The 72,089-nt window shown below is 37.0% G+C and overlaps 1 protein-coding gene across 1 annotated transcript; it reads right to left on the bottom strand.

Annotated features, from left to right (window-relative positions):
* Nucleotides 1-12,331: 12,331 nt before the first annotated feature.
* TOC75-III (translocon at the outer envelope membrane of chloroplasts 75-III) lies at nucleotides 12,332-54,662 on the bottom strand. The gene is made up of 8 exons (XM_089431982.1): nucleotides 54,458-54,662; nucleotides 51,401-52,557; nucleotides 47,396-47,617; nucleotides 46,933-47,040; nucleotides 13,866-14,057; nucleotides 13,407-13,655; nucleotides 13,010-13,264; nucleotides 12,332-12,899 (listed from the first exon to the last, which is right to left on the bottom strand). Exons 2-8 carry the CDS (start codon nucleotides 52,547-52,549, stop codon nucleotides 12,660-12,662), a joined length of 2,415 nt encoding a protein of 804 aa, XP_089288108.1. The 5' UTR covers nucleotides 52,550-52,557; nucleotides 54,458-54,662; the 3' UTR covers nucleotides 12,332-12,659.
* Between the last annotated feature and the right edge of the window lie 17,427 nt (nucleotides 54,663-72,089).

Genomic DNA, 72,089 nt, shown 5'->3' with positions numbered 1-72,089 from the left:
TCCCGGTGTGGAAAATTTCAGGTGAAAAAATTTAGAAGTCATTTTTAGGCCCTAAATGAAAAAAAATTATGGTCCTAGCCTTACCATGGACCTAGATTTCATAATATTCACACTAATACTTTCCAAGGACATAAGAATCGCCTCAATCAGAGCTAGTATGGGAAAGTAATGCCTCCCAGAACTTGAGCTATCAAAACTAACCATCATAATTCGAGGGGATGTTGCGTCAACCCCTGTTACTCGTGGAAAAGGGGCTAGCCACATGTGCATTATGAACAAGACTCTGGAATGATCAAGTTGCAACTCATATTGAGGGTTGAATGGGTCAAATTTAATCACTAGTTGGCTATTGCGTTGTGTTATAATCATACCACTAGGAGGAAAGAACATTCCATTTTATTCGAGTGCATTTTGTTCCATAGGTGAGCAGAGTAGTTGAGAATGAATAGAGAGAACAAACAAAGAGGGTTTGTGCATTCTAGCACCCCACGAGCCACAAGTGTCATTCTTTGTACTTGTTCATTTCCATATAGAGAAAGAGAGAGCATAGCAATCTCATATTCGAGCTGGGTTTTCTCCCGTAAGGGTTTCACGAGTCATATCTTGTGTTATTATGGGTGTATGTAATTGTATTTTTGTATATTCTCTATTTTTTCATTTTCTATATTGCATGCCTAAAAATAGTAACTTAATAAATCCGAAAGCCCAAGGAAAAAAAGCCTCATAGTATAGATTTTGGAGTTCAATAAATTTTCTTTATCAAATCTGTTGTAGTGAATTGCCTAGTGGAGTATCCACTACAATTTACAGATCAATTTATTAAATTCACATTAATGCATCTAGCAATAAGACTTAATAATAATGATATGACTTATTCATTTAGATATGATGTGCCATGAAGCCTTAGTAATAATGATATGACTTATTGATTTAGATATAATGTCAGCAATTGAAAATATATAAGATGCATTCATGGTGATTATTGCAAATATGAATAACTTGTTTATTGACCTTTTTCCAAGGACATCACTTCTCAAAGAGGGGAAGAATGGTCATTTTCTATTTTCACTAGGTGTTATCTAGTGTAAGTTATTTTTCTAAAATAAAAATAAAGAATGGTTGTTTTCTATGTACACTAGGTGTTATTTAGTGTGAGTAATTTAATTTTCTAAAAGAAAAATAAAACAACAAATTAGTTAATGCATTTATGAAAATTTAGTTTAATTTATTTCATTTATACATGCACTATAAGTGTAAGGGGAAACAACATCCTCAAAGATATCACATTGTATCATCTAGAAGGAAATATTTTACATCCTTGATCTCCTAGAGCATTTGTAGAGCAATCCTAAGAATACGACATATTTTGGGAATTTATTAGTAGCAATTATAAGGAGGTCGAAGTCTAGTTTAGAATTATAATTATTAAGCAAAACCTTCCAATACCCAAACCACCTATAATTCAAGCACAATTCTATGAACCGTTATAGGAATCAAGGACATCCTCATGAATGATTTGGGTGTAATGCATGTGACCCAGTACATGTTTGAGTCAACACAGGAAGGTATGAAAATTCTAGGAGTGTATTAGAATTAGTGACACAGGAGGAAGGAATATTTGGCACTTATCTCCCTCAGTGAACCTCTGTAGGATGTGTCATATCTTCTTCTTCTCCCTTTTTTTGTTTTCATGCTAGTGTTGGGAATGAATTATATTATGCATATGCATGGATTATTATTAATATGGCTTGTTTATTGTAATATGCATGGTTAATCCCTAAAAACTATGCCATAAGACTTATTATCTAGATAAGCAAATCCCAAAACGCAACATACTATAAGAAGTGTAAGATAAAATCAACTTATTCCCATTGAAGATAAAGATGATTTTTGTCTCCACATATGCTAGACCCAAAATGATGATATGAATGAATTCACATTTGCAATATAACCTTGAAAGATACTAACAATAAATTCCATACATTTAGGAAGCAAACATTACTTAAAATTAGTGTAAAAGGAGATGATGTCACCATTTGATACATTTCCTATACATAATAATATAAGAAAATAATAAAATGTATGTCATGGACAGACATGAATGAGTGCATGAAAAGAATCAAAGTGTTTTTAAGTGTTTCTCTTATGCCTAATAGTATATACTTAGACGCTTGGTTATGGAAATTAAAAAGAGTCCATAAAAAATGAAGTACTTACAATCATATGATGTGATAAATTTTCCTAAGTAACCCATGGAAGTATTAAGAAGACATTTTTTCATGCAAGTTTTCGAGAAATTATATTTGATAAAATTGAAATAATAGTAGTACAATTCCCTCAAAAGTATACATCAAAAGTCAAAACTTGAAGCAATATACCTTAAGATAATATGCAACCATTATTGGAAGCATAGCAAACATGTTATTAGCATGAGAAGATAGAAATATGAGTATATTAACCAGGGTTACCAATCAAACAAGAACTCTAGCAAAAAAACCCCAAAAAAAACATGGAAAAACATACTGAAAACGAAAAGTATTGATGTTGGAATAACATTTTTTTTTGCAGGGTAAATTTTCAACTTTTTAAAAAATGGCAATAAAAATCATTTTTTTTACAAAAGACACCCTAGAAACGAAAAGTGTTGATGCTGGTATAAGGTTTTTTTTTAAGGGTAAATTTTCAACATTTTTTAATAATGACGTTAAAAATAAAATATCGTTACTCTGAAAAAAATACATCATTTAAGAAAAATAAGTAAAAATTAACAAAAAAATCAAAAACATTTTTTCCATAAGTTAACCAAAAAAATCTAAAATTAAAATAAAATATTAAAAATAGTAATAATAATAAATCTAAATTAAAAAATAAAAACAAAAAAACTGGCCCAGGGATGGTAGGGCCGATTCCCGGAATCTGCCCTTCCACCCCGAGCCAGCGAGCGGGCCAAAACTTTTTCTTTATTTTCTCGTTTTTTTATTATAATTTCATTTTTTTAATTTTTATTTTATTTTTTTATTATGCCAGATTTTTTTTTAACTTAAAAAAATAGTTTAGATTTTTTTTGGTTAAATTTTTTTTCTTAAATTATATGTTTTTTTGACAAAAAAAAATATATATATATCTTTTTATTCATTTATTTTTTGATATATATTTTTTTAAATTGGTTCAGATTTGTAATTTTTTTTCCTTTTCCTAAATTATATGTTTTTTGGAAATATTTTTCTTTTATTTTTTATTTTTTTATTTTTTATTTTTTTATTTTTTTTTTAGTTTTTTATATTTACAAGTTAATTTTGTTTTTTTTTTTTTACATTTTAATGGTTTTTTTGTCATGTTTTATTTTTACCAACATGAAAATCACCAACATTTAAAAAAAAAATCCACACTAAATACATTAGAAAATTTAAAGTGTAAAAAAAAAGCCCTCTAAACAAAAAAGGTTGATGTTGCATCTTCAAAATCACGATGAAAATCGCTAACATTTAAAAAAAAAAAAAAAAAAATCATACTTGATACATAAAAAAATTTAGTGTCAAAAATAAGCCCTTTAAAAAATGTGTTTATGTTGCATCAAAACTTTTCAAAATCAGCATGAAAATCACTAACATTTAAAAAAAAATTGTTCATACCTGATACACAAGAAAATTTAAAGTGTCAAAAATATGCTCCAAAAAAAAGTACTATGAATAACCACTTTTCTAAATCGGGTGATTTTCCTCAAAAAAACAAGTAATCAGTGATTTTCTTGTTTGATCAGTAAATATGTTTTTTAAGAAAGGAAGAAAAATTTCTAAGTTTGATCTCTAATGTCAGTGCCATATATATAATAAAAATTGCCCTATAAAAGAAGGGAAATAGATGAACCTGTCGATTTTATAATGATAATTACTTGTTGTAGTCCTCAAAACCATAAGCAACTTTGAAGTATGAGATGGTCATAAAATAATAATAGATAATTACATAAGGTGAGTGAATAGAAGTTTGAGAAACAAGTTTAAGAAATCAACAAGCAATAATCATCCTAATACATTATGGAAGACTTTGTATTTAGGGCCCATAATCTTGATGAAATAACTTAGTGCTTTTGAGGTACCTCATGAATGAATAACCCTGTGGTAAATGGTTATGGAATCGCAAAAATATTCTCGTATAAGAACATGTTAAGGATCAGTATAAGGTCTAAATAGTAATGATTCCTACCAGGAACAAAATATTTCAATTAACCAATGAAGTTAAATAATTGTGATAATAATGAAGATCATTAAGAAACTATTGGAAGTATGGTGTTAGTATATTAACAATGTATTAAACCCATGAGTGTTTATAGGATGGGAACAAAGAAGACAAATCAAAAGTAATAATTTTGTAAGAAGAAAGGGAGAAATACCTTAGCATAAAAGTAGTATCTCATACCCAATCCAAGATTAGTGATAGTTGAGTAGGGTGTCCAATTTGAATAACAACAATATGGAATCATTATGATTTTAGTAGCTAATCAATTTTCAAAGCAATCCTTACAACATGCATATAATGCATAGCATTAAATTGCTGCAAAACTAAGAAAATATAATAAACCCTAAGGCAAATTTACACAAACATCTTGCATAAAGACTAAAAAGTTAGAATGTGTATCACTGGTTGTGTATTGGTATTACATGAACTAACTATTCTAGGGTGAACAATAATAATTACTAGTGATGGACTAATCACTAGGGTTTAACCATTCCTTCATATATGTGGATTAAGCATGATAGAAAACTTAAATAATAATGACCTAGTTTTGCCATGTTGTGTTATATTGCTTCTCAAATGAGTAAGTCATAAATGTAAAGTGACCCAAGAATATTGGGTAATGATTGAAAGATAGAAAAAAACCTTCAACTAAACAATTACTCAATCCTAAATTTCATTAAATTTACCTTTGTAAGAAAGAACACATAACTAGAGATTGTATCTCTAAATGATGGACATTTATGTTAAAGTCAAAGGTGTATTTAATCAAGGAAATATATAAAAACATTAGCATATTGATATGGTGACTATACATATCTCCTAAATTTTCAACCTTCTTATTAAAAGAAAAGGAAATGATATAAAAAAGGACACATATCTAGATGATCACATGGTACTCATAGTACCAATGATCCTTTGTAGAGTTAGTTTGGGTTGACAAACTTAACCAAAACAAATTCTAAAAGCATGTTTGATGATACTATTGCACTAAATAAAATAGATATATATTCATTATTTATGGTAGCTAGTAAATTTAATTTTTTCTCTTGGTTTTCTAAAGGTTTTAATTCCAATTATAAATCTATTTATTTAAAATTATTATATTAATTTGCAATTTAAAGGTTTTTACTTCATTTTTTAAATGATATTTTAATTTGATTTGGTTAATTTATCATATTTTAAATATTCATTATTTATGGTAGCTAGTAAATTTAATTTTTTCCCTTGGTTTTATAAAGGTTTTAATTCCAATTCTAAATCTATTTATTTAAAATTATTATATTAATTTGCAATTTAAAGGTTTTTACTTCATTTTTTAAATGATATTTTAATTTGATTCGGTTAATTTATCATATTTTAATTCGATGATTAATTTATTATATTTTAATAATTAAAATTTTTAATTTAGCTTTAATTCAATAATTAAATATTTTTCATTTTTTATTTCAATTTTGAAATCTTTTTATTAATTAATATTTTAATTTTAATTCAATAAATTAATTATAAGTTCATTTGAATTCAACTTTAAATCTTCTGGAGTTAATAAATCATTTATTTTAAGTCAATATTAATCATTTGGGCTCATCACTCTCAACTTCCCTAACAACTATATTCCCTTGACAACTATATTCGTTCCATAATAGCTTTGTTCTCTCTATTTTAATCTAACCTTCTCTAATGGTAATATTCACACCTTCTCTATTTAACTAAATACAATGCTCTTCACATCTTCTATCAGGCTTCTTGTCCTCAAAGATGGTGAAGTGTTCACCTAAAACGTCGAGCACATTAATGAATAGAATACACAGTTTTTCCAAAAGTTATCAACATCAAATTATGAACTGTGAAAATATCCATGACAAAAGAACACTCATGTTTTATTGCTTACATGTGATATTTGTTGATATAATTATCATATTCATGATGTTATGTTAACATGTCATTTCATTCATTATATTGATAAAATGTTATATCTTTGATAAAGATGTGTTGATGTTTTATTTTTTATGATGGTATTACATGTTATGGCATGTGGTATTACATGTAGTTTTTATGATGGGATGTTTATGATGACATGCAGAGCATGTGGTGCCTTGCTATTTAGGACATTGGGATGGCAATGATGTATTCTCATGATAGCATATGAGAGTTAGCATGTGGATTCTTTTATATGAGATGATGATATTATTACTAATATTATTGCATTGGGTCATGATTATAAAAAAAACACTAGTGGGTCAAGAGGACTATCTCATTCAATGATCTCATGGGAGCTCATATCTACAAAGGAATATATCTACAATGTAACACCTTGTGGGTTGGGGAAAAAATCAATTACTTATGCCAATGGGTTTTTTGCTTTGCATAATTTTCGATGGGAGATAAAACCTTCTTACGAAGGTTAAAGTGTTTGATATCAAAATTGTAATTCAAAGTCTAGAAAAAGGGCTAGCGTAGTAATCATAGATGGTGTTATGGGATTGGACATCGATACTTCAATCTAGGTACCTAGTAGGAGTTGTGGATGAAGTTTGACAGTCTTTCAAGATGCCTATGGTAAATGAGCATTGTACCATATCAAATGCTTGGTTGGGCAAATGAGGTCTTGGTCCTTAGGGCCCCAATTAGACCAATAGGCTTTAATCTTAGTATTGAAAGTTGTAAATAAGGCTAGAGAATACTTATGCTTCTTTGAAGTTGTGATGTGGACTTTCGATGCCTATTGTGGTCACTTGGGTAACCCTTATAATAGTTATAGCAAAAGGTGGTGTGAAAGATATGGGAAGAAAATAAAAACATACAAGTAGCATTATTAAAATTAACTTAGAGATGAAATTCCTTAAAAAAACGAGTATGTATTGTCTTGCATTATAATATATTAATAATAAGAAAATAAATAAATGGTATTAAAATAATAAAATGTGATAATAATTAAGTATAATATAATAATAACATGAGGACAATAACTAGTACTCTTAATTAAGCAACTAATTTTTAATAAAGCAAAAAAAGAAAAGATAAAAATAAGAAAATTTACTAAGTGAATTAAAAAAAGGTTAAAATTGTATGATTAATTATATAAATGTCAAGTTGCACTTTGCATGGATGGACAAGAAGAATTACATTTAATGAATGTGGAGGAAAAATTATGACATGTTTTGCTAGGGAAATTGATGAATGGATTAGAAACTAGCATAGGTAGTTGATTGAAAGCTCAAGGGCTCTCAATTGCCTTGACTGAGAGGTTAGTTGAGTGAAAAGTAATCTCCCACAATCAATGAAATCAAAGTTTGAAGCATGTTGGTTTACGTTCACCTACCTTGTAAGTGAGTTGTTTTCTACAACTCTAAAGTAAGATTCTCCCCACTTGCTTCTCATGTGGATTATGTAATCAAAATTAATGTATTTTTATTTTCATCAGTGAATGGTGAAAAAATTGTTGTTTAAATTTATGCTCGTTGAATTCATTATTTTCACCCATTACGCTATGAATGCATCGCTTTAACTAAACAATTATGACTAGGGAGTATTTATTGCACCAAAATCACCCAAGACTTGCACCTCGCCCCATCCACATTAAACAACATTGCAGAGGTGCAATGGCCCATGAGGAAAAATCATCTCACTCAAGGGTAATCAAAATTGGTGGGGATATAACACTTTTACAGGCCCTCGTTAACAAAAAGGTACCTACTTAGATTTGACAATCATTTTCCTTCAATTTTTCGTAATTTATTGTGCAAGTCATTTTCCTTCAAATTTTCATAATTTATTGTGCAAGACAACTAGATACTGATATGATTTACTGTTTTTGCAAATCTATGCAACAAGAATATAGGTTACTGGTAAATTAATCCATCACAACATAGATTAAATTTCATGCTCAATGGGTTTTGCAAAATACCCATAGCTCTATGTTGCAATTATCTTTTGCCAACATGCCAAAAGAATTCAATGTGTTTGCAGCGTTTTGGTTAGATGCAAACTTTGTTTGAAGATTTTATTCAAAGAGATTTACCATCTAAAATGCCACTTGGTAAGACACCCTAGTAAAGACACTAAGCCCTATCAAAATATCACACCAGAATTATGAGAAAATGTGAGTCATTCTTGAAGTTATGATGAAGTTAAGAGAACGAATGAAAGGAAACTATGTTTGTTGAACATTTTAATATGTGGAATAGCGTGGAGCCTTGCATGGACTTCCTATGGGATGGAAAGTGACATAAGCTCAAATGTTTTGCATTTTACAGGTCATATTCATCTAATACCATGTCAACATACTTTACAAAGGAAACAAAACCTGCCCACAACTTGCCTTATTATATAAGTATTTCTTGGGGGGCGACATTCACATAACCTTCCAAAATAACCAAATCTACAACATAATCTTCGCTGGCGATATTGTTATATTCCTTGGATATAACGCCACTACTAGTGATGAATATAAGGGTCTTAATTCTTCAAAATTAGAAGCAGTGGATTATATGACTAGATTGGAGGAGACAAAAATGTGGGAAAAGAATAGTTGCACAGATGGATGAACAATGAGAAAGCATAAACCCTGTTAAATTTATTGAATTATTCATCAAAAATCTGATATATTTATTGATATCTCTGTTAATATTAGAGATGCAACATTATTACATAATTTGTTGAACAAATGCATTTTGGAAATAGACAGAGCATGTTCCTTAAGTCATAACAGAGAATTCAGCTAATTATTAGGAAAATGTAAATGGAAGGCCACTTCACATTTTTCAAATGTGTAGCTTATTGCATTCATTTAATGCTTAAGAATATTAGTGAAGTTTACTTTTTCAAGGAGGTGATTGCAACTGAAGATCATAACTACATTCATTTATAATTGTAACTCGAAACTTGAACTCATGAAAACACTCAAAATTAACACAAATATTTGGTGCATGCTGCCGTCATGGTTTTTGGTAACAGCAATACTTCTCTTGAATCAGTTTTCAATTATGAGTTGGGGTCAAATATGTTTGTTTATGTTGGTTGGTATGGAAGTCAATTCAATATGAAAACAGAGTGACAGATCATGGCTTCACTTATTCACATAAAATTGTTTTGGATTGCAAATCAAGGGGTTTGTGCAATACACAAACCTTCAAGAAAATATGTTTTATTGATTTGTTGTAACAAGCCCAGAATAGGCTCCCTATACAAGGCCATGGACAAAACAAAAGTAGCTATGATTTAAAATTCGGTTAATAATAGATATACCATGTTCTATCACTCCCTACATCAAAAGGGCCTTCCTCAATCCCATCAATTTCTTTTGTAGCTTTTATTCTTTACCTATGTGTTCTTGCTTGTACAATTGATGGTGCAAGATCCATTAGTGTTGGTTATGGTTATCGTTACACTTAATTACGTAGAAACTTTTTAGCTATAGATCAAGGGGTTTGTGCATTGAATAAACTTGTGTAAAAGTTCTTTGATTGATTGGTTATAACAAGCCTACAATAGAGTCCCTATATGAGGCCACAAATGGAGCAGAAGAACCTCTCCAAGCAACTTACAATGAGCAAGGATAAAGCAGAGGATGTCTACTTTATGATTTAGAGCTTGACTTATAATAGATGGGGCATGTTTCATCACTCACTACACTCTAAGAGCTTTCATCAATACCATTATTTCTTTTTTGTAACTTGTACTCATCGCTTGTCTGTGTTTGCATGTGCAACTGATGCTGTAAGTTCCAAAGGCATGACATGATACTAAACATAATATGGGTTGTATAAGAAAGTTATTAGAATTTTTTCCTATGAAGTGGAAATCAAGGAAATTCCTTTTTAGTAACTTTTACTCTTCGCTTGTTTGTCTCTACATGTGCAATTGATGGTGTAAGATCCAAAGGCATAACATGATAGTAAACATAAGATGGGTTATACAAAAAAATTATTAGACTTTTTTCCTATGAAATAGAAATCAACAAAAATAATACTATGGTTATAGGTAAGCAAATTTTAATACAAATTTCAAATTGTAAAATTCAACCAGGCTTTATTTGTTTGGATAATATTTCATTTTTACTTACAAGGGTTGTGAGAATTGTGATTTAACCCTTTTACTTCTTTTGTTGATTGCTAATGGGCTACTATGATTGCCAAACATAAAACTTTCAATAACATACAATTTCAACAAGGTTGAACATGTAATACTTAGAATGCAAGTGTATTATAGACATTGAAGCATATACTACAAAGTGTGTATTTATTTAGTACAATTGAGATATCGATATGAGTAGCTATTTAGTACAATTTTTTGTAGTAGGTAAAGGTAGATGTGAAGCATATACTACAATTTTTGGTAGTAGGTAAAGGTAGATGTCAATAAAGTGCATTTACATTAATAATATTCTATTCATTTGCATTAATAATATTCAATTCAATACCTTGTGGACACACAAAAACACATTTTTGAAGTTTCCCCTAAATTGGTTAGATTAGGACCAAAAACAAACAAACTAGAGCTTCACCTAAACAAAAACTAGAGCTTCACCTAAACAAAGCATTGTGAAAACTAAAAAAGTCCAAAACTAAACCCAGTGCCCCATCTAAATATCCAACACCAACACGGAGACCACCACATCCAACACCAGCCCTAGGATCCACCCCAACTATAAGAGACCCAATTATAAGCACCATCTAAACAAAATAAATTAATAATAAATACAGTTCTATTTATCAAATTTCATATTTTTGAATATTTAATAATTTTTATTTTTTAATCATTCTTTTTAGCTAAAAGCACAATCCAGTAAATGATTTAAGCACCAAACTTATAAATGGACATATTATACATCTTGTACACGCAACTTATTTTCAAGATTATGTTTATTTTGCAATGCACTTGATCGATGTTTTAATTACATAGATATGCAACTTATTTTCAAGATTATGTTTATTTTGCAACGCACTTGTTCGATGTTTTAATTACAGATTTTAGTTTACTTAGAATAAGAATTAAAATTTTGATTATATATTTCAATTTATTTGTGAAAAAATATATTTTTAATATTTCTAAATTCTGGTTTTTCCAAAATTTCTCCAAATCAATGATCAAACCCCGAACTGAGTCATGCTGTAGTCCAACATCTACAATACTATAACGTCAATAACAAAAAGAAACTTGTGGAAATCTACAAAGATCATCAAAATTAGATTTCTATCCAACTTAAACAAGAACAAATCCCAAAAGCTATGCTATGAGTAACTGGATTGATTTTAGCACACTCACAAAATCACGTGAAGAGATCTACAATCATATCATAAAGCTTGTATGGGGGCAGCATTCGATTAGCACTTATATTATTAAGCTTACATTCATGTACTAAAAACCAAGTGGCGCTCCGTCTGTTCATCATACAAGGGATAACTGAATTAGCTCGACATAAATCAAACTCTCCCAGTACACGTGTCTGAATTCCAACACCTGAAACTCAAAAGTCAAATATTGTAAACGAGATGCAAGGTAATGATGTTGAACAACTCTGGTAAGTCTCCTGCTCTCAAGGAAGCCAAATATATATCATGAACAAAACAAAACACACCTCTTGCTTTCACGAAAAGCAAATATATCGCATGAGCAAAACAAAACATCCACTTATGTGCAGAGAAATTAAAACAAAACTATGAGCAATAAAGAGCCCATGAGATTCAAAAATACCATGCCAAAACCAGATCGAAAATCAAGCTTCGAACTGAATCAATAGATTACAATCAAAGTTGCAATTCTCATTTATGCACTAGTTACCCAAATTGGACCCAACAAAAATGCATGACAACGGGTGGATTGAAGTAAACCGTCAATCTCTAATTAATGACTAGAGCATACCGTCGTTTGTTTGTCTTTTAAAATTAGGCGTTTTATAATAGGATTTTCTACTGTGTTGTAGTAAATGTATCAAACTACAACAGACTGTTATTAGTAGACATCAATCATGAATATTTGGCGCTAACTATTCCAAAGGGATAAAAACTCAACAAGGTGCAAACTAACTGCTCAAGATTCTAGGCTTTCCTTCAAGCAAATACCTCATCACTGGATCTTAGGAAGACATCAAAGTCAATCAACTCAAATCTGGAATATTCACGTGGAATAATTCCATTCAGACCTCAGAGTATTAGGAAAATAGATCTCTGGCCGCTATTAATATGGAATTGGGAGAGATTATCAACTTCTGACTCACGCAATACCTCTCAGGAGAAAAGAAAGACAATATAAGGAAATTTTGGGCTAGTTTTGTTCCTCCTGAGGAAAGAAATGGACATGGTCTATGTTCAAATGCAATATCAGATCAATAACTTTCTTAAAATGGTAATTGAGAGAGTAATATATGGCATATGCCCCTGCTGCAGAGATTCCATGACCTCGATGCCAAGGATGCTTGCTAACTCTTAGAATCTTTCCCCAAAGCGAACCAATACTGAACCAGTCCCTGCATTATGGTCTACTGCATACTCTGCTCTCATTAAACCCAATTTAACACCAAGACCATAAGAAGCACCATGACCAACTCGGCGAAAGAACTCTGTTGGGTTTCCTTTCACATCTTTTGAGCTACCCAAGTCCGTTCCATACTCAACAAACGCATATGTATGGGTATTTTTTACAGGCAACCGTATTTCTCCTGCAAGCTGAAATACCAAGTAAAAATGGTAAGAGGCTCCCTTAATGAAATTTTATTTTCTGAGATCTATTTATTTGACAATTAAAACAGGATAACTCCAAACTAAAATCTAGTTACCTCCAGAATGTTTCTGCATGCCCCCAGTTCACCCATGTTATATCCTCTAACAGAGTAGGGGCCACCTAGTGTGAAAGCATCATAGCTAGGAAGGTCCCCAACACAGCCTCCATAGCGACCATGGAGAACAAGGACTGGAGGTGGTGGCTTCTCTGGACCTTCTTCTACTTGTTTTAGTTGAATGAAACGAGTCAGAGTCAATTGGTGCCGATTGAAAATGGGGAACTTGCTACCAATCCCCGTACCTTGATCCAGCTACAGTAACGTAAAATGGTTGCTTTAGTATGGCATACAAATTACAGTAGAAAACCACTAGCAGTAAAAACTGAAAACAAGACAGAGTGATAATACATACTAGTGCTGCTAATTAAATGAAGAAGAAGATAAAGAAAAATACCTGAAAAACATCCCTATCACCAATAGGAGTTCCATTGACAAATTTTGTGTTGTCCCGTGTAATATTTGTTTGCAGAAAAGCCATGTGATCAATACCAGTACCACTCAATGTCGTAGGAGGTCCATCCATACTCAGTGCACCACTTGGCAAAGCTCGAGCTCCATTGGTGCATACAGTACTGGTTTCATCACGAGTTGTGATTTCTTCCATGACTACTCCATATGTGAATTTACTTTGCCGGGTAAGATTCTGCACATGTGAACCAGTTAATTTTCCTAACCCAATGATGAGAGGGAAATGTGAAGAAAGAATCAATTTGAAGGTCTTCAACTCTTAAAATACACCACCAACCTACAACCTTATGCGTTAAATCAACATTATGTAAATACCAAACTAAAAGACAAAGAACTAGCTAAAACCAAAAGAATGGGGGCAAGATCCCATAATACTTCAGCCCACCTCTGTGATATTTGCTTTGAAGCCCGCACGATCAACCCACACTGCAGGAACCTCTTCAATCCCTGGCCCACCAGTAAATACAGGGCTCAATTTCCGACTGTTAAAACAGCTTGCACGGAAAGTGCGGTTCCGAGGATCCCGAACACCATCCAGATAAGGGTGAACATATTCCATTTTGAAACCCAAGTCATCCTGCATCGCAAAATCCATATCACATAACATTGAAAAAAATACATTATTTACCACAGCACCCTACTGTAAACATAACTGCTCACTGCATTAATTTTTTTGCTAGCAAGTCTTCCTGTTTTATTTTCAGTAGCAAATATTTGCTATAAGTTTAGACCCATTCAACTATAACCAACATTACAGAATAATGACAACATTTATTATTTGTGTAATTAACATTAATAACTCCATATGAAACAAAGAAAAATCAGCTTTTGCTCACTGCAATGCAAGATATACTCCAATAGTGTGACAGACGGTTTGGGCCAATAATGCAAAAGTGAAATATCAAACATCACATTGTCAGCCACAACAATAGAATCGCCTACGGCTCATTAAATGATATAATATATAAAGCAGTAAATATTATAGGTCATGAAATGAGCTATAAACCTGTCATTACTTGGAAACATGCCAAATAGTAATATTTGAAATTCAATGTTTATAATGTTGAGAATTCAATAGGGCAATGAATATGTTAATTCTCTTCAACTTGATAACTGTTTGTGTTATCTTTTTACTTATTAGCTTTGATCCTGATTATTATAATGTGAGAAACATCAAACAGCTACCAAAACAATAAGAACAATGACACAGTGTATAGGCTGCAAGCCAGGGCCAAAACCCCTCCTCTTGAGGGGAAAACCCTTAAATCTCTTCTCTTCTTATAGATCTTTCAATTGACGAATACCATGACCTAATGACTCAGACCAATACCCTCCAAGATCAAGATCAACCTCTTGAGATAGTGTGCAAACTTTGTACTTGCCAAACCCAAGTAAATCTCTTCCAATTGCACCAACTCAGCCTCCTGCTGCAAGAACTTCGACCTCCTACTGCAGATCCAAAATTTCGACTCCCCAACCACTGTTGCTGCCACACATGGGAACTTCGATCCTCTTCCTAGAGCCTTCTTCTGTCATTCACATGCCTTTCCTTGTGACTTAGGGATAGAGAGATACCCTTAGTAACCTTCGCTTGCCTTCTTCCCTTCATTTTGTCCCAAGATCGAACCAGATGAGACCTTTGCACAGAAAACCCTAGCTTCCTCTAGCACGTGAGAGAGAACTAGCCCAAAAATATTTTGTCCTTCTTCTGTCATTCACATGCCTTTCCTTGTGACTCAGGGATAGAGAGATACCCTTAGTAACCTTCGCTTGCCTTCTTCCCTTCCTTTTGTCCCAAGATCGAACTAGATGAGACCTTTGCACAGAAAACCCTAGCCTCCTCTAGCACGTGAGAGAGAACTAGCCCAAAAATATTTTGTCCTTCTTCTACCTCTTCTTTTTCCTTCTTCTTCGACTTCTTCTTCGTCTTCTTCTTAACATAGAATGAGATATGAATGAGTGCTTCTTTGGAGGACAAGTTCCTCTCCTTATATAGGCTTCTTCAAGGGGTAGACGTGGCTCTTCAATTAGGCTAACTTGACAGCTTCTAGGCCGACTTGATCTTGGAGGGTATTCTGACACTTCAAAGACAAAAATAATTTTTCTTTACAAGTTACAATGTGCCCATTGGGGTCTTCAATATATGACAATGAATCTTTTGACTTCTAGACCTAGAACAAACCCTCGAAGCACTCAATGGTTGCTTGACCTATAAAATAAAAGAACTTGAGAATGAAGCCCATGCTCCAATAATAATAATTTCTTTTCATTTTATAATTTACAAAAGATACATTTCATACTTATGAAGACCGAACCTAGTTACACATTTTTCAACACTCCCTCTTAACTAGGGAGGTATTCATAGGAGGTACATGGTCATTCTCAATTTGAAGAGATTTTATAAAAGGAGTCAGATTGGTAACTCATCTGTCTAGCATCATGTTAACCAGCATTGTCACATAGCAAGGGCTTGACTAATAGCTCTATCTGTCCACAAGATCAGAGCACAATGCTAGCAAGACCAATTCTTTAGACACCATTATCATTGTCTCTCAAGGTACATACTCCACCCGGGTGTTCACAGAGTATGACCTTCTTTGGACTATTCTTATCTTGGATAACTAGTCCTCAAAGAATACCGGTCCACAACTACTCTTGTCTTGAATGCCCTACCACATTCTCAAAGAGTATCGAATGGTAGATGGTTACCCAATCCTGCATTCTTTTTTCCCAAGTGAAGACAAGAATGTAGTGTATATCTCTCCCTCTCAATTAGGGAGGATATATAAACCAAGCCAAGCTTGTCTCTCAAGTACACAAGCTTCTTCTTCGGAAGAGATTTTGTCAATATGTCAACTACCTGCTCATTAATGGAGATATATTGTAGCTGCAGCACACCATTTTGTACTAGCTCTCGAATATAGTGATACTTGTAGTTTATATGCTTCGCCTTTCCATGAAATATCGGGTCTTCAAACCAACGTATACAACTGGTGTTATCACAAAGTATCACTATAGGGTTTAACGATCCTTCAAACAAGTCAGATAGCAACTTCCTCCACCAGACCACTTCTCTCTGCTTACTTACTTCGCAGGCTGCAAAATATTCAGCCTCAGCACTACTCAACGCAATTGTGTCTTATTTCCTGCTCATCCATGAGATCATGGAGGATCCAAACTGACATGTCCTCCGGTAGTGCTCCTTCCATTTTGTTCACTGCCTCCGCAATTGAAGTTTGTATATCCCTATGTTGCAGGAAAGGTAGGGCAAGGGGGCGTTTCCATACGGAAACAGGTACGAAACACTGAAACGCGTATGGTACGGCCCTAAAACGCATTTCAGGCCGTACTGCCACGTTTCACGAAACTGAAACGTGGCCAGTACAGCCTGAAACGCGTTTTAGGCCCGTACGACTCACGTTTCAGCTTTTTACTTGTGTTTTTTTCATTTTTTTTTTTTGTTTGCTTTCTAATTTATTTTTAGGTTATCCTAGTGACTTCTAGTTGCTTCTAGATGCCTGTCTGAAGTTATAAAAGTGAACTTTTGCCCTAATGTTGATATGCAATTCATGGTAATGTTAAATTCTTAAAGTAAAAGTGATATTCTCCTTTATTTTTCATTTTCATCATTTTACTTAAACTTTTAACATTACCATGAAATGACTCGATGTTTGAGAGTGGTTTCACCCTCATTGGATTTCATATAGAGAAAATAGAATTTTAGATCTCACTCAAAATGCAGTAGACTTATTTGTTTTCCAGAATTTCAGGATTGGGGGGATTGCAATGTTTCCATTGAATTTTATCATGTACCCTAGGGTATGGAACTTGTATTTAATCAAGAGAACCAAGCCCTCTATGCAGGGGAGACTCCCAATAATGAAGAGCATGTAGGGTACTAGGTGTTAGGATATTCCGACACATAGGAAATAGTTAAGTACAACTTGGTCTAGTATAGAGTTAGGTATAGAGTTAGGTAAAGTGTGTCTCTTTACCTTGTACATTTTGTAACTTACAATCATATGTAGTGATCCGACGGTTCATTCTCTCCTCGGTATTACCGACACTTGATCCGTGGCTTGACACCCGATTGGTCCATGATTTCTATTTAAAGCGCATGGAAGGTCATTTGTAGAGTAATCCGTCTATGAGAGAAGCTTATGTAAATTTTCATTCTTTTATTAATAAATTGCCTGAAATGGCCGCGTTGGCTCAGGTCGTGGACTGTTTCCCTCTTTGAGGGTTTTAACCACATCAAAAATACTGATGTATTGATCTGCGATCTGGTTGTGAGCGGTGTCCTTTGGTGTTCTGTCCGAGGAAATTACCCTGTAAATTCCTACATGGTATCAGAGCCAGTTGAGGGCCGCGTCCGTTGGTGATCCAAATCTGAAGCCGGTAGAACTGCATCCGACTGCCGTTTCCTAGATCTACTGTTTCTCACTGCTTTCGGGCCGAGAGGACTGCTCTGTTGTGTTGGGAGCATCTGTTCCAGTGAGGAACCCCTTTCGTTTCACGCGAAAAGGTTTCCGGTAGCCCTAGCTGCGTCATTTTTAAGATCTGGAGGTATACAGTGTTTATTTGTAGTTTACAGTTATTTTCTCTCTGTTTATTTCGGTTTCAATTTATTTAGCTTTTTTTATTACCGGATCTATACCTTTCATTTCTGCGTATGCTCTTTGACCTGCGACTCTATGCGATCTGGGCAAATCAGAAACAGAAAAGAAGGATTTTTCTCATGCGTATGCTCTTTTCCCTGCGCCTTAGTGTGATCTCGGAAAATCAGAAACATTGAGGAAAATATTTAGTTTCCGGCTAAAGCTAACTTTGAGCCGCAAGGTTCATTTTTGAAAATATTTAGTTTTTCGGCTAAAGCTAACTTCGAGCCACAAGGTTCGCTTTTTTTGTATGTCCGTGTTGGGTTTTGTGTTTTTTGTTTTGTAGGGAAAAAGAGCCTTCTCTCTCTCTCAAATTTTTTGTATAACTCAATTGGTTCAAAGCTATTTTAAGAGAGTAGAGGTCTTGGGTTCAAATCTCCTTTTTGTGAGGGCGGATTTTTCATTTCCGCACATTCCCGCACTTCGTCGGCATCTTCAACAACTTTTTTTCCAAAAGCCATAACTTCTTCATCCGGAAGCCGTTTTCAGAGCCGTTTTTTTTAAACCAGCCTAGTTTTTCGAGATCTATCCATTGGAACACTTAGTTTCAGCATCTTTAGCTTCAGTTTCCGTTGAAATGGAAAGTCAATACCAAGTTACCCTTGACAGCACCGACTACTTCCAATGGTTGTCCTACATTGAGGATTTACTTAGAAGTAAAAGTCTCTACAGAATAGCCTCAGGCCAAGAAAAGAAACCGAAGGATGAAGATAAGGCTGCTAAATGGGAAAATAGGCAAGATCAAGCACATGGATTGATAGGGATGTCTATTTCTGCAGATCTTAGATTCCATATTGCAGAACTTGATACTCCTAATAAAGCAATGAAACAAATCAATAAAGTTTTTGGGATTAAAAATGAACTTAGAGCCCATCAACTTGAAAATGAGTTGCTTACATTGGACCCTAATAATTTTTCTTGCATTGAAGATTTCTTGTCCAAGTTCAAGACCCTTAGATATCTCTTGGAAGGTGTTAAGGTTAAGAAAGAAGATAGTAACCTTATCTATTCCATTCTTACTAAGTTGGGACCAGCATACTCTGTGTTTGTTTCCACCTTCCATTCTACAAGAGAAGCCTTCATTTCTCAAGGAACAGACTACAAGTCCCCTTCCTTTGACTCTTTTTGTGATTCTTTAATAAGAGAACAAGAAAAACTCTTACACCTTGGTCTTCTTAATCTTGGAAACTCTTCCAAGAAAGCGTTAGCCGCCCAGCAACAACCAAATTCAAAGAATCCTAAGAAGTCATATCCTAAAAAGAATGGTCCTAAACCAAACAAGGGTCCTAAGCAATCTCAGCCTCAAAATGAAAAATCATTTTAACAAAATGATAAGACAAATAAAAACAAATGGAAGAAGACTGATAGACATTGCAACTTTTGTAATCGAGATGGCCACTTAGAATCCAAATGCTTTAAGAAGATGGAAGCCTTGGAAGCAGCGATGAAGAAACATAACATCCATTTGGAGCATTCTTCCCCTTCAACTTCATCTTCAGGAATGGCACTTTCTGCATGTGGTTGTCAATCATCTCGGTCTGGTTATGCATTAAATGTATCTTCTTCTTCTCATTCTCATGAGTGGCTCATTGATTCTGGAGCTTCTTATCACATGGCCAAAAACAAAGCCATGTTTTCTTCTTTAAATGATTGTAACACCAAAAATATATATGTTGGTGATGATAGATCTCTTAGTGTTGTAGGGACTGGAACTGTTCATCTAGACAATGGTCAGTTTAATGATGTATTATGTGTTCCAACCTTATCCTGCAACCTTCTATCTGTATATCAGATAACTCATTCAGGTGAAGGTAAAATTGTTGAATTTTCACCTCATGATGTTGTAATCAAGGACCTAAGAGATCCTAAACAGATTTTAGCTACTGGCATTGCTGATGATTCTACAAGGTTGTATAAGTTTCACAACTTTGGGTCATCAAATCTTCCCTCAGTATTTGTTGCTCATAACGATGAAGTGAGCAAACTTTGGCATGAGCGATTTGGTCACTTAAACTATCGCTCCCTTCAGCATCTATGTAAAGAAAATATGGTGACAGGTCTTCCTATGGTATCTTGCAGAGATGGTGTTTGTTCCGGATGTGTACTCGGAAAACATCATCGGGACAGTTTTGAAAAACGTGCCTCTTGGCACGCCTCAGCCCCTTTACAGCTTGTGCATAGTGATTTATGTGGTCCACTTCCAGTTGTTCCATTCTCTAGCTGCAAGTATTTCTTAACTTTCATTGATGATTTCTCCAGACGCACTTGGGTATACTTCTTAAAACTCAAGAGTGAAGTATTTAACACATTTTTGGCCTTCAAGGCCTTTGTTGAAAAACAATCTGGACATCAAATTCTTAAGCTAAGATCTGATAATGGCGGAGAATATGTTAAAAACACATTCATCAACTTTTGCACTGAGAATGGAATTCAAATGCAACATACTGTTCCATATACTCCACAACAAAATGGTGTAGCTGAAAGGAAGAATCACACCTTAAAGGAAATGGCTAATTGTATGCTACAATCTAAAGGACTTGGTCTTAGTTTTTGGGCAGAAGCAATTAACTGTGCAAATTACATAATAAATCGCACTCCTACTAAGGCTTTAAAGAATATCACTCCAGAAGAAGCATGGAGCTCAATCAAACCAAATGTAAGTCACTTTCGTGTTTTTGGAAGTGAAGCGTGGGCCCATATTCCAGATAAAAAGCATAAAGCTTTAGAACCTAAGAGTGAAAAATGTACTTTTGTTGGATATTCTGAAGATGTCAAAGGCTATAGACTTATTCCATTTAAGTCCAAAAATGTTATCATTAGAAGAGATGTAAAATTTGATGAAAATATATCGGCCTGCGAGCCTAGTCCGGTGGATGTGCCACCTCTCCCTATCTCTTCTACTTTTGAAAACATCTCTTCTTCAGATGGTGAAAGTGAGGATGACAATCCTCCCCCACCATCTCAGGATCCTCCTTCAGCTCCTCAGCTTCCAAAATGGGTTCGTGCTACTCGAGATGCAGCAGGTGATCTTGCCGGTGATCCTACAGATCAGCGACACACACGTTCTCAGTTTGACAGAGCCTCTTCTTTATTGGCTCAAGCTCCAGTAAATTATGATCCTGACACCTTTGCAGAAGCTTCAGGCCATCCAGATTGGGAAGCAGCTATGAATGAAGAATATCATTCATTATTGACAAATGATACATGGGATCTTGTTCCTCTACCAAAGGGACGAAAACTTGTTAGATGCAAATGGGTTTACAGAACCAAGTATGGACCAGATGAGAAAGTTGATAAACATAAAGCTCGTCTTGTTGCTAAAGGTTTTTCACATGTTGAAGGCATTGAATACACTTAAACCTTCTCCCCTGTTGCCAAAATGAACTCTATCCGCCTTGTTCTTTCCCTTGCTGCCTCGTTCAAATGGGAAGTCCATCAGATGGATGTTAAATCTGCCTTCTTGCATGGGGACTTGCATGAAGAAATCTACATGGAACAACCCATTGGCTTGTATGTCGGCTTAAGAAATCCCTTTATGGTCTCAAGCAAGCTCCTCGAGCTTGGTATGCCAAAATGGATAGCTTTCTTTTAGAATCTGGCTTTTCTAGGTGTCATTCTGACAATAGTGTCTACACCAAGAAAGTGGGCAAGTCTCTTATCATTCTTGTTCTTTATGTTGATGATCTTATCCTGACTGGTAGTGATCCCAACCTTATAAACCATGTGAAGTCTAGCCTTAAAAGGAAGTTTGAAATGACAGACTTAGGACACTTACATTATTTTCTCGGTCTTCAAGTCTTGCAATCCAAGGAAGGTATTTCCCTTTCTTAGTCCAAGTATGCCTGTGATATTCTACGCCACTTTCACATGGAAGACTGTAAGCCAGCCCCTTCTCCCTTTCAGTCTGGAGTCAAACTTTCAGTCACTTGTACTTCTCCTGAAGTTGATGCTACCTTATACCGTCAACTTGTAGGAAAACTTTTGTATCTAACCCATACTCGTCCTGACCTTTCCTTTGTTGTTGGCCTTGTTGCTCGGTTTATGCAAAACCCACGTGAAAGTCATTGGAAAGCAGCTAAAAGAATACTTCGTTATGTTCGAGGTACAGTTCAGTTTGGGATTCATTACAGTGCCGAAGCAACTCCTCTATTGGTTGGTTTCACTGATTCTGATTGGGCTGGTGACCCTGATGATCGGAAGTCTACTGCCGGTTATGTGTTCACTCTTGGTTCAGGACCTATTACATGGGCTCGCAAGAAACAAGGTGCCATTTCTCTTTCTTCAGCAGAAGCAGAATATCGTGGTGCTGTAGAAGCTAGTAAGGAAGCCTTGTGGCTTCGTCAGATCCCGTTAGAGTTTGGCTTTCAACAGCAGCATCCGACTACACTTTGGTGTGATAATCAAAGTGCCATTCAGCTATGCAAAGATCCAATCCAACATCAGCACAGCAAACACATTGAATTGCACATGCACTTCATCAGAAAGCTCATTCACGACCATGTTCTTGAAATGCAATATTGTTCAACAGATGATCAAGTTGCAGACATCTTTACAAAAGCTCTCACAGAGGCGAAGTTCACTAAACTTCGATTTATGGTTGGAGTTCAGGAAGTTGTCACTAAGGGGGGATAGGCTCTAGTGCCTCCTTCCTTCTCCTATTGTGTCATATTTGTAAATCCTTCAATCCTATCCCAAGTTGTTCTTAAGGGGGGATGTTAGGATATTCCGACACATAAGAAATAGTTAAGTACAACTTGGTCTAGAATAGAGTTAGGTAAAGTGTGTTTCTTTACCTTGTACATTTTGTAACTTACAATTCGACGGTCACGATATGTAGTGATCCGACGGTTCATTCTCTCCTCGGTATTACCGACACTTGATCTGTGGCTTGACACCCGATTGGTCCATGATTTCTATTTAAAGCACATGGAGGGTCATTTGTAGGGTAATCCGTCTATGAGAGAAGCTTATGTAAATTTTCATTCTTTTATTAATAAATTTCCTGAAGTGGCCGCGTTGGCTCAGGCCGTGGACTGTTTCCCTCTTTGAGGGTTTTAACCACGTCAAAAATACTGGTGTATTGATCTGCGATCTGGTTGTGAGCGGTGTCCTTTGGTGTTCTGTCCGAGGAAATTACCCTGTAAATTCCTACACTAGGGTATGAAACTTGTATTTAATCAAGAGCACTAAGGTCGTTCGACTATGTAGGAGGAGACTCCCAATCAAGCACGAGACAAGAAATTAGAAATTTCTCGTGGCTGATTTTGGATATTTCTATTTTCATTATGTGATCATTCATGAGTAAATGTGATGTAAATATAGAGACTTATAGTTTATGCATTCACAACTGACAATTTTATCATAATGCAATAAATTATAATGTATCATATATGCTTTATGATTGCACATATTTCTTAAATGTCCTAATAAATATATATATATATATATATATATGTGTGTGTGTGTGTATATATATATTCGCGTTTCCCTGTTTCCAAAATTTGGGGAGGTCACGTTTCGTATCGGTTCCCGTTTTAGAAATTTGTACCCGTTTCCCCATTTCGTGCAACCTAGGTATATCCCATCAAGTGGACATTATTTCTTCCATCATATTTCAAGCAATAACGAATAGTTTCTCGTAGATATCTCAAGATATGCTTTGCTGCTATCCAATGATCATGCCTTGGCTCCACTTGGAATTGATAGAGAACATTTACTGCAACACGTCTGGTCCAGTATTCACCGAGTACATCAGTGAGCCAATTAGTTGTCTATACTTCGAAGGATCCAAAGGGCTTGATTAGGAACTCCTTAGTCTCTTCAAGTTTGTGATCATCGAAATGGTCATAGGTTTGCAGTCCATCATGTCAAACCTCTTCATTATTTTGATCACGCACTTTCCTTGACCCGAATAAACTTCATTAGGTCCTTGCCATACTTCTAGTCGCATCAGCCCAAGGTCCTTCATGTCAAATTCTACTGCTAGTTGCTTCTTACATTCTTCAATTCGACCTTCTACACCTGTCAAGAGAAGATCATCTACATACAAAAGAATGATTACAAGTTCTCCACTTACAACCTTGATATAAAAGTTCGGATCAGCGAAACTTTTTGTGAAGCCTATTCTTTGTAGGTATGCATCCATTCTAGCATAACATGCCCTTGGTGCTTGCTTGAGGCCATATAATGATTTCTTCAATCTGCAAACATATGCCTTCCTGTCTTCAACTTCAAATCCCAAGGGTTGCTCTATAAAGACTTCATCTATTGTGCCATTCAGAAATGCAGTCTTGACATCCATTTGATGGATGTTCCATCCCATTGATCCTACCAAAGAGACTAATAAACGAATCACCATATATCTTGTGTTGGAGCAAATGTCTCTTCGCAGCCGATGCCTTCTTGTTGAGAGAAACCCCTAGCCACAAATCTTGCCTTATACTTATCTATACTTCCATCTCCCGCATGTTTGATCTTATAGATCCACTAAGAAGTTACCACAGATTTGTTTTCGGGCCTAGGTACGACCTCCCACACTCCATTCTTCATTATAAATTGATATTTTTCATTCATGGCATCTTTCCATTCCTGATGATTGATAGCCTCTTCAAAAGTGGATAGTTCTGCTTCTATTAGTTTTGTCATGTATGCAACATACCTAGAGTATCTCTTGGGTTTCTTGCTTTCTCTAATTGAGCCTTTCACTACCCGATGACCTTCTACATCAAGTAGTGTAGATTTCAACCAATTAGGTTTTTTCCTTGTTTCTTCCTCAAATATTGAAAGTTCTTCATCATCGGAGTCTACGGGAAGTTCCTTTGATTTCTTGAATGCTATACTTTCATAAAATATGAAATCTCAACTAACTTCTATGTGATGTCCTTCTTTTATGTAGATCCTATAGGCCTTCGATGAGTTGATGTAGCCAACAAACATTCCCTTCATGCTTGATGGATCCAGCTTCTTTCTTTTTTCCTTTGGTAGATGAATATATACAGGAAACCCAAAGATCCAGAGATGATCTATAGATGGCTTCTTTCCAGTGAACACTTCCTCCAAAGTTTCGTTGTCTAGGGACCTGTGGGGACTTCGATTTTGAATGTAGACAATTATCTTCGTGGCTTCTCCCCACTGAAACTTAGGTAGACCCTGATCGTGTAACATTGTTTTTACACCTTCTTCAATGGATCTATTGTTCCGTTCTACAACTCAATTTTTCTTGAGATTATATGGGACTATCAACTCCCACTTAATCCCAGACTCCCTACAGAATGCTATAATCTCCTTGGATGTATATTCTCCTCCATTATTAGATCTTAGTATCTTGACTCTTCTTTCTGTAAGTTTCTCCACTTCAGCTTTGAATTCTTGAAATTTTGTAAATACTTCATCCTTGGTTTTTCATTGAGTAAACCCAGGTCTTTCTTGAATGATCATCTATAAATGTGACACAATATAGATGACCTCCAAGTGATTTAGGAGTCCTAAGGCCACATACATCAAAGTGAATGAGATCCAAGATTTCTTTTGACTGTGAAACACTGGTTCCAAATGGTCTCTTGGTATTCTTACTCAATGCACATCCCTTACATACTCCTTCGTGATCTTCCTTCAGTTCAGGTATTCCATCTACTATGGAGCTTAGAGTTGGAAGGATTTTGAAATGTAGATGACCAAATCTTCTATGCCAAAGTTCACATGGACTAATTTCAACGTGAACTAGGGCTTGGGCTAAAGGAGATATCAGTCTGTAAAGTCTTCCTTCTCAAATGCCAATGACTTTAGCTTGTTCTATACTTGAGTCTTTACTCCATACAACAACCTTTCCATCAATGAAAGCTACTCTATCACCCTTATCTTCTAAGCTTGAAATGGAAAGTAAGTTCTTATGCAAACCTGGAACAAATAGAATGTTGTTGAGGTGGATGTTGCTTCCATTCTCCAGCTTTATAGAAGTCGATCCAATAGCCCTTACGGGATAGCTCTTGTTCTCTCCAAGTTCCACTGAATAAGTAGATTTACCTTTTGATAAGGTCTTCAGTTGTTTGGGATGGCCAGTCGTGAGTCTTGATGCACCACTATCAATTACCCAAATGTTTTCATCTTGGAATGTGCCAAAGAGAGCCGAGAAGAGACCTTCATCCTTTTCCTTGATTGATACCTTCTTTGAAGAAAATAAGAGACTCCATGCTTTCTTGATACTTTTCTTGTGATGGCTTTCTATCATGGAACATTTCTTGATGATCTTCTTCGCAGTAGAGGAGATCTTCATGGTGCCCTTTGCTAACCTTAGATCTAATACCATGTTGAGAATTCAATAGGGCAATGAATATGTTAATTCTATTCAACTTGATAATTGTTTGTGTTATCTTTTTACTTATTAGCTTTGATCCCAATTATTATAATGTGAGAAACATTAAACAGTTACCAAAACAATAAGAACAATGACACAGTGTATAGGTTGCAAGCTAGGGACAAAACCCCTCCTCTTGAGGAGAAACCCCTTAAATCTCTTCTCTTCTTATAGATCTTTCAATTGACTAATACCATGACCTAATGCTTCAGACTAATACCCTACCAAGATCAATCTCTTGAGATAGTGTGCAAACTTTGTACTCGCCAAACCCAGGTAAGTCTCTTCCACTTGCACCAACTCGGCCTCCTACTGCAAGAACTTCAACCTCCTACTGCAGATCCAAAATTTCGACTCCCCAGCAATTGTTGCAACTACTGCTGCCACACATGGGAACTTCGGTCCTCTTCCTAGAGCCTTCTTTTGTCTTTTGCTTGCCTTTCCTTGTGACTTAGGGCTAGAGAGATACCCTTAGTACCCTTCGCTTGCCTTCTTCCCTTCCTTTGTCCCAAGATCGAACTAGATGAGACCTTTACGCAAAAAACCCTAGCTTCCTCTCGCACGTGACAGAGAACTAGCCCAAAAATGCTTCGACCTCTTCTTTGTCCTTCTTCGACTTCTTCATCCTCTTCTTCGCATAGAATGAGAGATGAGTGAGTGCTTCTTTGGAGGACAATTTCCTGTCCTTATATAGGCTTTTTCAAGGGGTAGACGTGGCTCTTCAATTAGGCCGACTTGATCTTGGAGGATATTCCGACACCTTAAAGACAAAAATATTTTTTCTTTACAAGTTACAATGTGCCCATTGGGGTCTTCAATATATGACAATGACTCTTTTGACTTCTAAACCTAAGACAACCCCTAGAAACACTCGATGGGTGCTTGACCTATAAAATAAAAGAACTTGAGCATGAAACCCATGCTCCAATATAATAATAATTTCTTTTCATTTTATAATTCACAAAAGATGCATTTCATACTTATGAAGACCGAACCTAGTTACACATTTTTCAACACATAACAATGACTCTCTCATTGTTATGTGTTGAAAAATGTGTAACTAGGTCCTCCATAGCTAAAAGAATTGATAATGAGTTGAAGATCACAAGCTCTACACTATATCAGAACAATAGGGCAATCCCATGGCACCTCATATGTAGTATGCACTGCATTGAATGCCAACTAGTAACCCATGATTACAAAATATCCTGACAAATAACTGAGCTATGAGCATTGAAGGAATATTTTTCTCTCTATCACGATTATAAATTTTTCAGATTATTGGATGTTTTATTAGTCTCGACTCTAAGAATATTTTATAATATATTTCTAATTCATGTATTATATAATATTATTTATATATTATATATTATATAATATTATATCTAATCTATTTTCTCTAGTACATTAGATGTATTAAATATTATTCCCTATCTGCATTAAATATGTTAGGAAGGCCTTCCTGCTATAACAAGTTTACTATTCTCCTTTGTAAACCAAGTTCTTTTCTAGTACAGTTAGAAGCTCACCTTCTTATAATCTTTTTCATATTGTCTCACATGCTCTTGTTTATACAGTTCATAGAAGAGCCTGTATTACCTTCATACTTTGAATTTGCATGCACTGTGTACATTGGGTGCTTGCTTTTGCAGACATTTTCTGATAGGAAACCGCATCCTCGAGAACTCATACAATATCTGGTTCCTAGAGAGCATATAATAATGGTCCTATAATAAAGCAATAATGTATTTTAGATTAGAATTAAGCAACTTATGTCACATCATAATGTGATTCCCGCAGAAAAATCTTCTCGAAAAAAAGAATTGTGTTAGATTAGGTTGGATCTTAACTAATAAGGCGGTTGTACGGGATTTTGGTATGAGGCATTGTCTTCCTTATATGTATTGACATCCACACTGTACTAAGTATAAATCAAGCATACCATTCTCTCTTTAATATATCATGGTTCACGAACATCCTTATTTTTTTCATGTTATCAAACCCATGGTGAGAAATGGTCAAGGAAGCAACAGGTGAAGGAACAGCAGGACTGTTGTGATCAGAGAAAGACACTGAAGGACTGCAATCACACACAGGGTTAGGCAGAGGCAAACCAATCTTTGAGGTATCTAATAATTGATTTATGGTTCATCAGGTTGAATGGATATTTGTAAAGTTAAAAATAATAATAAGAACTATGAAAGGGGCTGCGAATGAAAATTTGTTAAGTATTGTCTCAAGGCACACGAATTAAAGGAACAAAGGCTGACAAGCTGTTGGTCAACAATTAACAAAGACATCATCCAGGATGAGAGCCCACGAGGGCAGTCATCATTGAAAAAGTGAAGTGAGGAATCACAGTAAACCACATGTTGTGTTGTTGGGACAAGGAGGCATTGCAGTTGTTTTAGATAACCTACACCATCGTTGCAATCAAACAATGTCAGGGCATATCATAGACCCTTAGAGGTTATTAAACACTGCAAACAACAGTCTGTGAAGTTTGTGGAGAAGCCATCATAAAAAGAATGGGTTGACCTAAGCAAAGGAGTTACTTGTAAAAAGGGCCAACATATGTTTGAAAGATGTCACATTGTACTGGAGAGAATCATTGTCATGGGTAATCAGGACAATTCTTGTCATAGTTGTGGCAACATGTAGGATGCATGAAGCAAACGGTGTTGCTATGAGGATTGTGAATACGCATGAGTAGCTTGCGGGCTACCAAAGTCACCATGACACATTACCTACCTGCTATGTTACCAAGACCACAGGGTCTTGATGCTAGATCCGCGGATACGCATTTCGGATACAGATACGTATAGAGATCCACCCAGATCCGCGTCAATTCCACCACATAAACAGATCCATCAAACCTGTAAATCAATCCTGTGCCAGCTAGCCCTCACACACCAGATCCCAAGCAAATAGCATTATAGTTTTTGGTTAATTTTTTAAAGATATTAGCCCTGTTAGAAACCCTAAAAAGTGAATAACCTATTTAGAATTTTAGTTAGATTACTTATTAGTATTCTATAGGCTGTATAGTTGTAAGTTATTAATTACCTATAGGTTGTATAGCAAATGATAATGCAAACAGGTAATGTCCAACACATCAAAATTTTAATTTCTAATTTTTTATAATGCTAACAGGAAAGTTCTGAGACAACACATAGATAATAATATATATAGCTCAGAAAGGATGGCTGTCATTAAAAATTTAATTAGATCAATCCCATGCAACTCTAGGTGAAGAGTCCTCTTAGAACAGAATGATACATAGATTATAGCATGTTCTCAAACAGTGTACAATATTCATTTAACACTGTAACTAGTTGGGAAATTTTGGATTTCAAGGCAACTTTCAAGGAAGATGACAGGTTGATCATGATGTAGAGTTGAAATATTCAAATGACAAGCATGTAGACCATTTTTGGATATGTCATTAGACCTACTCTACATCATCATATAAATAGAGTGATCATTGAGACACTTAATTTTGTATTTACAGTTATACTTTTTGTATAAAGCGTGATGCATCATGATTTTAGTCCTCAGATTTATAAATTATCTAATGACTTCAGTTCTAATGTTGTTGTTCATGAATGGTTTCGATTTTTAACTTTGAATATGTTTTTCAAAATTTAATTAAAAAAGAATTATTGTATTTTCTCTATGTTGCATTTCCCCACCATATCCAGATCCTGGCTTTTCAAAAATCTGGTGGATCTTTATCCGGATCCATATCTGTTTCCATTTCCTGGTAATAAAGACTACCTGGGAATTACCCAAGATATTGCATGCATGAGACATTACTAGTCAAGCAATAACATTACCCGCAAAGTCAAGGTAAAGGTATGAATCCAAAAAACAGATCCTACAACAAACAATAAAGGTAGGAACCCAGACAAAAGAATCTTAAGGAGTACTTGACCAAGGGATTCTTGCCCATGAAGCTAATGTCTCTAAGCAATAGTTGATCAGCTTTAGAGAAGATCAATCAACAGGAAGAACATGTTAAGAATTGCACAAGTGCAAAACCCACACCAAAATTATAGTCGAGGAAAAAGCTGCAGTGGAGAATTTCAACATGCACTAGGGTTTGATCTACATAACAGAGAAGTCAACTATTGAAGGGCATTGACAGAAGGTATTTGTAATTTTCAAAATTAGATACTTTTTTGAATTTTTATTTTGAGAGTCGGGAAGATGAATATCAGGGCTTGCAGTTTTTGAGTATGAGATTGTCAAAGACTTTTCAAAACATATTTGATTTTATAAAGTTGATTGATGGGATAGACAAGTGATTGTGCATGCCAATTGCTGATAGATGTTGCTTTTATTGTGGGCAGTTTTGGTATTGTCGTTATTAAAATCAAGACCACAAAAAATGGTTGATAGCAAAGAGAGTCTGATCTTGGCGTAGTTTAGCATCAATTATATGGGTATATGTGTTTTTCCCATAGCTGGAAGGGACCACAACCCCCCCTGGCCCCTCACTTCACTTCCAAGGCATGCTCTAAGAGGGGCACCTGCTAAGCACCCTTAAAAGCATGCTTCTGGGTTGCTCTCGAAGGTCTTTAAGGAGCATGTTCCTGACGTGTTTTAGGTGCTCCCTGCCCCTATGGGAAATGCTCTGTTTCACCAATACAGATCCTTTGCAAAATTAATTATTCAACTGGTGTCCCTTCACACTCTGATTAAATTCTTCAAGCTCAATTCATTAACATGGTTCTGTCTATGGGTTCATTTATAAATCTGGTGGCTTGGTTGATGGATTGCATTCCACTTACAAATATCCAACAAATAGACAAACTACCTTGCCTATGCTGCAAGCCAGATCAAAATTCTTGTGCATAACATTCACCACCAACCTTGATCATATTAACCAATAATTGAAAAGCTGATATATACATTAGCTCACCCAACACCTTAATTTTTATCAATCAAATGAAGGTATTGGCTGAAAATTTGTATTCTCATACATTTAATCACCAACAATCTAGTTGATCTTTAAAGAGCACGTTCCTGAAGATTTTTATGTGCTCCCTGCCATTATGGAAAGTGCCCTGCTTCACCAATACGGATCCTCTTCAAAATTAATAATTCAACTATTGTCCCTTCAATGAATTATAAGACTCTGATAGAATTCTTCAAGCTCATTTCTTTATCATCGTTCGGTATATGAATTCATTTATAATTCCAATACGCATCCTCTTCAAAATTAATAATTCAACTATTGTCACTTCAATGAATTATAAGACTCGGATAGAATTCTTCAAGCTCATTTCTTTAACATCGTTCTGTATATGAATTCATTTATAATTCTAGTGGCTTCATTGATGGATTGCAGTCCACTTCCAAAAATCCAACAAATAGACAAACTACATTACCTCTGGTGCCAGCCACATTAAAATTCTTGTGCATAACATTCACCAACAACCCCAATCACATTAACCAATAACTGGAAAGCTGATATATATTTGTTCACCCAACACTTCTTAATTTCTATCAATCAAATGAAGGTATTGTTTATAAACAATGTTCAGCCCAACATTTGTATTCTCATACAATTAATCACCAACAATCTAATTGATCCTTAAGGAGCACGTTCCTGAAGATTTTTAGGTACTCCCTACCCCTATAGGAAGTGCTCTGCTTCACCAATACGGAATCTCTGAAAAATTAATAATTCAACTAGTGTCCCTTCAATTAATTATAAGACTCAGATTAAATTCTTCAAGTTCGATTCATTAACATGGTTCTATCTATGGGTTCATTTATAAGTCCGGCAGCTTGGTTGATGGATTGCAGTCCACTTTCAGATATCCAACAAATACACAAACCATAGTTGCAGGAACCGTCCCGTCCCCCAAGGATTAGGAGACGGAACCGCGTCCCATACGGATCTGCCACCAATCCTCCAAAAGAACAGCGGATCCGAAAATTGGATCCACAGTTCCACCATTTTTTGGTAATTCCTGGAAAAACGGATATGCGGGGGCTCGATCTGCAGTTCCAGCTGCCCGGTCCACGGATCAATAAAGGATCGGCTGCAGATCCATCAAGGTTTGGGCATGTATCCGTCACGGATCCGAGAAAAGGTGAACGGTTCCACAGGGCTTTTTTTGTTTTCTTTGTTTGAAATTTCGAACTATTATGTGAGGAACTACGCTTTTTGAATACTCCCAAGGTGCCCTTTAATGCTCTCTAGACGCTTCCTAGATGCTCCCTAATGGTAATGTTTATATTCTTGAAGTAAAAGTGGCATTCTCCTTTATCTTTCATTTTCATCATTTTACTTAAATTTTTAACATTACCATGAAATAACTCAAGATGTTTGAGAGTGGTTCCAACCTCATCAAACTTCATATAGAGAAAATAGAACTTCATATCTCATTCAAAATTCAGCAGACTTAACAGTTTTCAGGGTCAATGGGATTGTGGCATTTCATTGGATTATATCATGTATGAGGGCATGTGATTGGCATTTAAGAAAGAGAATCGAACCCTATATGTACCCCAGTGTTGGTGTTGTTGATTGTTGAACTTCTTTGTCATGGAGTTAGCAGAAATGTACCCTTCACTCAAGTCAAAATCATTGATCAAAAATGTTAAGCTTTATCTACCATAATATAAGGTTTGGATTAGGCCGTTTGATCAAAATTGGGCAATCTTGACTAATATCCCTAGAGAATCGAAGTAGAGGCAAAGGCTAGACAAGAGAAGAGGAATCTAGATTCTAGATGGTCGATGCATCTAGATGGTTGATGTTGGGATAACTAACATTGATGTACAACGGATGCCATATATATCTTGATTTATGTAAAAATATGCATGTTTTCATGTCTTCTACAACTAATTTGGTATTTTGGATGTTTTTTAAATATAAATGCAAAAAAATATTAAAAGAATTATATATATAGTACATGCTTCCACGTCCCTGCTTCGTGCAACATTGAGACAAACTACCTTGCCTATGGTGCCAGCCACATCAAAATTCTTGCACATAACATTCACCAACAACCTCAATCACAATAACCAATGATTGAAAAGCTGATTGGAGCTTTCTAGATATGGATGTACGATATTGCTAGAGCAGTTTGTGTGAGTTAGCCAAAATGCAGATCTGGGTAGCAAATTGACTTCCAGTGGCCAGAGACAGGTGTTGGAGGAAGTATGAGTTATCCAGTGCGAGCTGCAAAGCGAAGAAGTGTCCCAGACATGGGACAAGGCTCGAAAGGAGGTAGTGGGGCACCAGATCCAGGTGGAGGAGGAGTATGAGGCTCCGGTGTGCCAGATGGGCAGGGTCCAATGCAGATGCAACAAAGAGATCAGATAGATCAGTCCCAATTGTTGAAACAGGATCATCACCATTGCTAGGGGCCCAACGTATCATAGTAGGGAGTTCAGTGTTAGCAGTTGCAGTTGGTTATTCAAACGACAATTGCATAGCTAGCTGTTATGGGTACTCGAGAGACAGTTACAGAACTAGTCGCAGTGACACGGGCAATGTGAATTGCCTAGTTGCAATATGCAGGTGTAGTTCCATCCAGTAGTGTTACACGTCATTTTATCGCATTAGGCAAATGACCAACGGTTTGGATCTTTCGCTATCCATAAATGTGTCCCAAAGCATTCCCCTACAAAGTTAGAATCCAAATTATCCCAAAGAAAGTGGAATTCCTAGATCCCATGGTTCAAAACCCTATTTTTGGCTTCTTGCGCAGTTCCCTAATCATTTTTGGCACATACGCAAAAGAGTCCATTTGGAATTGTGCATAAGTACACATTGTCTTACACTGTGACCTGCAAACAGGACTTAACGCATGTAAAAATAAAAAGTAAAGTCTAGAAGCATTGTTAGTCGTATATATTCCAATTAACAAGCTTCGAATGGTTGCCTATTCAACCCTGATCCCTCCCATCATGGAGCTACTCCCTCTCTTCATGAAACCCCTAGCCCACCATTAGTGGATCTTATCCCTCCAAAAATGGATCCCAAACTTCCCACTCTTGGCCTATAAAGCTAACCCAGGCCTGAGGGGGCAGAGAAATTTCCCATAGGGAGATCGAGACTCAAAGGGCGTCTAGTTTTGGAGGGAGCAACCCTATGGAAACTAGTACTTCTGGATATGGGGAGATCAGACTCATTATTGCAGTAGTTGCAGCAGCAGAGCAGTAGTAGCAACAGTATGAGTAGATCAGATTTTCCATGTTTGCAGCTATACCTCCAGGAGAGAGGTGGGGTGATATGGAGTTGTAGTCCTAGAGTTGCGTAGAGGTTGGGCAAGGTCCATTAAGGTGTCTTCCTCATGGATCATTACCTTGCTACAGGGGCCCATAATATTTAGTAGCAGGATGGATCAGTGTCAGTTGATGCAGTCAGATTCTAGAGTGACAGTTGCAAACTAGTTGCAGTCAGGTGCTGAGGGGCGCAGATGCAGTGTTGATAGCAGAGCAGGAGGCTCAGTGTAGAGTCAGCAATAGCGCAGATTCTTCAGTGGGCAATGCAGAGGCTAGTAGCAGTCAAATGCTCAGAAGACATATGCAGCACAGAGACAGTTGATTCAGTATTTCGGATGCTTCTCAGTTGTAGTAGTTGCAGTAGCAGCAGCAATAATTGAGAAGGTGTTGCAGTGCAAATGCAAAGTTGGCAGCAAAACAGGATGTACAGGGAAGTGTCAACAGCAGCACAGATGCAACAATTTGGTTCAACTACAGTCAATGGCAGATGAATCAGAATAGCGCAGTTGTTGATGGACAGTGACTAAGGGAATAGTGTAGTGACTAAGGGAACAGCACAGTGACTAAGGGAGCAGCACTGTGACTAAGGGAGCAGTGCGGTCATTTCCAACAAAGTTTCTTGTCAGACACCAACAGCGTATATGGAGGATGTTACAGAGACAAGGTGTTGCAGCAGTAGTACAACACTAGAGTTGGTGAGAACATCTTCCTACCTAAGAGGGAGTGTTAGTTTTTGTAGCATCAGATGGTGTTCTAGTCTCAATAGTTGTCAAAGAGGCTAAGAAGCAGTAGGACCCCATAACCCAAAAAAGGTTTCAGGAAAATCCACCTAGAATTGCCTTAATTAAGTTAATTAATCAGTAATTAAATTTTTCCCAAGTCTAACTTAGGAAAAATGATTAATTAACAAGAATTAACTGAGGAAGGTGAGATTTCTCTAGAAACACAAACGAATCGATTAGGAAATAATCCCAACCATTGGTTAAGATTTAATCTTGGTCGTTGGAGTCCCACAGTGAAACTATAAGAAGAAGTTGATGGGTAGATGGAGGAATACACTTGAGATCAATTTCCTTGGGCAGTTCGATTTTCCAAAGAGCAGCAACAACTTGTCGACAGAGTTCGAGCTAAAGAGGGGACGCAGAGACAGAGACGGGTAGAGACAGTGAGTCCCGAGGAAGTTTTCTAGTCCAGAGAATCAGCAACAGAAGGGTCGCATTTCCCAGAAAAGTTGCACAGAGCCAGCGTAGATAGCTTCAGAGGGAGATTGATTTTGCTGAATGGAAGGTGTTAATTTTAGATAACAATGGCATGCTCTATGCTTTAGCACAATTTACTTCAATGTTCCTTTAGAGCCCAATGACAATTTCCAATTATATCCAGTAGCAATCACATTAACTTAAACACGTTGATAGTATATGCAGATAGAACATAAAAAAACAAGTGCAGAAGACAAGCCAAGACAAGAGGACACAAGATATGGCGGATGTCAACGACAAACCCCAATGTGGGGAACCCTCTGATCAAATCTTCTTATTATTCTTCAATAGTTCAACAGAGAGAGAGTACAAATATCAAATTAACTTGCCCAAAATAGTCTTGTCAAATCAGCAGTCAATAGCAACCCTAACCAGAAAGTCAATGGTGGTCAAAGCAGCTCCAAAATGTCCTCCAAGTAACTCTGTCAACAGCAGACGAATTTGGCCTTCCAAGAGGGTCAAAGTCAACCCAAAAACAACTCAGTCAACCCAGTCAAATGTTGTTGTAATTTCTACAGTCAAAGGCTTAAGTCAACGTTGAAGTCAAACTAGTCAAACTGTCCCAATCACCTCGAAAATTGTGCCAATCAATGCAGCTTTCAAAAATTGGAATTTTGCACTCTAGATCAAAGTCAACGCATGGTCAAACAATCCAAGTCAATGCTAGTCAACGTTGTCATGTTCCCTGAAATTTTGGCCTACGAAACAGTCCAGAAATTTGGCCTCATGCCACTCGTGCGAAGAAGAGAGAGGTTGTCCTTGAGTTGTACGAACTAATCAAGAGAGGAGAGAGATGATGTGATGTGTTGAGAAGATGTCCAAATGAGAGAGAGGTCACTCTTATTTATACACTTCGTTGAGGGTGAGGAGACACATCCATCAGGCTTCATGAGCGTACATTTGACTAAGGCCAACCTTGACAATTTATGCATGAGAAAGAATAAATTCAAAATTCCATTTCTGCTTGTCAGAATGAGGTGATCTTTATATCATCTCCATCATATTAGTTGTCCTAAGGTGGAATTTGTCCCTAGTTGCCAATTTTAAAACTCCTTCTCAACTAGGGAGCATTGCACCTACCAATCCAACTGTCATCATGACATCATGTCATCCTGTATCATCCCTGACATCTTTGCTTTGCTCTGCACTGCTAAACCATGAAGTAATAATCAAGAAGAAGTGATCGAAAGTGAGTCACAAGATCATACCACTCTCCACTGACTAAAGTCAGTCCTTGATCCCAAATCAAGTTGTGGAACACCGTGCATCCTAGTCGTAGGGAGTACAGTTGTACACAATGCGTCCATCGGTAGTGATATGGTCCCTAACCATCTTTTCCCAACTCAGTGGCCAGAAGAGAGGTACTTCCCATGAGTCCCAGACTCTATGGGTAGGATGTGTGCCCATAAGCAGGAGAAGGTGAACCACTCATCCTGCTCATATGCCATAAGAGAAGGTGAACCACTCATCCTATGCATATGTCAATCATAGGGGAAGGTGAAACACTCGCCCTACATACATGTGTCCCGGTAGGGGAAAATGAACCACTCACCTTACACACATGTCAACCATAATGGCGTGTCACTGGGGAAGGTGAACCACTCACCCTGTATCCAACACACCACTAGGGGAAGGTGAACCACTCACCCTATGGTCACTCATAGCTCCAAGAAGTACCCCAAGCCCTCAGGAGCTCCCAGAGCTCTGTGTCCAACTCATACGGGACCCTCATAAGAGGGTCGTTCCATGACTCCAAGTCTCTCTTGGAAGGTTAAGAATTTGACCTTCCCCAAAGGCTTCATGAGAATGTCTGCGACCTACTCATCTGTTCTAATGTGTTGGAGCCTTATTGCTCCCCGTTGTACCATATCCCGGATAAAGTGGTACCTGATATCAATGTGCTTGGAGCAGTCGTGGAACACGAGATTCTCTGATAGGTGAATCCCACTCTGGTTGTTGCAGAAGATCACGGTGGTATCCAACACGTGCTCAAATAGCTCACTGAAGAGCTTCCTCAACCAAACAGCTTCACAATAGGCCATACTCACAGCAATGTATTCGGCCTCGGCAATTTTTAATGCAACCGATTTCTGCTTCATGCTTATCCAAGATATAGAAGCAAACCCCAAAGAGAAGCAGCACTAGACATGCTCTTACGATCCACCACACTATCAGCCCAATGAGCATTTGAATATCCATGTAGCCTCAAGTTCCCGGCAATGTATCTCAGTCCATAGTGGATTGTGCCTCGGATATATCTCAAAAGATTCTTCGCAGCGATCCAATCAATGTGACGAGGTTCGACCATATATTGACTCAACGTATTCACAACGAAGCATATGTCAAGACGGGAGTTGACCAAGAACATCAGGGCCCCCACATGTTGACGATACTCAATAGGGTTGGCTAAGCTGGGCCCAACAGCACTTCCACATAGCTTCTTAATGTTGAGTTCCATCGAAGTAGTCACGAACTTGCAATCCAACATTCCACATCTTTCAAGTAGCTTCATAATGTATTTTCATTAAGAAAGGAAAACCTCACCTAGCTTTTGCCAAAACTCCAACCCTAGGAAATAATGCATCAGTCCTAGATCCTTCATCTCAAATTCGAAATCCAACTCCCTCTTGCATTGATGAACGAGAGGGTCATTGCCTGTCAGAAAGAGATCATCCACATAAAGGACCAGAATGAGAGATTTGTCCTTTTCAATCTTGAAGTATAAGTTCAGGTCAACATCACTCGTTGCAAATCCCAGTTTCATAAGATAGTTATCGATCGTCTCATACCAAGCCCTAGGGGCTTGCTTCAACCCATAGAGGACTTTCTTCAACCTGCATACATGTGTCTCGCGATCTTGAACCTCGAACCTCTCGGATTGTTCCACATAGACGTCCTCCTTAAGCGAACCATGCAAGAAGGCAGTTTTGACATCCATCTGGTGTAGGTTCCATCCTTAGGAAGCAACAAGGGCTATAATCGAACGAATGGTGGGATATCACGCGACCGGTGCAGATATCTCATCATAGTCTACTCCTTCCTTTTGAGAGAAGACTCGAGCAACAAATCTGGCCTTAAACTTTTCAGCACTCCCATCAGCTCCATGTTTGATCTTGTAGAGCCATTTTGAAGTGACCACTGACTTATCCTTGGGTCTAGGAACCACATCCCAGACATCATTCTTCATGATCAACTCATACTCCTCGTTCATCACATCCTTCCAAACTTGGTGTTTCACGGCTTCTTCAAATGTGCAAGGCTCAGATTGTACAATGGTACTTATGGCAGCGAAGTACACTTGGTACCTATTTGGCTTCTTGCTTTCCCAAAATGTCCCCCTCAGTGCAATATGTTTCTCAGCATCTTCAAGAGTATCTTTGAGCCACAAAGGTCTTTTTCTTGAAGTAGAGAGCTCACTAGGAGGTGGATCAATGGGATCCATCAAACCTTCCACATCGGGCATCGTTTCATCAAACAAAGGCTCATCCTTCTTTTCTGCATCAACATCATCATTGTCCTTCTTAGGGATAGGAAGATCTTAGATCTTTCTAAGAGCAAAATCTTCATTGAAAGTGACATCATGACTTAATTCCACTTCCCTTTGACCAGGCACATAGATTCTATATGCCTTCGAAGTTTCATTGTAGCCCACAAACATTCCTTTCTTCCCAGATGCATCTAGTTTATTTCTTTTCTCTTTCGGCACATGAAAATATATGAGACAACCAAAAATTCTAAAATGAGAAACATTAGGTTTCTTACCGGTGAATACTTCTTCAGGTGTCTTGAAGTCCAAAGCTTGATGTGGGCATCTGTTTTGGACATACACAGCGGTGTTGGCAGCTTCTCCCCATAAGAACTTCGGAAGACCTTGATCATGTAGCATAGCACGGGTGGCTTCTATGATAGTATGATTCTTCCTTTCAGCAACACCATTTTGTTCAGGAGTATATGCAGTAGTGGTTTCCCTCTTAATGCTAGCTTTTCTACAATAGTCTTTGAATTAATTTAACTCGTATTCGGTCCCATTATCGGCCCTCAATATTTTGATCTTCTTCCCTGTCTCATTCTCGACCGAGGCTTTGAAAGAGCGGAACCATTTGAATACTTCATCCTTCTTCTTTAAGAAAGAGATCCATGTTTTGCGAGACAAGCCATCCACAAAGATAGCATAGTACAAATATCCACCCAAAGATGTCACGGGAAACATACCTGATAGATCAGAATGGACCAACTGAAGAATATCGGCGGTTTGAGTTTCACTTGAGGGGAATGGTCCCCTTATATGTTTTCCAGTTTCACATCCCTGACAAACACCTTCATGATTTAAGTTGAATTCGAGCATACCTATGACCATCTTCCTTACATCAGATAAGGGTTTGAAATGAAGGTGAACAAATCTCCTATGCCATAATTCGGATTGAAGGGAAGTATCACAAGTCATTGCTCCCAAGGGCCTTCCTCCAACCTAATAGAGACCTTCAACCCTGAATCCAAGAGTGAATGCATCTCTTGGGTTCCTTTGCCAAACATGAACCTTCCCATCAATAAATGTCACCTTAAAACCTTTATCCTCCATCACAGAAATAGAAACCAAGTTCTTTTTCAGATCAAGTACATATAGCACTTCTTGTAAATGAAGAGTTGACCTTGATTTAAGTGAAAAGTAACAATGCCAATTCCTTTCACAACATAAGTGGCATTATCCCCAAGTATAATCTCCATATTTGTCTTATTTTCAACCAATTTTGAGAGGGCCTCCTTGTACCCAGTGAAGTGCCTTGAGGCACCACTATCAATCAACCAATGATCCAATGTATCCGGAGGAGAGGCGGTGGTGAGGGCAGAAATAAGATAAAATTATTTTTGCTTTACAACATTAACTTCTTCATACCTAGAGTTTCTCGACTTCTTGGGAGGACAACCATTTCCATTTCGAGCAGCGGGAGCATTCCTCTTTCCTTTGTTGTTGAACCTATTGTTCCTTTGATTGCCATTGCCTTTGTAGTTGTTGTTATTGTTATCATCATCTCTTGGAGTATCCTTCTCGTGAGGACACTCTCTAGCGAAGTGGCCAAACTTGTTACAATTGAAGCATCTTCCTTTTCTTCCTTTTTTGAATCTCCGCTTGAACCCTTGTCCTTGATTTCCTTGGACCAGCATTGTTCCTCCTCTTAGAATGAGCAGAGAAGGCAGTAAGATTGTTTCCATTTGAGGGCTTGTCTGTTTCCATCATCCTTATTCCTACTTGATCGCATCTAGCCAATAATTCATCAAATCCCTGAATCCTGTCATTGTTGAGGACATCCCATTCTCTTGTAAGGCCTCCAAGAGCAATAAGTGTGAGCTCCCTGTTCCCAATGACTCCTCCAATAGATAGGAGATCATTCTTGATCTCGATAATCCTCATTAAGTAGGATTGGATGGATTCTCCTCTATCCATCTTGATGTCTTTCAACTTGTTCTTGAGAAAGAGAACTTGATTTGCATTATTTACTTTGAACATCCCAACCAACTTGCAATACATCTCCTTCGATGTTTCTAAATCAAAAATATAGGCAACCAAAGACTTGTGAATAGAATCAACAATAACTTCCTTAGCTTTAACCTCACCTTTCTTGTACTTTGTTTGTGCAGTTGCAGATGCATTTGAAGGAGGCTCTGTTATTCTTCCTTTCACATAGTCAATGGAATCATTTTCTTCCAATGTCAAATCTAAAGTCATCTTCCATGCATGATAGTCATCTCCTTTCGATGTTTCCAAATCAGAAATATAGGCAACCAAAGACTTGTGAATAGAATCAACAATAACTTCCTTAGCTTTAACCTCACCTTTCTTGTACTTTGTTTGTGCAGTTGCAGATGCATTTGAAGGAGGCTCTGTTATTCTTCCTTTCACATAGTCAATGGAATCATTTTCTTCCAATGTCAAATCTAGAGTCATCTTCCATGCATGATAGTCAGATTCATCCTTAAGCTTGTCCTCGGATTTGAAGAAAGATGTAGTCGTCATTGGGACTAGTTCCAAGTCTTTGTCCAAAAGCTTCCCTTAGTGATTGTTTTTCCTCACTCTTGCTTGGACTTTGTCTTCACTTGAGCTTTGAAACCATGTTAATTTTAAATAACATTGGTATGTTCTATGCTTTAGCACAATTTACTCCAATGTTCCTTTAGCAACCCAATGACAATTTCCAATTATATCCAGTAGCAATCACATTAACTTAAACACATTGACAATAAATGCAGATAGAACATAAAAAACAAGTGCGGGAGACAAGCCAACACAAGAGGACACAAGATATAGCAGATGACATGGACAAAACCCAATGTGGGGAAACCCTTTGATCAAATCTACTTATTATTCTTCAATAGTTCAGCAAAGAGAGAGAGTACAAATATTAAATTAACTTGCCCAAAACAGCACTATCAAATCAACAGTCAACTACAGCCCTAACCAAAAAGTCAACGGTGGTCAAAACAGCTCCAAAATGTCCTCCAAGCAGCTCGGTCAACAGCAAAAGAATTCGGCCTTCCAAGACGGTCAAAGTCAGCCCAAAAACAACTTGGTCAACACAGTCAAATGTTGTTATAATTTTTGTGCTCTGGTCAACGCTGCCCTGTTCCCTGAAATTTTCGACCTCCAAAACAGTCCAGAAATTTGGCCTCTTGCCACACTTGCAAAGAAGAGAGAGGTTGTCCTTGAGTTGTACGAACCAATCAAGAGAGAAGAGAGGCGATGTGTTGTGTTGAGATGATGTCCAAATGAGAGAGAGGTCACTCCTATTTATACACTTCGTTGAGGGTGAGGAGACACATCCATTGGGCTTCATGAGCCTACATTTGACTGAGGCCGACCTTGACAATTTGTGCATGAGAAAGAATAAATTCAAAATTCCATTTCTGCTTGTCAGAATGAGATGATCTTTATATCAAAATTGGACCTCTCGAAAAGAGGAATCCAATGCAATAATTATCTCCATCATATGAGTTGTCCTAAGGTGGAATTTGTCCCTAGTTGCCAATTTTAACAGTGATTCAGTTGCAGTTGGTCCGAAAATTCTCCAGGAGGCAAGGTGAATTCCTTCCAGAGGCAGTGTCAGGTAGGGCGTCATTTTTCCAATAGTTCTAAAGCTTAGCAAGTTAGGGCATCCGCAAGCACTGCGCAGAGGTTGTACAACTAGCAAGTTTTGCCAGTTGTCGAAGTAGGATAAGACGTGGTGTTGAGGTATTTGCCTCATAGATATTTTATCCAATTTATTTCGCTGGTTGGATTGCCAGTTAGGCATCCATAGATTATACTCAGAATTTCTCATCATTGCTTAATAATAAAATCCCTTAGTTGCTACATTGGTTTCCCAAGTTGGGTTTTTTTGGGGACTTTTGTCCAAAAATATCATTGTTATATTTTTGTGTGGGTTTGTGCCAGCAGTTTCTCAATTTCTAGTTTATCTTTCACAGTATTTTTTAGTTGTGAAGATTGCAATGTGATGTAATGCATTGTTGTCGTAGTAATAAATTGCATATTTAATTTATAGTTAGAAGAATTAATTCCAGTAGCTACAATAGAATTTCAGTGGTGAAATTTTCAGAGTCGGTTTTATCAAAGTTGAAGACAACAGTGTTTTCAAGCATTGAGAGGCTATTTAGAATTGAAATTGGATTTAGTGACAAAGCCAATCAAGTTATTGTGCGTATGGTTTTATTCAAGAATGTCAATGTAAACAGATTACACTCTATCTACATATCCAATATTCCTTATATATATATATATATATATATATATATATTTATATATACACACACACCATGTGTTCAACTCTAGCATTGAAAGGCTATTTAGAATTTGAAATTGGAGTTAGTAACAAAGTCAATCAAGTTCCGAGTTGGCAGTGTTGATAAATCTAGGGCAGCTAGATTATATGATTTCTCTTGCTTTGATAACTACTTGTGATGTTCTTTTACTTAACTAGATGTACTTGTTATTAGCTTCTTCTTTTCACTTGATTATTATTGTGTTCTTATCATCAAACAGCTACCAAACAATGAAGATAAAAAGAACAACAGGACACAAAATGTAGGTTGCTAGCCAGGGATAAAGCCTCTCCTCTTGAGAGGAAAACCCACAAGAATTCTTCTCTTCTTATGACCCAAGACCAAGCCAAACCTCCTTTTGATGAACTTCTCTTCGCAAAGTCAACGCCAATCAAACTTGCTCAAATTCTTCAGATTTTGACCTCTTCAAATTTTCAGCTTCTATTATAGGTCTGCAATTTTTGACCTTCCTACAATCATCTGTAGTTTCGCATGTGTGAGAGTTTAAGGCAGAATTATAAGTCTTTTCTCCTTTGCTTGATGTGCTTCCTATTGTTGACTCGACTTCCTTCCTTGATCTTTCTTGCTCCTAAATTCGGCTCCTTGGTGTGACTGCAATTTGGTCTTGCTGCAACTCAAAGATGCCCTAATCCTTCTTCACACACTTTCGAGATTCAACACTAAAACAATCCTCCAGACTTCGATTGTTCTTTCTTGTCCTTGATCGAACTTGATGATTTCTACCAAATGAGATCGAGCGTCTCTTATTTATTGGCTTCTTGGAGGCCCACAATAGGCCAACTTAAAATCTCTAGGAGGCTGACTTCGCTGCTTTGTAGGCCGACTTGTCTTTTGTAGGTTGACTAGGTCTTGTAGGGTCTTTATGACTCAAATTGACTTACATAAATTTATTTTACATTATACAACGTGCCCAATGGGGTATTTCATATATGACAATGACTCAATTGACTTCTTGACTCTATGACAAACCCTAGAAGCACTCAATGGGTGCTTGACCTACAAATAAATTGACCTTGAGCATGTAACCCATGCTGCAAAAAAATAATAATAATTTTCTTTCTTTTTAGAATATACAGGAATCAAGAGTACATTTCATATTTATGAAGACCAAACCTAGTTACCTATTTCAATAAGCACGAGCAGGAAGGGTTATCCTTCGCCTCGATGAAAAAACAAGAGATTCAATATGCTTGGGGCTCTAGGTATAATGGCAAACAATCAAGCGGAATTCTTAGTTTTATGGAAAGGACTAGAAATAGCCATAACAAGGGGAATAAGAAAAACAAAGGGGCAAGGTTGGATCAAGGAGTGATGGAATCAAATAACCAAATATCCTATGTTTCGTTGCCATGATTGGTAGACAAAATAGAGAAGAAACATCAAGCCGTATTGTTAGACAATCGGGTGATCCAAGCCACTAGAAAATTGGATGGAATTCTAATATCAATCTTCATTTATTCCCCTCTGATCCATTCTCATGCCAGTTCAAAGGAAGATTGGATCGATGGCATAAATTATCAAAGAAGATCGGAGTACACAGAACTTAATGTTAGTGGCCCAAGTTTACTACACAATGCTAGGAGAAGGGGCACCTGGCAATTGATGGGGCTTAGAAGAATGCAGGAGGGGTAATTTCATATTAATAACCTCAGAAACTCGAGAAGGTAAGACTCGAGAAGGTACACAGACCTCAGTCATTTCGAATTAATGGCGTTCACTCCCTCCAAAGAATGTGAATTAATGGATAAAGCTGGTCAGGATTGCAATCTTGAAGATATGAAATGGGTTGCCATAGCATTCATCAATGATTATCCACATTTGGGGTCGTCACTGCATAAGTAGAGCCTCTTCTATATACATTGCCCCTGAAGTTGTGTGTCTATCGCTCCCGCCTCTCAATGATGAAGTAGAACTGCTCTCTGCTATTAATACTCTTGGGTATTTCAGTGCTAGCTGGACTCAATGGCTTCGGATTCGCATTTCCTTGAACAAGACCTGGACTGGATGGCTCAACTAACCAACAAGCTCTCGGAATCAATAGCATCTTTGCTGGAGCTCACGAACCGGCAAAATGGTCTAGCAGATAAGAAAAGGGCGCTGCAATTGGTGCTACTGGATAAGAAAATTGTACTGCTCCGGACAAATATTAAAAAGCTCCAGGCTTGGATGGAGGAGGAGGCAGCAGTCCTGAACTTAAGAGTTAGCAGAATGGAATCAGTGTTCAACCAATATCTGAATTGCAGCCATGTGAATGCAAAGACATATGTTCGTCAGACAAGAAAAAGAAACCGTGGCATGCTTGTCCAAGCTCTGGAGGTTTCTGGACAAACTGCAGAGTCAAGCAAAGCTGATCTGGAAGCTGGTCCATCCGGCTCAAACCTTCCCGATAGACCTAATTAATGTATTGCAAGTATGTTTATTGTCGGGTGTTTTCCTTCGATGATAGATATCAGTATCAATACATAATCTGGAAGTCTGTTAGATGTAGGGAAGCTCTGTTTTGGAGAGAAATGTTTAGGAAAATCTCTCAGAGATGTCTGGAAAATGTAAAGGTACTGGCCTAGAACCTAGTTTTTGCTGTTAATACAAAATTCACTACTCATTCCATCTTAGAAAAAAATCAATCAAGTAATTGTGTGTATGGTTTTATTCAAGAATGTCAATGTAAACAGATTACACTATAAATATCCTCTCAATGCTAAGGTTGAAGACACCTCCTGGAATATGCAACACAACTCAGATGTTCACAAAGCAAAACTGCTTCGGCACCACAATTTGCTACCAACCACTTTCCTAGACATGAACGATTGATCTGTTAAGTTGAAATCTTCAAGCAAACACATTAAACACCCATTAGTGAAAGTGGAGACATGCAATATTTTAGCTTAGACGCAACCAGTTGGAAACAAAAAACCAAGGACGAGGAACTTCCTAATCTATGCACAAGCTGGACAACGAGTGCTATAACTGTAAAAAGAATAATATTTTCGAGGATTTTCCCAACCAAATTGTTTGAACCTAGTTCTCTACTCCAACTGTACAATTTTCCACGTTCTTTTGGAATAAGGGAACAGAAGCTAAGAAACATCAAAGAATAACTACCTGAGGATTGAAAAGGTTGTTTGATGTCACAGCACCGAGAATAGACCTATTCAACCCTTTCAGATTCCGGTGCTCAAAAGTAACACTTCCACCTGGCTGAATTGAAGCCTGAAAAACACATACAGGGCTTGTATCAGATATAAAAACATTCACAAACAGAATTATGAATATAATGTGTGATACTCTCTTAATCAGTCTTTAATATTTATTGCTGATATGAAGAATTACTCATCAACAAAAACTTCACTAAGATTCTTTGAATATAGGAACATTTCCCATGTATAAATGTATTCCAGTAAATATTCAAAGTCTTGAATTCAGAAAGAAGATGCCAAACCAACGAATATGGCATTTCACTTTCAGGGCTTAAACTAACAAACATGGCACTTTCACTTTCATGGCTCATTACGGGGGTATGGGACAGGATAGATAAAAGGATAAAGAAACGATATCGTAAACAAACCAGACTGGGACGCCCTCCACTTCCAGGGACAATGCTCCATTCAGTATTCACTTCAGCTGTCTTCTGTTCAAGTTCTTTAAGCTTCACCTCAACAATTATTCCTCCTTCATTCTTTTCATCAGGTCGAGGATTGACCTCTATGTTGGAAAACAATGCAAGGGAGTTCACATTTCTCAGAGCTTGTTTTCCTGCTTCTATATTGAAAATATGACCTCGCCGTAACTGCAAAGTGCACACAGATTTCTGTCAAGTATCATAAAAATAAAACAATATTTAATCAACAAATACGTAAACAAATGCCCATGTGGCTGTTCCTTGAATGTATCAGACAGCAAATACAAAGATCCAGGGCAAAGGTAATATAACAAGTATTATATGTGCACTTTACATAAGTTGTTCTTGACTTTTTGCCGTGTTCAACAAAATAAATGTGCTTTTATGATTGTCAATTGAATTACTACTCTGCTCTCTCAAGAGTACAAGGATAACGATAACATACAATCTCCAAGAATCATAGCCCATATGGTTATTTTAACTATGCCAATGATCATAGGTGATCTTTTATTAACAAATAAGAAGAGCACTTTAGCAGTCCATTAGTAAACAAAAGTCAATGCACCACTATCTTCCAAACTGATAGTTGAGACTCGAGAGACTACCACTAATCAATTAGTAAGCTTGATCCTAACAGTGATGATCAGGTAGAGTGACTGACCCAACTGGCCTCTCAGGAAACCTTCACAGGTCTGTTGTTATTGCTAGAAAGGTGTCAAAGTATGGTCAACCATATGCTGGATTCTGTTGTTAAAAATCACAGCCCAAAGCAAACTGAATATGGAGACAACTGATGAATTCAAGGAAGTCAATAACATGCAAAATCATTCTCTATCTGAATCCAGGAATATTTGATGCCTCTCCAATCTGATGGTTTCAGTTCAAGCCCTGAAAGATTTGCCTTGAAGATATCCAATTATACAATCTCAAGTCTTGGGTATCTGAAAGTTTTCATAAATATGAAATAAATCCTGCTCATCAAGCATGCATATCAATGACACTCTCTTTTGACTCAGGTTTCTTGCATTTCCTAAAACAAAGGCAACATATGCTGCTTGCTGTTATAGCTGATTGTGAAAATATAATGGAGAATGGATATGAACAAAGAGAAAGGGCAACGAGAGCAACGATGGAAGCAACTTGTTGCATCCAGAAAACATGGGATAGAAAAAACATCAAAGCGAGTGGATTGACTAGCATAGGCTATGATTTTTTTATATTCAATATTTTTGTATAGGTTTCGTAGAGATGGGCAAATGTAGACAACGTAGTCAACAAGGGGCAATAATAGAGTACAGAAAATACAAGTAAGAACAAAACAATATAACTTAGAACAATGGGTAACACATTGAAATGAAATGTGCACATAAATGGTAAGTGGCAAGTAAACAAGGATAAAAAATAATTGGAAAACAGTATGCTTAATGAATTAGTTATGTAAAAATTGATTTATTTTCTTTATAGTATAAATTCATCAGAGCAACAATAACTAACAAATGAAAGACTGTCAAATGGGTCTAGCTCAGGTGGTCGAGAGTCAAGACAAGGAGTATTGTCCTCCCCACCCAGTTTCAATGCCTGCAAGTGACATGTTGAGCCCTTGATGAGTAAATTGTTGTAACACTTTTGAGACCTGTTGTTGACCTGGCCTTGTACCATGAAGAATCTAGGATTTACCCTGAGTACCCTCAGAATGAGCGGGAGTGGTTGGGGGGTTTTCCCTGGGATACATTATTTAGAGAGGGGGTTTAAGCCCAAAAAACAACGAATATATGCAAGAAATAAGAAACAAAAAAAGTTGAAATGACAGGTATTGGACTGAGTTTGATCAAAGAATAAAACATTGGATAATTGTAGGACCAGCATGGATCCATATTAAACCTGGATCTATCAAGCATAGAGAGGGATCAAATTTTTTAGGTTGTAGATTTTTTATCATGTAATTCCATGTCATGTATAAATTGTTCCATATTAAATGATAAAAAATTACATCTTGAGAAATTTGATCCCTTTTGGTGCTTGATATATCTGGGTTTAAGATGGATCTACACTGATTTATTTTTTTAGATGTTGTCATGTACATATGTAGTTATTTAATTTTTGTTTAATTATTTTTTGTCATGTAGATATGTACATGCGTAGTTATTTATTTTCTTGTCGTTTGTAATATTGCATGACAAAATCTCCCCCATGTTGAAATTGTAGCAAGGAATGGCTTCTTTGACTTGTGCTTTAGTCAAAGATATTAATTTGAATTCAGTCTCAAAGATACTTGAGTTATTGTCAGTTAACTTGTGTGATGTGGCTTATCACGGAGTTATTGTCAGTTAATTCAAGTTAGATGGCTTTCAATGAGTTGTGGACTAATTGATGGCTAAAATTAGCTATCTAGTGGAGTTAAACTCTAGTGTCTGTCAGTTAACTGATCTCTAGTTCTAGAATAGAGATAGACTTGAGTTTAGTTGAGTAGTTTGACTTTGTGTTAACTCAACTGACTCTCAGTTAACAGTAGCAGCTGCTAAATTTAGCCCTAGTAGGTCATGCAATTCGAATTGCCTATTGAGATTGAATGAAGGCACAAATTGTATTTATTATGGTACACAGGTTTTTGTGTGCAGAGCTTGAGAAGCAAGCAGAGCAATTCTCTTGGGAATTGCACAAGGAAATAGGAGAAATTCCTATTTTTAGGGAAAGAATTGCGCTAGGAAATAGGAGCTCCTAGCAGGCCTTATTTGCCCAAGTGTTGAGCAAGTCTTGTAGAGAGTTAATCAGAAGTGCAGGGAGCTTCAGGTTTGAAGCAGATTCTATGTAATAGATCAGATTGCTCAGTTGATTTAATACAAGCAAGAGGGGTTTTTCCCAGTTGGGTTCCCCAGATATATTTTGTGTTCTATGTGTGATTGTGTTTCTATTCATTGTTTTCTTTCTGCAATATTTTTGTAGAGAAATCTTGTGTCTTTTGTTTTTAGTTTGAACTCATTAGTAGTTGCAAGGTTTCAAGGATTTTCTACACCCCATACCCTGCTGTAGAGCAACTCGCAGTGCAATCAACTATGAATAGAGTCTAATCTTTTTTGTTTGTTGTCAGCTAATTAAAAAGCAATTCCATTAGTAACTCATAAACATAAACAAGTATTCATTATCTTACTAGAAAGTTAGAAACTAATTAAGTAGACATAGTTTTCCTATTTCCAAGACCAACTCATAATCAAAAGTAAATCATTTTTGTTATTGTTGACATAATCTTTTCTATTTCTCATTATAACTCAAAAACATAAATTAAAATTTACTTTAAAGCCAATTTGTAATGTTTTCTCTAAAGCCGACTTTAACAATCTTTTCTATTTCTAATTTTAATTTAAAAACTTGAATTTAAATTCAAATTAAAGCCAACATGTATTTTTTTAATGTAAGCATTTTTTTAATCTAACACTAATGTGTCAACATCTCCCACATACTTCGAAGCAGTAAGAAGTATTCAAGGAAAGAGCAAGCTCTAACACCCGCTTGGAGCAATATTTGTCAATCACAATGCCGTAAACCAAAATTCAATAACTTATAACACGTTGCATGAATCCTAAATAGGAACATATTAATTACTGATTGCCAATGGGGTCTTTTACAAAAGCTGCAAAAAATTTTGTATATTAATAACTAGCAATGAGAAGTTGGAAACTAAAGAGGAAAAAGACAAAGAAGAAATATCCAAAGAAGTCCCCCTCTAAAGTTTTTCCTTCATAAAATTCAACTTACAAAGTAAAAAAGTAACAAAAGGAGAAAGAAATAGAAAAGTTTAACCCTTCAAAAATAGAGAAAATTCGTGTGAATCCAACCAAATACATATTATAAGAAGTTGCCATAATCTCTACTACCTATTATGGATCCTATATCCTCTATCAAGACCATATACATGCCAGCTCAAAGAAAGAAAAAGAATAAGCCGAGAAGTACCTGTTTGGGGAGTTCTCTTCTGATTATAATTTCTCGGGTATTCCCTTCACAAGTGTTCCCCATTTTGTCTTGAAACTGAACATCCACTTTTGTGATGTCACCTTCAACCACTTCACATACTATCTCCTTAGAATTCAGATTACCAAAATTCACAACTTGGGCACATGCATATCCTTGATCATGATACCATCTTTGAACTCGATCTCTGATTCTTTGAAGCTGTCTTGCTGTTACTCTCCCTTCATTCTGTAACCACTTCTGAATCTCCCTCTCCACACTCTTTGGAAGAATGCAGGACCTAGAGTCTCGAATACGGCGCCTGTACTCCATCTCTTGGTCTCGAATAAACCTTTCCTTCTGTGAATCAGACATACTATTAAAGTCCACCTCCTTGGGTTTAGGCTGAGAAAGCAGACCCACATTAATACAACGAAAAGACTCTGACTGTTGCCACTGACTTTCAAGAAATGTGAACTTCAACTTGATAGTTCCATCTGGCTGAGCGATTGCTTCCAAATCCACTTTTTCAAACATACCAGAGCTGGTGAGATTATCCAGCTCTGCCTGCAAATGTGCTTTTGTGTATATTGCACCAGGTTTCAAAGAAAGCAACTCATAGAAAGGATCACTGGAGAGTATAGGCTTCTGTGATCTGATATCAAAAAGGTCAACACCTGAAACCTTGTATTTTTTGGAAGCACTCAACCTGTTGGGTTGAACAGCAAAGCCTGCTGGCAAACCGTGTGAATCAAAAGCCTCTGACTCATCCTCTTTCTTGGCATCAGCTAATGCTGCACCGATTCTTGACCAAAAATTGCCGCCACCGTCACCACCCCCTCCCCAACCACCCATCCACCCTCCTCCATTCCCACCTCCAGGAGGACTTGCTAGTTGAAAAACAATACTTGCAGCAATGCCAACACCTAAAGATGCTTTAACATGTCTGGAATTTTTACTGCCCCATCTAATAGGTTCAAACCCATCATTTCCATGGCCAGACTCAACAGAATTATGACTGGATGAAGAAACTGCTCGAATAGTGGCTCTCGTAGCAACAGTCCTCTTGCACCTTGGCTGATTGAAAACAATGGCAGGAGGCAGGCCTGTATTTGACAGCTGTAAGCTGCATTGCAATGTGGCAGAGGACATCTCTGTGTCTAACCCAATTTCAAGAGAGGAGCAGAGATTCATCAAACATACAAATTGTTAAGAGTCACCAAAAAAAAAATATAAATTACTTGTCTAGAAATCATGGATGCAGCCATCCACTAACCAGATGGGTGCTCTAATAAGACTTTAATTTTTTAAACTAAAATACGCAAAAAGGCAACTAAAAGAAGTCATCACATTTGAATACTGTTGTTTCTTCATTATGTAGCTTGATTCACTTGTGAATGGAACTAAACTCTATTTGTAAAGCCTTCTTACAACAGCATCTCATCTTTGTCATGTTGTTTCTTAATTGCATAGCTTGATTCATTTGTGAAGAGAACTAAACTCTAATTGTAAAAACTTCTTACAACAGCATATGATGTATCAGTAGGTGGCAAGAATCCTTGGCACAAAAACATGAGATGAAAAAATTTGACATGAAAGGAACTCCCTGGAGCAAAGCAGATAGTCCATCTTTTATCATCATGAAGGAACTATCCCCAGGCATTGTTAAGGTGATGAGGAGTGTCTACACACTAAATTCAATCTAAAAGGGATGAAAAACAGCCAATGCCCCATACAAAAATCACAATGATAACTGCCAGATCAAGCAAAACTGTCAACAACAAGAACCAAAATAAACAACGCCGCTACTAAAATCAATGGAAAAAGAATGCTGAACAACTGGTGCCACATACGAAATAACATGAGAAAAGTACTTCCAGAACAAAATACCCATGCCAAAACAACAAAAAACAAAAAATAAAAACACTGAATCCAATCAAAAAAGAATGCAAAACATCTGATAACAAAAACAAACTAACTGCATAACTGAGGGGGGAGGCAATCATTATAATTATGTGACATTGCAGAAGGCCATGCTCAGGCTTTCTGTATCCATTGCCCTTCCCCAATTCGAAGAAAACTCAAAGAATAGCAGGTGAAGGGTGCTTCAATGAGGGAATGCAAAGAAATCGAGGAGAAATGGTGGTCATCCTCGCTTCCCCATTGACTTGGCAGGTGAAGGGCGCTTCACTGAGGAAAACCAATGAAGGAGTTAAGCAGAAAGGGTAGCCATCTTGGCTTTCCCCAAGATAGCCATCTTGGGGAACCGGAGATAGGTGTCCAAAGCTGCAATCAACTATAGGTGGACAGTAAAGGATGATATGGCAGGCTTGGTTGCAGAATTCTAGAGCAGCATATCAAGAGTGAAGGAGTGCAAACTCTCTCCCCATCCAACCAGAATGCCTGTGACAAAATTATTCTCGATGAGCTAAGTTAGCTATGGGAGCTAAAGGTCACATGGTCATTCCACACAGAAACATGCTGTGCCAAATAAAAATCAAGCGCCTCCGGAACTCAAGCAACTGAGTAGCTACATTGGAGAAGTTTAATACTGGAGCTTTCAAGTCACCAATTATCAGCAAGTAGCACTCAAGTGGGAATATAATGTTTCTAAAGAACCTTTTTGTCTTTACTAGATGTATTCTACTACTGTATATTGATACAAAATATGTTTTTATTTACCGTTAAGAATGACAGCCGAACAATGGAATTTTTAATTAAAAAAAGCCTCATAAAACTTGAATCATAAACCCTGAACCCTCATAAACCCTAAACCCAAAACACCGCTTTGGGGGATCCACAAATTACACAGATGCGAGAAAGAAAGCACCAATACCCATGCCAACACTACTATTGCCGCACAAGACCAGCAGCAAAGGACTCGAACTCACATTAAGACCAGCTGATAAATTAGAAAACGTAGATTTCACAGCAGCCCCTGTTAAATGTGCATCCTATACAACCTAGATTCAGCTAATAAACCCCGAAAAAAGTTACCAATTTACAAATTTGACTGCATAAACAAAATCTTAACTGGTTATTATAGGCATTTAGACTTACAACGAGAATGGCAACCCAGGCTGTAGGTACCCCGGTCCCTGAGTGCACCTCTTTCCTGTGCTGTACTGCTAGGCTGAAACCCTGAAGTGAATGGATGTAGGGCGGAGTTATTGGAATAAGGGTTGTACTAACCCCGAAGCTATCATGAAGAAATAAAATGTCACAAATGATGTACAAGTTCTGTGCAACGAGCCTGGCGTTTTTAACAAGATTCCGCCACATAACATTTTATAATGGAATATTTTTTTTAATTTTTTAACAAAAACATTAAAACCTTTTTAAATGAAGAAACATTTTTTTTTTTACAAGTGGTACACGTTTAAAGTATTAGATATTATTTTTTTGGGATTCAATTACGTTAAGTAAGTCACTCATTTATGACCATTTCTATGTGAGGTACTAATTTCTCATGATTCTTGAATAGTCTATTTAGTACTCATTGCATCGGGTGATGCTCATAGGGGTGAAGAAGTGGGATTGAAACTAGTGAAATAAATCATATAGCATCAATCATCACTTCCAGGGCTTGCACCCGATAACCCGGACTTCCTAGGAGGTCACCCATCCCAGAGCACATCTGGCTCAAACGCGCTTAATGGTGGAGTTTTCCCCACAATCAAGCCCACTTAACTTGCTACCCCATTTGCAAAACCTTAGCAAGTATTATGCCTCATGAACCATTCAAGTAGAGTTCCCTTCACTCTTTTGAATTAAGTATTAGGGGTTTTCGCACTGCATTATATTAGATATCATTTTTTGGGATTCAACTGCGTTAAGTAATTCATTCATCTATGACCATTTCCATGGGAGGTAGTTGTAACTGACTAATTTCTCATGATTTTTGAGGTGATGCTCACAGCAGTGAAGAAGTGGGATTGAAACTAGTGAAATAAATCAGATAGCGCCAATCATCACTTCCGGGGCTTGCACCCGGTAACCAGGACTTCCTAAGAGGTCACCCATCCCAGATCACCTCTAGCTCGAGCGCACTTAACTGTGGAGTTTTCCCCACAATCAAGCTCACTTAGCTTGCTACCCCATTTGCAAAACCTTAACAAGTATTGTGCCTCATAAACCATAGCAAGTTTAATGTACTTCAAATCAAATTGTAAAAGAAACATTTATTTATTAATACAATTTACATTATATAATAAATTTTTATTTATTAATATAATTTATATTATTGTGGATTTTATTCATTTATTAATACAATTTATATTATTGTGAATTTTATTTATTTATTAATATAATTTATATTAATTATCATCATAGTATTGTTCTTCATGAACCATAGCAAGTTTAATGTACTTCGAATCAAATCAAATTGCAGAAGAAACTTTTGTTTATTAATACAATTTACGTTATATAATAAAATTTTAGTTATTAATATAATTTATATTATTGTGGATTTTATTCATTTATTAATATAATTTATATTATTGTAAATTTTATTTATTTTTTAATATAATTTATATTAATCATCATCATCATTATCCAATTTTAACGTCAAGCCAAGCCAGACACCACATTGGTGTTTGCTAAGTCTACTAAGGCATACATATTCTATCCCCTTCTAGTTTTCAACCCGAGACTTCTTAAAATGAAACACAAGCTCTTAACCATTAAGCCTACTTATACTGTATGTATTACAATAAAAATAGATTCGAAATATTATATTTAATTTTTTTTATAATTATTATTAAAATTTAATTATATAATTGTTAATAAAATTATAATTTATTATTATTTAAATTATATATGTGATATATAAATAAATATAACATTTTCATTTTTTTTTAATATATTATATATGAATAATATTTTAATTTCAATTTCAATAATATTATTCAAATTTTAAATAAAATTAATTAGAAAATATAACATTGAAATCTATTACTACGTTACTTTGACTTTAATTCTATTTTCATAATATATTATTTCAAATTGAATAATTATTAATACTATTAAGGTGTTCAAAAAAAAGTTTTGTAAATAAACTTAGAATCTACTTTCAAAACTACGAGAGAGATTAACGAAATATTTAGCTTCAAACTTGCTTTGTTTTGTTTTGCAATGTTGGTGCCTTCAACTAGAATAATGTTCATATGAGTATCTCAAATTTTTCTTTTTTTTTTTATTTCACAATTGCAAATCGCTTAGTCTACCCAGGCGAAGGAGTTGCCCGGAAAGTTATGGAAATTCTGGTTATATTTAGAGAAAATCCAGCAAGGATTTTTGTAAATCCAAATTATAGTTGTTAAACTTCAAAATTTTAGATATCCTAGACGTTTTTGATGGTGTTGAATCTGTTTCCACCATCAAAAACATGATTCAAATACTGCCTCTACAGGATTTTTTGAATTTTTTTTGCCCGGATCCCGGCCATTTTTGACCGTCCAGGCAATTCCTCCACCTAGTTAGACGACTGCATTGCAAATGGACAAGTGACTCTGAAACATTCATGGGTAACGATAATTCCCATTTTCTGGAATCCAAGAGAGGTTTAACGGTATAATTCTCATGGATAAGCATGATACCATAATGTATAAAACCAACCACACAACCACTGGGATTTATAATTAAAAAATATTTGCCCAAAATATGCAAACGAGTGAATTTTTTTACACATGCACTGCATAGCTCGAGAGTTGTAAATGGTTAATGGTTCAAATAATTGGATTCAAAAAGCATAAATTTTATTTTTTGTAAGTTTAGTAAGACTACATTTCATCATGTCCAATATATCACTTCGATTGGGGCAAGGAATTGAACCAATGGCTTCATATCAAGGAGTGTTTTAACTAAGCACCCAATCATCATCTATCCAAGACACCGTGAACCAAAAAATATAAATTTGAATACACTATATTTTCTAGTAATAAGAAAATATATTAATTTTAATTAGATAAAAGAAGTTCCACTAATTTTATTTATTTATAAGGTAAGTAATTGTAAATTGATGTCTTTCAAAGTTTAATTTAGTTGATTAGAATTAATTATAGCCAATAAATATTAATTTATAATAAACATCAATATATTTATTTCATGATACGTTTCACATTATCAATATTTTAAAAAATCATAAAAAGTAATTAAATTATTATTAATTAAAAAAAAAAAAAACATATAGTTAATCAATTTTTATTTATTTATAATATATGGTTAATAAACTAGATAAATTGTTAATTATGATTATAAGAAAATATTTTATAAAAAAAATTTTAATAATTTATAAAGAGTAAATTAGGTGAATTGTTTGTTAACTGTGATTATGGAGTTTACCTTGTGGAAATTTCATGATTTCCTCAATTTTAAAAGAAATATTATATTTAACCCTTTACCACTTAATATTATACACTAAATTTAATTATCAAAATTTGAGACGAGGGAAATTGTTAACTATTAACTATAATTATAAAAAAAAATGTTTTATAAGAAATTGAATTATTATTTCTAATTATAAGAAAATATTTTATAGATATTTTGTTATAATTTATGAATAGTAAATCAGGTAAATTATTTGTTAACTATGCTTATAGAGTTTAACCTTATATAAATTTCATGATTTCTTGAATTTTAAAAGAAATAGTATGTTTAACCCATTACCACTTAATACTATACTAAATACACTATCAAAATTTAAGCATTCATTAACATAATCAATTGGAAATTGAACTCGATGGCTTTTAAAAATTTAAAACAAGGGGGCTGCGCGGCAGCTAGTCCATGCCCTAAGCTGAAGGAAACAGGGGAACTGGAGTTGACTGAGCACTTAGAACTTCTTTGATTCTCCTGCCTTTGAATAGAATGGGGAAATTGGTTGCTCGAATACCTATGGTGTTGCTCTCACCTTTTCCTTTGCTACCTTTGCCTTAGTTGCTGGTAGTGTTGCTCTCATTGTGGGATCTACTACTTAAACTAGTGTTGCCCTTGATATTGGGTCTCCATCTCGCCCTAAAAGGTATGTTGTAGGCTCTAGAACGGGCTCAGATGCTACTGAGTACGGCAGATCAGGCATCAAACATCAATTGATCGAACCGCAGGCTGCTATACTATAAAGGTGGGGCGTCCAACCAATCAATCAAATTGATCGGTTGGGTTAGCTCATTTCGGTAAGCAGGTAGATGGTTTTGAGACCTGGGCAAGGGAGACACGAGGTACAAAACCAATCAAGCCACGTCACGGAAGGGCATGTCGTGCTTATCAATGAACTCTAACATGCCAGAGACGCCACGTCACAAATGAAGGTCCAGTGACCAAGTTGGACAATAATTTCATATTTTCAGCCACAGATTGAGTTCCAAGTCACTCAACCTATTGCCATTATTCTAACCCCTAGTCCTAATGTAGTGTGCTCAATGAAGTGTGTAATTAGTACCCTCACATTCTTTGAAGGTAAAGCCATGCGCTATACACGATCAAACATCCATTTGAGTTGCTCCCTGATCGATGTGTCTATAATATTTATACCCACATGATTGTTTTGTCATGAGAAACACAACCATGTATCTCTCATGTTGAACGCTAACCTGCATGCATACCAATGCCTTATTACGATAAACGCCAACCTGCATGCATACCAATGCCTTATTACGATAAACGCCAACCTGCATGCATACCAAATGCCTTATTACGATAAACACCAACCTGCATGCATAACAAATGCCTTATTACGATAAACGCCAACCTACATGCATACCAAATGCCTTATTCTGGCATAAAGAAATCGTCTCGGTAGCGGGCGGTGGAACAAAAGTTTGCTTGGTTGTCAGCGAAGTCCATTACCGGCTGGCTCTAAACCATATATGCTAACGGGGATCTAAGTGGGAGACTTATCTACTGCACCCCACTCCTGTTTTAAGTGAACGAGTTGTCCTTTTGTTCTTATCTGGGGTAAGCTACTTTCATAGTCAGCAACTCTTGGAAGCTCGTGTCGTAATCGAATTATGGTTTTATATATTCTTGTTCTTTGTAATCTGGATGAGTGCGCATCAAACACCACCAGTATCAATATATGAAGTAGTTTCAATAGTGCTTTCTTTTGCTTGATTAGCTTTTCATCTGTATCAAAATAGCTGGAGTGGCACCGCTTCGAAGAGTGTGAAAACGGATTAGGATGAAGAGCAACCTACGTCTATTGGGTACTTGTTGAAGCGCAGATCATGACTTCTTTCGCTACATGACTTGCCTAGAGCAGTCCGAGCCTAGAGCAAAACTTGCCTCATGAAAGGATGTGAGTGCATATAACTACTTGCCTTATGACATCCTCTTTTTTCAAGAAGGCGTAGCCCTACACTGAAGGGAAGTAGGGTCAGTTCAATTCAGTATTGTATGTTCAGTATGGATAGAAAAGCGCAATTCATTTGATGCAAGGAATGCGTAGCCCTACTTCCCCATCGTTCCCCATCTCCATAGACTCTCCTTAATGGTAGGAAGGCAGAGCCCTACCTCCATTCAATAAAATCAATCAATAAGTCACTATGCTCCCCTGATTTGTCGGGGGGGGGGGAATGAAAGGTGGAAGTGAAGTGTCCCGTAGTGTGTGTTCCTCCAGTGTGCTATAAGGGAGGGTCAATTGATTCCCCTCACTAAATCGATAAATAGCAGAGATGAGCCCCTAGAGATCAATATTCGAAGCACTGGTTGTTTGCTTCCTACATGCCCTTTCATTCTTTGAAAGAAGTAAGTGTCGGTCATGAATTATTTACGTAATAACACTAGATTCGATTTTCTAATCAGAATGCATGCTGCTATTATATGAGAAAGATTTTATTTCTAATCACAGAAAAAGCATATGATATAGGCTTTTCATTACAGCTAATAGAACTTTAAGCGTAGCGTCAACGAAGCGTTAAGATAAGCCTCCCGGACGGTTATCATGTTAGGTGTTAGAATTTGCCTCCCATATGGGTATCATGTTAGGTGTTGGAATCTGCCGGAGCTTTTCTGACATTTATTAGCTCCTACAATCTATCGGGAATTTCAAAAATTTGCAAACCTTTGGTGGAAATGGCGACTCCTGTTCAGGAAGCACAGGGATGCTTTGCATGATGTGACAAAATCGTCATCTTCATCTTCAAAGCCATCAACTTCTAGGCATGGCAGAAGCAGCCTTGTTATTGAATTGTCAAACATCTTCATCTTCAGAGCCTTTCGGCCATGGCGGAAGCGGTCCTGTTATTGAAGCCGTCCTGTTATTGAATTGTCGAACTCCCCCTTCATGCATCATTGTCAGTCTGTTTGACAGATCATGGACGAAAACTAATAACAACATGCACCCCCTGGCAGTTGTTGCACCTAGCAACTTCAACAGCTGGCACCTCAACAACATGCACCACATGGCAACTTCAATGCACCACCTTGAAACTACAACTTGGGAACTTGCTTTAGCTTACCATTATAGCATTTAATATATGTTAAACTGTGAAACTAATGCTAGCATTAGTTTACATAGTGAAACATATTTCCAAAATAAGTACACATAATATATGCTTTTGGCCTCTCTGCCTCGGGAAGAGGCCAAATAAGATGGTGAAACGATATGCGACTAAATTTTTTAATTATAAGTGATCAAGAGTAATAATAAACAGGTGAATGAATGTTTTAACATTGTCAATCGATTACAATAGTCCCAGTGGTGCCTGCAACAAGGACTAATAACAAGATGTCTCATTAAAGACTATGAAAGCAAATAAATAATATCGATTCATCTCAGCACACACTTGATATTTCATGTCATCAAACACTTACAAAATTAATTATTTCCTCTCTCATACTTCATAGAATTTGTTATTGCCATATGCTTTTTAAATTTGTGCAAAACAATGTACATTAAGAGTAAAATTTGTTGACTTATTTTCCATTGGAATTTTAGTAAAAGGATTATAAAATATATAGTTTTAAATTTTATAATAATGCTAATTTTGAATTTTTAATGGCTTTCTAATATTTGAATGTATAGGATGCTATATGGTACTTTATTTTTAGAAATGAATAATCCTCGATATGTTTATGCAAAAGTAGAAGCAAAAGGTTTTGGATGATGGATGGTGTATACTATGGTATTAAAGGATTTATAATAAGATGTTAAATTTCTTTTTCTTTGATTATAAAGTTATTTGGTTTTATTAATTCATTTTTTCCTTAGAGATAGTTCAGTCAACAAACCACTTTACTATTTAGTTTAAGGGCTGCTAAGCTAGGAAGGTAGTTTGTATTATATGTTTGTGTTTTTATATTTAGTATTATGAAGACAAAATTGACTCATCTGTTATAGATTTGAAAGCATTATACTATTTCTGGATAGAATTCTTAAGTAACTTTTGGACATGTTATTTTCAATAGACAGGATATCTAAGAACATTAATAACCATGACATACACCATGCTTGAATATTCAAATAACATTTTTTTTTAGAAAGTCAATATTATATTGCTATTTAACCAATGAAATAAGAGAAAATATAGAAAATTAAGTTTCTCCCTTATATGGGATAGGAAAAAATTGTATTAAAAATGTATGGTTGACCCTACTAATAATGGAAGTGGTGATAATTGCGGGAATGTTTGTTGGAAATATTGAAAGGGAGTGAATTAGTGTTAGGTAACTTTTGAAAATTCTTCACTTTATTAGTCTAAAATCTCATCACATAATAAATTATCAACATTAAGCCTGATCATAAAGATTAAAGTGCAAATCCAAATTTGAAGAAGAAACTGTTATCACCCCAAGAAACTCTCCTACGTTGTATATCAGAGATGCTCGGAACATTACAAACTCAACAAAAATGTTGGAAAATGGTGGATGAATGGAAGGAATGATGCATATTCAAGCCAGATAACCACTTCTACTATGCTTAACCCCAGACATGGGTGAACACCCCCAGACTACAAGGCTTTAAACCACCAATTACTCACATTTTAAGGAAAATGTGATGATGGAGAATAGTAATCACACTAGCAGATGCACAGGACCCTGTGATGGCCAACTACAACCTATTAAAAGGTCTGTAATTCTATTTCCTAATGCTCAGACAGGATGACAGCTTTCTAGCACCAAGTAAACAGAAACCTGCATACATATTCAATGAAACATACTAGATTCTAACACAGAGGTGGGATGACAGCCCCTCTAATGCTAAACATCAAGAGCACATGAAAAAATGCATAACAGGCACAACCTGGAACAAAGAAGAAGTGGAAAGGGAGCAATTAACAGCAAAAGAAGCTTGCATTAGCTGAAAATGAAGACCAGACACTGCAAGTATCACAGTAGTTACAGTCTCCAGAAGTTGAACCTTACATCAAAACAATATCCATCAACCATCAATCCCCATTACATTTTCTTTCTAGGTATATATTGAGTTTGTTTACAAAATTGCTTTGTTGCTCAAAGCATGGAGGGGTCATAATTGACCACCAATCACATTTACAATTAGATATGGTCTCTGATACAATTTGATTGTTTTAATGGACAAAATGATCTTTCTGCTACTCGATCGTCCTTCTCTAAGCAGATGAGTGTAATGTTGAAGGGGTTCCATAACTAATTAACGCTTTGATCTGCTTGAGGCTGTCCTTCTTGTCCTTCGGGTGTACAATGTGTTGAATGCAGTGGGTAAAGTATTAACTGCGCAGAGTATTTGGTGAGCGATCGCTTCATGCTTCGGGTGAATGATACAGGGCAATGGGACGAAGACAACATTGAGGATGTATGGGCGGGACATGAAGGCAATATTGGCCATTGGATGAAGTAAATGGATGGTGAAGATCGACTTGGAGTAGCTATCGGAAGGTATGGGAGCAGGGAGAACACGGATCGTCGGATCGTGTAAATGAACGGTGGAGATAAGATTATAGAGGCCATCGGGAGGCGACACAGAAGCGAAATGAATGTGATCCGTCGGATCGCGGTCGGGCAGATCCGACGGCGATCGGGTGTGAAAGGAGCGCGGAGGTTAACGGCTGGGGGACAGTGGTATAGCGAGCGGGCGGTATTCCCCGCACCGCCCTCGGAGCCGCGGCGATTTCAGTATGAGGGCGTGCGATGCTGTCAGATTACGACGCGTGGCTGGAGGGTCCGGCGGGAAAACCGCCTTCCCCGCGGGCTATCAGACGTGCGGTTTACGGGAGCGGGGGTAGCGTATGACGTTGGATCACAAAGCGGAGGATCGGACAGTGGTAATCGTGCATGTTTGTTAAATGATGTGACAGGTGAGGGCCCGACGGGTTATAATTTTTATTATATGTGCGCGGTTAAATGACCACAGTCTTATGGGTTGACTTTGCACGCAGGACTCAAGGAAAAGGATATAAACAGGTTTTATGGAGAAATTTCAGCGGAAAACGGAGGAAACGCATGCGGCAGGGTTTAAGTAAATATGGGTTTACACAAGGTTTTGGAAGAAAATAGAGATAAAGGGGTTACGAGGGTATACAACAAACAAAGGTGAAAGGATGAAATAAAGTGTTGTGAGCTCCCTCCTTGTAAAGGCACACGACCATGGTAGTTATTTGGTCCTCCAAACACACAAATGCATAACAGAGCTAACATTGGCTCCTTCTAGGGATGAGATCCTCCCTGTGATTTCTCAAGAACCTGCAGATCAATGCTTTCTTGATGAAAACAAATTACCGAATATCCCTAGTGTTCCATTGGGCATGGAGTCTACTGCACCTATACTAAAACTAATAAAAACACAATATTTACAAATTTTAAGGCCAAAAGACCTTAATCAACATAATTTTTCAGAAAACGCCCATTCACTGGGCCATCAAAAACTACTTCTCCTCCCATACTTTTTAGTATGAAGGTGTTGTTCCCTTGAACCTGTGAAATGATGAAAGGCCCTGTCCAGAAAGCATCAAATTTCCCATGGTTGCCTTTCTTTTCCTTCAATGCATCCCATTTCAAAACCAAGTCACCAACCTGAAAACTATTTGATTTTTCCTTCTTGTCAAAAGCATCCTTGATCTTTTTCTGATGTGCTGCAGCCTTTTCAACTAGTTGTTCTCTAATCTGATGTACCTCTGCTAAATCAGTGATCCTCTTTGCCATTTCTTCTTCTTCATTCTGTTTTGTTTGAAGGAATTTTGCCACAGGGAGAGTTAATTGAATTGGGAATACAGCCTCAGTGCCATATACCAGCTTGAAAGGAGGATTCCCTGTGGATTTCTTAATGGTTACTCTGTCAGCCCACAGTGCATGCTTGAGCTTGGAATCCCAATTCTTTTTATTGTCCTCTAACAGCTTCTTAATTATCCTGATCAAACTTTTATTAGAGGATTCTGCCAGACCATTTCCTTGAGGATAATATGAGGTGGAATGAACAAGTTTAATACCCATTGAATCACACATTTCCACCAACTCTTTTGCCCTGAAGGCTGCTGCATTGTCTGTGACTAATTTGCGTGGACAACCAAATCTGCTGAAGATATTCTCTGTCAAAAACTTCATGACCACTTTATGATCAGCCTTCATGGTAGGGATTGCTTCAATCCACTTGGTGAAATAATTAGTGGCTACTAATATCCACCTGTGCTGGCCACTGGAATGCGGATTGATTTCTCCAATGAAATCCAAGCCCCATTGCTGAAAAGTTCCTTTTGCATGTATTGGTTTTAAGGGCAGGGACTTCAACTGTTGTTTTCCTTCAAATCTTTCGCACCTGTCACAAGATTTAACAAAAGAAAATACATCAAAAAATAAAGTGGGCCAATAGTACCCAGCTCTGAGAATTTTATGGTCTGTAGTTTTCCAATAATGGTGCCCTCCACATATGCTGGAATGAAACTGTTACATCACTTCTATTGACTGTTCTTTGTCTAGACACCTCAAAAGCACTCCAGATAGATCCCTCTAGTAGAGTAGATTTTCATAAATACAATATTTCGTTGCCCTAAGCTTTATAGTCCTAGATTGACTTTGAGTAAGTTCTGGAGGGATTTCTAGCTTCAGCAAAAAATTAACTATTGCAGAATACCAATCACATGAAGCTAGATTTTCGGCCACTGACTGCTTTCTCTGTGGTTCAGTTGTTTCCTCTTCTTCTGCCTGACCATTTTCTGCAATTGTGCACAGGAAATCAATATCTAAAGATCTGCAATTTTCTTCAGCTAACAATCTGGAAAGACCCTGACCTCTGACCAGTTTAGTGGGCTTCAACTCTATGTTAAATTCTATCATCTTTGCAATCCATTTTGCCCTTCTTCCATCAACATTAGGTCGTGTTAGGACATCTTTTATTGCAGTAGAGGGTACATATGCAATTATCATGGAATGTAGAATGTAAACTCTGAAAGCTTTCAAGGATTTGATAAGAGCATATGCCTGTTTTTCAATAATATCATACCTCAGTTCAGCATCCCTTAAATTTTTGCTGAAAAATGCTACTGGATGTTCTGAACCTTCTTCATCTGCTTGCAATAAGACTGCTGCAATGGTGTCTTCAGAGGCAATTAAGAATACATGGAACTCCTTGCTGTAATATGGAATTATTAATGTGGGAGCCTCCGTAGTAGCTTTTTTAATAGACTCAAATGATTTTCTTGTTGCATCAGTCCACCTGACCTCTGCTCCTTTCTTCAACATGGAGGTAATATGCTTCACCAATTCTATAAAGTTTGGGATAAACCTCCTTACAAAATTAATTTTACCTAGAAAGGACTGGATATCTTTCTTTGATCTAGGGACAGACAAAGTCTGTATTGCTTTTACTCTTTCTGGGTCAATCCGGACACCTGCAGCAGACACAACATGTCCTAACAGCTTGCCTTCTTCTAAAGCAAATTGTGACTTTTTGGGATTGACTGAAATTCCAAACCTTCTGCACTTCAAGAACACCCTTTTCAAATGCTGCAAATGATCTTGATGGCTGCTGGAATAAACTGTTATGTCATCATGGTAGATAAGGACAAATTTAGGTAGATAAGGACAAATTTATCCTTCTCTCCCACAAATGCTATATCCATAGCTCTCTGAAAGGTGGCTCCAACATTCATCAACTCAAAAGGCATCTTGGCATACATAAAAGTGCCCCAAGGAGTGGTAAATGCGGTCTTCTCTTGATCATCTGGATGCACAACAATCTGATTAAAGCCTGAAAAACCATCCAAGAAAGACATTACTTTGGCTACTGAGACCTTTTGCAGCAAATGCTCCATCTTGGGTAGAGGGTAGTTGTCTTTCTTGGAGCATTTGTTTAAATTTATGAAATCAACACACAATCTGATTTCTCCACTCTTCTTCCTCACCACCACCAAATTGGCTACCCATTTTGAATATCTAAGAGGAACTATAATCTTGGCAGCCAATAACTTTTTAATTTCTTTTTCAATAAGAGGAAGAAGCATAGGATTTATTAGTCTCAGCTTCTGTTTGAAAGGGATAGTGTCTTTCTCAAGAGGGATTTTATGCTGGATTATGTTCTTATCATAAGTTTTCAGGTCACTATACTCCCAGGCAAACACATCAGCAAATTGCTTCATTAATTTGTAGTATTCAACACTCTGGTCAGCAGATAGATGGGTGGACAAATTTATGTATCTAGGCTGACCTGGACTTCCTATATCATGCTTACAGACTACAGATTGATCTTCTTTTTGGGCAGCCTTATAAGGCACATCATTTTGGTCAAACAGTCTTTCAAGAGGAATTAGACCCTTAGGAATATGATTGTTGGGAAGCTGGATAATGCTATATTTACCAATTTTATTTCTAAGTTGGGATTGAGGGTCTTCTAACAAGGCTTCATTAACTTGGTCAATTTGCATTTCAGGAAACTCATCAATGACTTGAAGGAACCTATTTATCTCATCATCATCATCAAAAACTTTCCAATGCTGGACATTATCAGGCAAGGATGGTCTGTACTTCATTTGAACTTCATAAACAAGTCTGGGAGGCATTGGAGGGATAAATAGACTAACAGAAATAGCAAGGGAATCAACAAACTAATTTTGGGCTCTAGGAATGTATGAAATACATAAATAATCAAAAGAATTTTTTAGTCTCCATACCTCATCTCTGTTTGCTTTCAGCCTTGGGTGTTTTGCCTGAAATGTTTTATTTACTTGCTGAATGATCAGATCAGCATCTCCAAATACCTTTATGTTCTTGATTCCTCTGTCTTTTGTTGCACTGAGGCCCAATAGCAGAGCTTCATACTCTGCTATATTGTTTGTGACTTGAAAAGCCAACTTAAAAGACAGCTGTGTGCTTTTTTGTTCTGTAGCTACTAGCACCACCCCTGCTCTTGCAGTTTCCCTGGAACATGCTCCATCAAAGAACATCTCCTAAACCTGACTTCCTTGCTCTTCTTTGGCCTGAACTGGTTTCCTGATTTGCATTGAGGCATTTTGAGATTCTTCTATTTGGAGGATACATGCTCCAAAATCAGTGTCCACAACATAGATGGGATGATTGGTAGGATTCTTCTCATCACTGATGATGTATGTGAACTGTGCTTCTTTGTACAATCTCCTGCTTTCTCCTCCAAAAACTGGGACAGTAGCATAAGATAGATCATTCTGTAATGTCCCACCTAGTCTCTTAATCTACCCTCTGGACAGCAACATGCCAAATTTAGGAGGGATATTTGCTACCACAATATCCATCATCATACTCTTCATGGACAACTGAGTTAAGGTAATGGCCATGTCTTTGATTAATCCTAGGCACTTCACTTTCCTTCAATCAAAAGAGAATAAATCATGATAGGGTCTAGTGATATCAAGGCCTAACTCTTCCATGACAGCTTTAGGCATTAAATTGTGGTTGTCCCTTGTGTCTAGAAGGCAATTGTGGAGGATTTTGTCATGAATGGTCAATGAGACATAAAAAGATGGAGAATTATTATTAGCAGGTTCAATCATGGGGCTAAGCACAATGGCAGGCTTGTCATCTTGCAAATTGATAGAGTCAGTGGAGGTTTGTGTGGTTTCTAGCTCAAGAGCTTCAAGGATAGGCTTTCTAAATACTTCACTCTTCACCAACTCTACCAGAGGCACAGATATTTTCAATTTCTGAACTTCTGACTCAAAGCTGAAAGAAGAAGATAACTTATCAGAACCTTTTACCTCTTGAACTGGAGCTTTGAGGATGACTGGATCAGCTGTTGGTCTTCTCTGCCTGATATTCTGTGATTCTGTTTGGATAGCAGCTCTTTGGGCAGGATTCTCTTTGACATTTTTTACATTGGACCTCAGGTTATATCTTCGCTGCTCCTCATCCTGTAGGGCAACTTCTCGATCCCATTCTTGACTATCTTGCTGTTGTGGCAATGATTCTTCATAAGCAGCCAAAGTAAAAAATGCAGTGCTGCCTTTATCTTCCATGCAGTGAATTTCATCCTCATCTTCTTCAAATTGTTCTTCCTCCATGACTACATTTTGGAAAGGAGCCTTAACTTTCTGTTCTTCTTTTGATTCTTCACCCCTTTGAATAATTTGCAACTGTTCATTTGCTCTTCTGAATGGATTTGGATTTCTTGGAGCAAATGTGTTCTGTTGCCTTGTCTTTCCTAAATTTTGCTAAACCTTTAGCTTAGAAATTTTAGCAGCCAATGACTCTATCATCTTAGTCATTTTGTCTAATTTAGGCTCTGAAGATGAAGCAGAAGAAGTAGAAGCCTGACCTCTCTGCCTCCTTCTGTCAGCTTGACCTTTTAGCTTTTCTGCAACCATGATATTAGACTCTACTTCTAGGGCTGCATCTTGCATGTCTGCTAGCGTAGCACATCTCCTTTCTCTCAATAACAGGCAGAAATCAGAGTCAAAAGCATTGGAATAAGTGAGTTTGGCAAAGGTGGGAGTAGGCTTTACCTCAGCTGGTATCTTACTATACATACGGTTGAATCTTTTATTAAAATCAGACAAAGATTCACCATTTCCCTCTTCAGGTTACCAAACTCAGTGTGGTAATACAGCAAGTCTTTTTTATCTCCCCAGTGCTTCAAAAATGCATCATCTAATGCTTCAATATCTGTTATAGATCTCTGGGGTAATTCTCTGAACCACTTCCTGGCCTCTCCATCAAGGCTCTGGACAAAAACTCTCATCCACACATCATTTTCACTTATATCTAAGTTATCAGCATAACTGTAAAAAGCTTCTAGGTGTTCTTCTGCTGTCACTCCCTCTGTGCCAGTGAACTTGGGCATATATTTTTGATATTCTCCCACAGGCATAGGATTTAAAGGAACAGGCAAGACTAAAGGTCCATATCTAGCAGCAACAATTATTTCTATCTTCGTAGGTGCTTGTTGTCCTGCCATGATTGGAATATGTGGAAGAATACTAGTAGGTTGAGCAGTAGGAAGTAATGTGATGGATGGCAGAAACAAAGGGATGTTTTGGACTGAATGGGAAGCTTTCTTTAGACTGAGATTTAAAGGGGAACTAACTGCACAAGGGGCTGTATTAATCTCTGAAGGAATTTCCTGATTAACAATGTTGGGCTCTAAATCTTCAAACTGTATATCTTCAACTACAACTTTATCTTTCAGAGATGCATGAGATTTCTTAGGCTTACCTGATCATGATGCCCCTTTCTGTGGTGCTTTCTTCGATTTGACAATCCTCTCAGGGTTAAGCACTAGTTCAGCTGGTGATTTCTAAGGATTTCTTCGAGTATGTCTCACAAATTGAGCCAGAACTTCAATGTGGAGTCACCAAAGGATGGTCTTCCTGCAGTGGAGTCGCCAGATAGATGATTACAACTAGAAACTATGTTCAAACCTTGTCTATCATCAAAGCTTGAAACTGTGTCGTTCTCCCAGGGAAGCTGAGCTTCAATTCTCCTCTCCCCGGCAACGACGCCAATTAATGTTATCACCCCAAGAAACTCTCATAGGTTGTATATCAGAGATGCTCGGGAACATTACAAACTCAACAAAAATGTTGGAAAATGGTGGATGAATGGAAGGAATGATGCATATTCAAGCCAGATAACCACTTCTACTATGCTTAACCCCAGACATGGGTGAACACCCCCAAATTACAAGGCTTTAAACCACCAAATACTCACAGTTTAAGGAAAATGTGATGATGGAGAATACTGATCACACCAGTAGATGCACAGGTCCCTATGATGGCCAGCTGCAATCAGTTAAAAGGTCTGTAATTCTATTTCCTAATGCTCAAATAGGATGACAGCTCTCTGGCACCAAGTAAACATAAACTTGCATACATATTTAATGAAACATACTAGATTCTAACACAAAGGTGGGATGACAGCCCCTCTAATGCTAAACATCAAGAGCACATGAAAAAATGTATAAACAGAAACTTGCATACATATTTAATGAAACATACTAGATTCTAACACAAAGGTGGGATGACAGCCCCTCTAATGCTAAACATCAAGAGCACATGAAAAAATGTATAACAGGCACAACCTGGAACAAAGAAGAAGTGGAAAGTGAGCAATTAACAGCAAAAGAAGCTTGCATTAGCTGAAAATGAAGACTAGACGCTGCAGGTATCACAGTAGTTACAGTCTCCAGAAGTTGAACCTTACATCAAAACAATATCCATCAACCATCAACCCCCATTACATTTTCTTTCTGGATATATATTGAGTTTGTTTACAAAATTGCTCTACTGCTCAAAGCGTGGAGGGGTCATAATTGACCACCAACCACATTTACAATTAGATATGGTCTTTGATGCAATTTGATTGTTTTAATGGACAAAATGACCTTTCTGCTGCTCGACCGTCCTTCTCTGAGCAGATGAGTGTAATGTCGAAGGGGTTCCATAACTAATTAACGCTTTGATCTGCTCGAGGCCATCCTTCTCATCCTTCAGGTGTACAATGTGTTGAATGCAGTGGGTAAAGTATTAACTGCACAGAGTATTTGGTGAGCGATCGCTTCATGCTTCGGGTGAATGATAAAGGGCAATGGGACGAAGACAACATTGAGGATGTATGGGCGGGACAGGAAGGCAATATTGGTCGTTGGATGAAGTAAATGGATGGCGAAGATCGACTTGGAGTAGCTATCGGAAGGTATGGGAGCAGGGAGAACGCGGACCGTCGGATCATGTAAATGAATGGTGGAGATTAAATTATAGAGGCCATTGGGAGGTGACACAGAAGCGAAATGAATGTGAGTCGTCAGATCGCGGTTGGGTAGATCCGATGGTGATCAGGTGTGAAAGGAGTGTGGAGGTTAACGGCGGGGGACAGTGGTATAGTGGGCGGGCGGTATTCCCCACACTGCCCTCGGGGTTGCGGTGGTTTCCGTATGAGGGCGTGTGATGCAGTCAGATTACGACGCATGGCTAGAGGGTCCGGCGGGAAAACCGCCTTCCCCACGGGCTATCGGACGGCGGTAATCATGCACGTTTGTTAAATGATGTGACAGGTGAGGGCCCGACGGGATATAATTTTTATTATATGCGTGCGGTTAAACGACCACAGTCTTATGGGTTGAATTTGCGCATAGGACCCGAGGAAAAGGATATAAACAAGGTTTATGGAGAAATTTTAGCAGAAAACGGAGGAAACGCATGCGGCGGGGTTTAAGTAAATATGGGTTTACACAAGGTTTTGGAAGAAAATAGAGATAAAGGGGTTACGAGGGTATACAACAAACAAAGGTGAAAGGATAAAATAAAGTGTTGTGAGCTCC

This window comes from Pinus tabuliformis, chromosome 5_1 (assembly GCF_031772625.1).
Source record: "Pinus tabuliformis cultivar Carrire ecotype Pingquan chromosome 5_1, CPIR1, whole genome shotgun sequence".
Classification (NCBI taxonomy): Eukaryota; Viridiplantae; Streptophyta; class Pinopsida; order Pinales; family Pinaceae; genus Pinus; species Pinus tabuliformis.
This window is presented reverse-complemented; position numbering and strand designations above follow the sequence as displayed.

Excerpts from the sequence above, each read along its gene's own strand:
- TOC75-III (XM_089431982.1), bottom strand. The coding sequence starts at position 52,549 with ATGTCCTCTGCCACATTGCAATGCAGCTTACAGCTGTCAAATACAGGC. Across the intron at positions 14,058-46,932 it reads ACAACCTTTTCAATCCTCAG|GATGACTTGGGTTTCAAAAT; the intron begins GTAGTTATTCTT and ends TTTGCGATGCAG. Across the intron at positions 13,656-13,865 it reads TCAAAGCAAATATCACAGAG|AATCTTACCCGGCAAAGTAA; the intron begins GTGGGCTGAAGT and ends TCACATGTGCAG.